This window comes from Schistosoma haematobium, chromosome 5 (genome assembly GCF_000699445.3).
Source record: "Schistosoma haematobium chromosome 5, whole genome shotgun sequence".
In the NCBI taxonomy this organism is placed as follows: domain Eukaryota; kingdom Metazoa; phylum Platyhelminthes; class Trematoda; order Strigeidida; family Schistosomatidae; genus Schistosoma; species Schistosoma haematobium.
Window position 1 is genome coordinate 14,626,902 of NC_067200.1, and position 72,089 is coordinate 14,698,990.

At 34.5% G+C, this 72,089-nt stretch overlaps 2 protein-coding genes across 2 annotated transcripts; both read right to left on the bottom strand.

The window, feature by feature from the left end:
* Nucleotides 1-11,631: 11,631 nt before the first annotated feature.
* On the bottom strand, nucleotides 11,632-13,442 carry MS3_00000708 (uncharacterized protein). The gene has a single exon (XM_051208372.1). It carries the CDS (start codon nucleotides 12,635-12,637, stop codon nucleotides 12,149-12,151), a length of 489 nt encoding a protein of 162 aa, XP_051064967.1. The 5' UTR covers nucleotides 12,638-13,442; the 3' UTR covers nucleotides 11,632-12,148.
* A 12,121-nt stretch (nucleotides 13,443-25,563) lies between these two features.
* On the bottom strand, nucleotides 25,564-54,732 carry QRICH1 (zinc finger, MYM-type; the record flags this gene model as incomplete). Its single annotated transcript, XM_012940703.2, has 11 exons — nucleotides 25,564-25,656; nucleotides 27,273-27,827; nucleotides 29,454-29,888; nucleotides 30,456-31,607; nucleotides 32,486-33,457; nucleotides 34,415-35,674; nucleotides 36,905-37,782; nucleotides 39,449-39,847; nucleotides 42,358-42,644; nucleotides 51,089-51,961; nucleotides 53,702-54,732. 11 exons carry the CDS (start codon nucleotides 54,730-54,732, stop codon nucleotides 25,564-25,566), a joined length of 7,935 nt encoding a protein of 2,644 aa, XP_012796157.2.
* Nucleotides 54,733-72,089: the final 17,357 nt, after the last annotated feature.

Consider the following 72,089-nt stretch of genomic DNA (forward strand, 5'->3'; position numbering starts at 1 on the left):
AATAAATGAGTGCATATACACTGAATTAATTTTAACCCAGTAGTCTTAGTTAATGATAAATTAATCACTTACATAACAATGATTATAATTTGTACATATACATATATAATATAATTTAAATGTTGTAGAGATAAAAGTACTTACATGTACTGGATAGGTGATTAGCAAAAACAATTATCATGAGTTAGTACTACTTTAGTCTGAGCTGAAGTAATCATGATCTCACATGTCTGTAGAGTTTACTGACGTATAGTACAATATCTAGTGATTATAATAACATTATGTAAAAGACCAATACTTTGATCAACACATAACTGTATTGGTTGTCGTTTAATATTGTTAGATTTGCTCATTATTTCTACGATATCACTAAACGTTTCTTTCTACAATAGCACACACATTTCATTGGCAAACATTCTGAAGCTCCGTATTCCTTTCTGCTTGAATATCTGGGCTACCTGTTCCTCCGATCTAGATATTTCATCAAGTTATCTGTTTTATTGTTTGTTTTAGCACATCATTATGTCTATTGTGCACACAATCTATTCAGGCGCGTTTATGAAAAGTTTACAACCTTTCGCTATACGGGATACAAAAAGGTACAATCAGCGACATCAAGGTGGCCGGCAATATGCATTGAAACGAATGAACATTAATCAAATGTGGATTACCGAACTCCTAACATCTAACCGGTCATCATTCAAAATCTATCGTCACAATCGATCAAGGTATAAGAAAAGGAAACTTGTTGAAATACTTTATGCTGAGAATTCTATGTTGTACCAAAAATAAAATATCGAATAAAGCTTCTAATAATAATAACAATACATTTGGGATATAATTAGCAGATCTTTCGGATATCGATTTCACAAATTCATAGTCTTAAACGAATGCTTACAACCAATGAATGAAATTCAACCAGTCTATTGTAGCATAGAGAACTCAAGTAAAGGCATTTTATAAAGGTTCTTGATCGTAAGGCATATAGGCGAGACTCTAATTTAAGGACGACCTTTGAACGAATTTTAAGTGACCTTGACAATTATTAGCCAATCAGAAGACAGTTAGTATAAAGTGAGAATATATTGTAAGTAAGTAATGAATTACAGTGGATATTCTTCTTTTACATGATTTAAAAACTTGTTAAGGTTTGATAAAGGTTCAGAGGCTCTGAGTTCATAATGCATATTGTATAGAAACTCGTCCATAGGGTTAGTGGTTAGGGTTGTAGCCTGTAAGTAGACACATCTCTAAAATCCGATGTAAACCGATCGCATGTTAGCACCCTAATCCTAACCTAACCCTAACCTTAACCTAACCCTAACCCTAACCTTAACCTAACCCTAATCTAACCCTAACCTTAACCTAACCCTAACCCTAAACCCTAACCCTAACCTTAACCCAACCCTAATCTAACCCTAACCTTAACCTAACCCTAAATCCTAATCTAACCCTAACCTTAACACTAAACCCTAATCTAACCCTAACCTTAACCTAACCCTAAACCCTAATCTAACCCTAACCTTAACCTAACCCTAAACCCTAATCTAACCCTAACCTTAACCTAACCCTAAACCCTAATCTAACCCTAACCTTAACCTAACCCTAAGCCCTAATCTAACCCTAACCTTAACCTAACCCTAAATCCTAATCTAACCCTAACCCTAAACCCTAACCTTAACCTAACCCTTAACCCTAATTTTAACCCCAAACCCTAACCCTATGGACGAGTTTCTGTACAATATGCATTATGAATTCAGAATTTCTGAGTCTTTATCAAACCTCAACAGGTTTTTAAATCATGTAAAAGAAGAATATCCACTGTAATTCATTACTTTCTTGTAATATATTTTTACTTTATACTGTCTTCTGATTGGCTAATAATTGAAATTGCTCAAACGCTTCTCATTGGCTCGTCCCTAAAATAGAGTTTCGCCGTCCCATCCGTTGTAACCTCTCATTAATCACCTACAATCTAAAATCCGCTGTGAACCGATCGTATGTTAGCAGCGCGTGTTGAACTTGGCTCCGTGACCTTGAAATTGCTCAAACGCTTCTGATTGGCTCGTCCCTAAATTAGAGTCTCGCCGATAAATCTGTTATTTATAGGGGTTCCTCCATGGACTCTGGTAGAGCGATTCGACCTTAATATATCAAGATGACGTGAAGTAGTCTGCAAAGTTTTACTGCCACCGTTAAAATATCTCCAATGTTGGCTGTTATGAAGCTATATAGATTGGCTTTGTATAAAATCTTTTAGGACATAAATAGAAATACCTTATATAGTTCTTACAAAACTGTATTTTTATGATGCAAGATTTATATACTCCATGTAAATTCTTACGTCTAACTGACCAGTTATGTAAGCTGCTTTCTAATATATACTTCCAAAATATACGAACTTCTAAAGTGACCTCAGACAACTAAATGATAATTTCTATCATAGCGAAAGTTTTTGATATCCACTGGGTGATTTTAATAGTTAAAAGTGAACTGTTAGAGAATGGGTAAAAATACTGTGCGAAACAGTTTCATTATTGATTGAGATCTTGAGCCGATTGATATTAGACCACCATTGAAAACCTGGAAGCACCAGACGGCCGTTTTGTCCTATTGTTGAACTCCTTAGCAGTGCGCATCCGGTGCTTCTAGGTTTTCAATGGTGGCCTAACATCAATCGGTTCAAGGTCTCAATCAATAACTTAATAATCTCCACAACCCTATACTGATAGTTTCATTATTATTGGGCCTATTTATGAAGTGAAAAATCTGAAATATTGTGACAAAAAAGCTTCCAAGAAATCAATCATTACTGTACTTACGTTGAATATGAGCCTATTGTAAACATAAAATGAAATGATTGACAACAAATAAATTGAAGTAATTCAAGTTTTAGATTAACTGTATTATTCGTTAAATTTCTCGAACATTGATTTAATAGTTGAAATCATGAGTCAATTGAAGCTAGACCACCATGGGAAACCTGGAAGCACTGGCACTCGCGCGCGAGACTGATAGGCCCTAGGTCCGAATCTCGCGGGAGGCGGGATCGTGGATGCACACTGCTGAGGAGTCCCACAATAGAACGAAACGGCCGTCAGCTTCAACTGACTCATGATTACTAAAATCTCCAAAAAACCCTTTCTGACATTGAGTTAAATTTAAATAATATATTGAATATAGTAAATATTTAAATGTTTGACTTACTATTATTCATATTTTTGAGGACCTCAGACCCTAAAACACAAATGCATGATCTACATGAAATGGAATTTGATAAATACATTTGTTCGAGACAAAAATTTTAATGTACTCCATCGACTCATGAGAAATCACCTGCAAAATGTTCTACAACCGAACTGTTGTACAGGCTTATAATTTCATTGTTAAGGTGTTACAACTTTTATGATCGACTTTTCTAAACTGAGTATAAACTTGTGATATAACTAAAAGATGAAGAACAGCTGTATTCATATACAGCCATTTGAAAATGTCAACCTTGGAATACTAAAAATAGATCTTATTAACTCAGAAATATTAGAAAATTCTGTAAAATTCAGAATTGCTTTCAAGTTAATAAATTGCCTCAAGTGGTATATCATAATTGGCATCGAATATTATCGTAGTTGTTTGAAATGATTACTTGTCGTTATCAAATCATAACACGCTCAAACTGGTTTCTACAACGCTTATTTTACACACAAAATGACTTAAGACCAGGAAGGTAAATCAGACTTTAAAATATACTTCAAAATGTAAAAATATAGGAACGTATAAGGTTATTGTAAGCGCATCCATAATATATACAAGCGTTATGTCCTAATGATATCCATAGATTTATCAAGCTGAAGGTGTGTTTTTTTCAGTTTCAAGGGATAAACGCTCAGAAAGCGAACCTGTGGTTCTTTTTCAGTTGTACATCGTTAGGACTTACAAGTAATTGTATAGCAAATATATTACAAGTAATTGAAGAGTGAATGTTTACTTGGTGTTTTGGCAGACGAATGAGCATATCCTTGTAAAATGCCTAAAATCATAAATATAATAGAATATCAAGCATTTGCAATATAAATTGTATTGACTTATACATTTCAAATCATTTCCAATATCCAAAATCTTTTACAAAATGAGACAACTTTACAATAGTTCAAAAGATATTTCATACAGGATACCGAGACGTAAATATCAAACATTGTTAATTGTAAATTCACTCGAACATTTAATTGATGCTCAATCTAACATTAAACGTACAGTATTTATCTGGTAGCTTCTTTACATTGTTATTAACATCTTATTTGTCATTTCAAAATCTTTCCTTTCAGCAATACTTTGAGTACGGTACTGAATAAAAGTGACATTTGGAAAAACAAGAATATTTCTCAGTGCTTTAACTAATAGGGATGCAAGATGAATACTGTTGACACTTTCCCATAGTAGGAAAGGATCGAAAAGTGGATATTGGGACTCAGTAGCTAAGTAGATAATGTGATGGCCTTTGAAGTGAAAGGTACTGAGTTCGAGTCCCAGAGTGAACATCAACTCTGAGATGCAGGTACATCCAAATGACGAGTCCCAAATAAGACGAAACGCGCGTCATGGATTCCTTTGATATCCATTATTCATCTTTGCATATTATACTCGTGAATTAAGGTTGTATTGAGGCAATACACACAGTATACACATATGCCAATTACAGACTGATTAATTGCAGTCCTAAACATCAATGGGGAGATTCAAACAAACAATGCCAAGTGAATCGTAAAAAAGTTTTGAAAAAATTCTATAGTCAGTCTTTTCAGACTATTGAAAATATTTCCTCAGAATATTGGCCCATTTAGTGCAAACTGGTTATAGTGCCACTATAAACCAATCTTTTTCAATTGTTTATCGGGTCAGTAAATTTTTGCCAAAGCTTGTCAGACTTAAAGTCCTTCAAATGGCTAAAGCAGTATCCATCCGAATGAAGAAACCGGAGTATGTGTACAGAAGAAATATCTTCAACCACTCCTCCTCACCTGGCCATTCCCAAGGCTTATTAATCAATAGTAGTCTTAGCTACTGAATGACCTAATTTGACTACAACCTTTCGTAATCAATTGTAATTGTCTCTGTTATCTTTACTCACAAATATTTGTATTATTATTATTGTTATTATTATTATTATTACTGTTGGTTAAACATCATTATTAATCTCCCCTATACATGATTCATTCACTTCGCATTCATCCCTCCTTATTACATCTTACTAATATTTCACACAATAGTGTCTTCCACTAAACATTCGGTCAAACATTTGATCGAACTGTAATTGCACTGTTATTTCCCTCACTCTATCTGACCAATATTTATTCTGATCATGGAATCCAGGACGTGCATTTCACCCTATTTGGAACTCGTCAGCTGGATGTACCTGCAAGCCACTATCCATCTTTGCTTAAAAAGCTTGTGACTTAAGGCAATCCGTACAGGATGTACATATGCCAACATGGGACTAATCAATTGCAGTCTTAAATAACAATGAAAAGACACAATTAAAACAACACTAAGTGAAGATAGAAATAAAGTTTAAAGAATACCCACTTCCCCCAAAAAAAGATTGATATTCTTACCCAGCAAAATAAATAGTAAAACCATAGTTGTATGATTAAACTGTTAAAATATTAAATATTAAATAAAGTATTTTATATTTGAATAAATAATTTGATTGGGTATTGGTTACATCACTAAACATGCTGTAATTTCATTGGCTATTAATATTTAGTGATTCAACCAATGAAAAAAAAGATGTATGAGCTCTAATTTAAAATTTTCTTTAGTTTCCATGCCTTAAGAATGATTGGAAGTTTCTGGAAAATAACTTAGCAAAAAAAGGTCAGTTTATAATAAGTAGCATAGGATATAGTGAATATGTAGTTAAATCTAAATTACTAACTCCGCCTGAAGTCCCTCCGGGGGCTACTGCCGGTCCCAAGCACGGATACAGGAGGAGGGTTGGGCATGGGGTTAGCGTCCCCATCCCGTAGAAAACTAACTCGTTAAATAAACGCTAACCAGAAAAAATTATTCAAACCTTTTGAACTCTGCCCCGGAAGTCAGAAGGTCTTCATTTAGAAGAACTATGATGCCTCATGATGAAAGACGAATTCCTTCGGAAGTTACGAGGCCGATGCCCCTTCTGACAACCAGAGCAACCATTTATTTAGGTACATGGAATGCTCGTACAATGTGGGACATCGGGAGAGCCTTCCAAATCGCTGCAGAAATGAGAAGATACAACCTGGAGGTGCTTGGAATCAGTGAAACACATTGGACGCAGGTTGAACACCAACGATTAGCTTCAGGGAAGCTTCTGTTATACTCTGGCCATGAAGAAGAAAATGCTCCACATACACAAGGAGTTGTACTGATGCTATCCAAACAAGCACAAAATGCACTTATAGGATGGAAATGTCATGGACCAAGGATCATCAAAGCCTCCTTCAAAACAAAGAAAGACGGCATTTCAATGAACATCATCCAATCCTATGTGCCTACCAACGACTACAATGAAGACGCTAAAGATCAATTCTACAATAGGCTGCAGTCAATCATCGAGAAATGCCCAACAGAAGACCTGACCATTCGGATGGGCGATTTCAATATCAAGGTTGGAATGGACAACACTAGATATGAAGACATCATGGAATGACATGGACTTGGAGAAAGGAACGAAAATGGTGAGAGATTTGCAAACCTACGTGCCTTCAATAAACTGGTCATAGGCGGCACTATATTCCCACATAAACGCATTCACAAAACCACATGGACTTCACCGGATCACACTACGCAGAACCAAATCGACCATATCTTCATCAACAAAAAGTTCAGGAGGACGATGGAGGATGTGAGAACCGAGAGAGGAGCTGATATAGCATCAGATCACCACTTGCTGGTCGCCAAGATGAAATTGAAACTCAAGAAGCACTGGACAACGGGGCAGGCAATATCACAAAAGTTTAATACGGCTTTTCTTCGGGATACTGACAAACTTAACAAATTCAAGATAGCCATCAGCAATAAGTTCCAGGCCTTTCATGATTTACTCAATGGAGACGGAACTACTATGTAGAACAACTGGAAGGGGATCAAAGAGGTAATCACTTCAACATGCCATAAGGTTCTGGGCCACAAGAAGCACCACCACAAGGAATGGATCACTGTTGATACACTGCATAAGATTCAAATAAGGAGGAACAGGAAGGTAGCAATCAATACCAGTCGAACAAGAGAAGAGAAAGCCAAGGCACAAGCTGAATACACAGAAGTAAACAAGAAAGTGAAGAGGAGCATCAGAACCGACAAACGTAGATATGTGGAAGATCTAGCAATGACGGCGGAAAAGGCCGCGAGAGAAGGAAACATGAGACAATTGTATGATACAACAAAGAAGCTGGTTGGAAATTATCGCAAACCAGAACGACCAGTGAAAAGCAAGGAAGGCAAAGTAATCACCAACATTGAAGAACAGAGAAAAAGGTGGGTAGAGCACTTCAAAGAACTCTCGAATCGACCAGCTCCACTGAATACACCCAACATCGAAGCGATATCCACGAACCTTCCAGTCGATGTTGGCCCACCAACAATTGAAGAGATCAGCATGGTCACCAGACAAATCAAGAGTGGCAAAGCAGCAGGACCAAACAACATTCCAGCAGAGGCACTGAAAGCAGACGTATCGGTAACTGCAAGGATACTCCACATTCTCTTCAATAAGATTTGGGATGAGGAACACGTACCAAGAGACTGGAAAGAAGGACTTCTGGTCAAAATACCAAAGACAGGCGATCTCAGCAACTGTGAGAACTACAGGGGCATCACTCTTCTCTCAATACCATGAAAAGTCTTCAACAGGGTATTGTTAAACAGGATGAAAGACTGCGTAGACGCCCAACTTCGTGACCAACAGGCAGGATTCCGTAAGGATAGATCGTGTACAGACCAAATCGCAACTCTACGGATCATTGTGGAACAATCAATTGAATGGAATTCATCACTCTACATCAACTTCATTGACTACGAAAAGGCATTTGATAGCGTGGACAGAACAACACTATGGAAGCTTCTTCGAAACTACGGCGTGCCTCAGAAGATAGTCAATATCATACAGAATTCATATGATGGATTACACTGCGAAATCGTGCATGGGGGACAGTTGACAAAGTCGTTCGAAGTGAAGACCGGTGTCAGGCAAGGCTGCTTACTCTCACCCTTTCTCGTTCTCCTGTTGATCGACTGGATCATGAAGACGTCAACATCTGAAGGGAAGCGCGGGATACAATGGACATCTAGGATGCAGCTGGACGATCTAGACTTCGCAGATGATCTGACCCTTCTATCCCAAACGCAACAACAAATGCAGGAGAAGACGAACAGTGTGGCAGCAGCCTTAGCAGCAGTAGGTCTCAATATACACAAAAGGAAAAGCGAGATTCTCCGATACAACACAGCATGCACCAATCCAGTCACAATTGACGGAGAAGATTTGGAAGATGTAAAAACCTTTACATATTTGGCAGCATCATTGATGAACATGGTGGATCTGATGCAGATGTGAAGGCGCGGATCGGCAAAGCAAGAGCAGCATATTTACAACTGAGGAACATCTGGAACTCAAAACAACTGCCTGTCAACCAACATCGAAGTCAGAATTTTCAATACAAATGTGGAGACAGTTCTACTGTATGGGGCAGAAACATGGAGAACTACAAAAGCCATCATTCAGAAAATACAGGTGTTTATTAACAGTTGTCTAGGCAAAATACTTCGGATCCATTGGCCAGACACTATCAGCAACAACCTACTATGGGAGAGAACAAACCAGATCCTAACGGAGGAAGAAATCAGGAAGAAGCGCTGGAAGTGGATAGGACACACATTGAGGAAAGCACCCAACTGCGTCACAAGACAAGCCCTCATATGGAATCCTCAAAGCCAAAGGAAAAGAGGAAGACCAAAGAACACATTACGCTGAGAAATGGAGATAGACATGAGAAGAATGAAGAAGAATTGGATGGAATTAGAAAAGAAGGCCCATGACAGAGTGGGTTGGAGAATGCTGGTCGGCGGCCTATGCTCGATTGGGAGTAACAGGCGTAAGTAAGTAAGTAAGTCTAACTTACTATAATTAAAATTATTATATTGGTTGAAATACCATCAAAACGAAGTGAATGATTTTGGGTATACATTTTTTGAGACAAATAAATAGATCCAAGAATCCTGCGAGCGGGATCGTGGATGAGCACTGCTGAGGTGTCCGACAATAAGACGAAACGGCCGTTCAGTGCTTTCAGGTTTTCAATGGCGGTCTAGTGTCAATCGGTTCATGATCACAATCAAGAACATAAGAATCTCCACAACCCCATACTGATAAAAACCGAAATAAGAAGTAAAAACTCATCCTTAAACTTCCGAGGGATATAATTCACAATTAAATAAACAAATTGATATCGAAACATGTCACCTTTCACCTTTCTAAATAGAAGTAAATATTATCGAGCTATTTTAGGTAAAAAACTTTTGAAACTTTGTATGACTGAACTGATAAGTAAATATCTGCATTGACTATATAGTTATGCTTAAAAGTTTTTGAATTAAGGCCTTTACATATATCTAAGACATATTAATCGACGAGTATTAGTAGCACAATCAAATTAACTACTATGCCTAACCAAAAGCCTGAATTTAACATCAACATTACTCATTCTCTATTTCTCACATATGTAACTAATGCTTCTAAAGCATTTATGACTAAACACAAGCAACTTAGACGTGTTTTTTTCTATTTCTTATTACATATTTTATTCTCTCTTTCCCTATCTTTATGACATACAGTAAACCATCTAACATTGAACTCACTCACTCACTGCTTCTATTGTATAACACTAGCATTATCCTACAAATGTTATGAAACAATAGGAAGCTATCGTTTTTTGAAGGTTGTTTTGGTTAGACTCTATTTTCTGAACGACCTTTGAGCGACGCTAAAGTGACCCTGAGAGTGTCTACCTACTTACTAGGGGTAAATGAGGATTATAAAGCAGTTTGAAAAAAAAGGATTATGATTTACAGTTGTTGGTTAAGGTTAGGAATTAGATTTAAAGTTTTCATAACGAACTGACATCAGCTAAAATTCCAAAACGCTTTTTAACCAAAAAGATGAATGAATGTCGCGCCAAAATCCAAGACATGTTATCTTAAATCTGATTGGTTCGTCCATAGTCTTGCCCGTTTTCTCAATATATCTGCTTGTGGATTATTAAAATTAATAAATAATTTCACTTGTTATTTGATGTTTATTTCTAACCGACTGCTTGCATTATATTTTACCCATTGGTCATCATATTATAAGTGAAGTGGTCTATAAAATATAGTGAAATTCAAACTATTTTTATTATGACTTCCAAAAATCATTTGCTTAAAATCATCTCCAGAGAATTTATTAGGATCCTTATGAAAACAGGTTTTTAACAGTGGTCTGACAATGATCAGTTCATGATCTCAATTGAAACTCAACAATCTCCACAGTTCTACACGAATAAAACAGTTTATGTCAATTTGTAAATTTTTTGCTGAGTTTAAAACCATAACATCTGAGCTAGGTCGCTTAGCATTTCGATCTACACCATGAATGGACAAAATTTACGAAGAAATAATGTAAAAAGTCACAAAAAAAATACTTCGAAAAATTCGGGTCAAACTAATGAGTATTATCGACAAATACTATAAAATAAGTCACATCTTCGTTATGGCATTCATTAAATGTACTTCTTTTTTTCTAACTACATATAAAGGTTGTGGTCTTTAATAACTATCTTAAATTCTTAATAGCTGAGATCATGAGTCAATTGAAGCTAGAACACCATGGAAATCCTGGAAGCACTGGACGGCCGTTTCGTCCTATTGTGGGACTCCTCGATACCGCCCCTCGCGAGATGCGAACCTAGGACCTATCACTCTCGCTCGCGAGCACTTAACCATTAGACCACTGAGCCGGCCAGTATCCAACGTTGTTAATGTTTAAGTTCAACCAATCCACCATTGTCTTCAGTGAGCTGATATCTCATAACAGACTCGGTTGAACTCCACTGGTCACTACTTCTCACTAGGACTCCAGGAGTATCTCTTGAAGTCAGTCACTAGTGAGCATATGTTGATTAATATCAGAAGGGGTGTCTTTATGGATATTTATAGTTGAGATCATGACTCATGATCTCAACTATTAGAAATTACTATAATATCCACACAAAAAAGCAACACATTAAAGCTAAATAATAGGGCGTTAAAGACAGTTTAAATGATTAATGAAGAATTAGTTACTAATATCGCTAAACTTAACGTTTTTATTATCATTCACCAAGTCAATTACAATTAATTTTGACCAACATAGTTAGTTAGTTACATGAAGAAATGTCTAAAAAATTAATGATACATTTAATATAGGGTGTAAACAAATATGAAATAAAAATATTCACGTCATAACCATTATAAATTAGCCTTTTATAATCGGTTATGAAAAGACATTTAGGAATGATTAAATAAATAGATGAAATACACCAAACCCTGTCTCCACTGTTATGGAGTAGGATCTTACGATTTGATTAACGAAATTTTGATTGTTGAACTAATAGGTGTTGGGATGACCCAGCAAATTTCTCGCAAAGTGTCAAGCGAAGGTCAAGCCAAGGGTCAGGAAACACTAAGAAGCGTTTCCTTTAATCGGCGTTCATATGACGTTTTAGCCAGAAATGTCAAGGGGGCGAAACGTCACATGTAGTGATTCTGATTGGTTGATTGCTACACAGCTACTATGTTTAGTAGCCTTCCAGAAACTTCTGGCAACCCAAGGACCTTTAAGCATATTACAAAAGCCCTGTATTTTCTGTGACAAAAAAACCTTGGAGTTAAGTATTTCTCTCATACTTGCGTCTTCTCTCTGGTGTTCAGGTCGCTGTGTAGTTCTAGCGTGCGGGTCATCGGAATAGCTTGGGAAACAAATATAGCGTTCAATCGACAAGACATATCAATAGGAATAATAATAATAATAATAATAATCGATAGTTGATATGCTACAATACAATTTGACTGAGTGATAGCAACTCATGAGACCGAATTATCGACATAAATCACCCAATGAACTAGTATAAAATGACAAGATATATTTTGGTAGAGTTTTGTTCTCTGAGCTGGATGGTTTGGTCGAGGAGCTTTCATCGTTCTTCTGAACGACATCAGCACAAACTTCAGATAGAAGTGCAGTGTTCGAATTTCTCCATATGTGTTTCACAGCTTGTTCTGTGCACCTCGATGTTGATTGGTTCTTGTTGACCTTAAATTTGTCACTGTTTACTTCTTTGTTTTGGTTGTGTCTCCTATTGGTTTGATTTTTGTTCCTGATTGGTTGATAAATTGTATTGATTTCAATATGTTTGTTGATTGCTGATTGACCTGAGTGCCAGGCTTCTAAAAATTCTCTAGTGTTTTTGGAATTTCCTCTGTCTAAAATTTCCACATTTTTCCAATCGAATGAGTGTCCGCAGTTGTCCACGTGTATTGATATAACCATCCAGCTCAGAGGAAAAAACTTCACCAAAATCATCATCCACCTGAGCTACAAATCTTCTCCACCATCCCAGTGGAACATGTATTTTCCCGATAAATTAACATGGAAATATATAAATTATCAAATAAAAAATAAACTTAGATATATCATAGGCGATTTTAAAACATTATTTACTTAAGTCACACAACTTCCTATCATGCCCATCATAACATTTAATTTATGGAACCATTTATGCTGAAACTCAACAGACGGCCACGAGTTCAACAGGTGATTAGAAAATGTAAGCATACTCAAATGAACCACTTGAACAATAGGAAAATAAATAAGAGTAATTAGACATTTAGGGTTGACAAATTTAATCAGATTTTAATGTTTGTCAAGTATATGAATCTAGTTCAACAATGTTTATATGATATTGTAGGTTTGTTGTTTTCTCCATAACTTTTATAGACACAATATTTTTGAATTCAGGCCTTTTCAACATACTTAGTATTACGTTTAATAAGTAAGTAGCGAGCAATCTCACATTTGTTTAGTCCTTTAGTGCTGATCAAATCCTATTTGTCAAGTTGCAATGTGACCCTAGTCTATGTAACTCGATATCATGTACACTATACTGAGACGTAAGATAGTTGAAGGTATTCAATAGGAAACCTTGTGTTTCATGTTAACTGGAACTCAACAAATAGGTATTGCTCCAGATTCGAATCAGTGTCATCCAGCTTCACAGGCTGAGACATTACCACTGGGAGATTCAAGGGAAGATTGAACTCCTATAGGAATGAGATGTTAGTTAATAATCAACTAATTGTAAACGCATCGAAAAGAACCTACACAGGGTCTTTACACCAATTTTCCTTAGTATGAGGGAAGTACAAATCTCATTCTGGAAAAAATGATAAACAGCGCCAATGAATACAATGGTTACATTTTCCACATGACTATTACCATCCTCATCCTATTCATACAAAATATTAGTGTTTGTCTTAGCATCATATGCTACGAGCTAACAAAAATCAAATTTATTGACTTATAAGTCGGTTAATATTACTTTTGTTAAGTAGATTTCGTTTAGCAATACGATAAGCATTGTCTTCATTACATACATATGATAATATGAACACTATTTGCGAAGTCATTAACTTTGTAAATAGAGTATTATTTTGTTTACAAAATCATTTTGAAGCTTACTAGTGATTGACTTTGATTAAATTGTTATGCATATTGTGTGTAGACAATCAAGGAGTGCTTTATTAAGTAAGTCTATACTCTAATTAACAGATCTGAAGTGATATTTTGTTATTTGGACGAAGTGAATCGATAATGATAGTTTATCACATTTAGAAACATTAATGGAACACATAGAATAATTAAATCCATTTGGTATTGCTTACTTCAATATTCTCATTGATGTTTAGGACTGCAATTAATCAGTCTGTGATTGGCATACGTGCATACTGTGCGTATTGCCTCGATATAACCTTAATTCACAAGTATAATATGCAAAGATGAATAATGGATAGCAGTGGAATCCATAACGCGCGTTTCGTCTTATTTGGGACTCGTTATCTGGATGTACCTGCATCTCAGAGTTAATATTGAACCCAAGACCTTCGGTCTCTCGCACAGACGCCTAACCACTAGACCACTGAACCGGCCGGCATCCAACGGTATTAATGTCTAACTTTTTCTGTGATCACACTGATTAGGTGATCATATTTAAATTATTATATTCTTTAGTAATCCATATTCCCTGGTGATGGTATTAGTAGTTGTTGTCTTTATTCTTAAGCTTACAACTTTCCCATAATTTCTTTCCATAATGAATTGATACAAAGGAAGCCTATAAGTTGAAGTGTTGCAACGTGAATTCACTACATTTCATGAAGCCTCTACAAATGTCTACATTATAACGTGTATCTAGAAATAAGACAATGTGTTGCGCAATCAAGAAATTGAAATAACAGTGGTTGTAAAATTTAAAGTAAATGAAATGAAATCCAATTATTCTTTTTAAGACTTGTCTTGTTTACCAGATATACTCTACGACGTTGTATCCAATTGAGAACAATTTTATGAGATTATAATAACTTTTCTATAATGAACCAAATAGACAAGTTCAACATAGAAATATCCATCAGGTGAATGAAATTTTCAAAAAAAAGAAGGAAATAGTTACTATGTGTTATAAACAAGAAAATAAATATGTAATTCAGTGGTAAATTATGTTTCTCAGTTAAGTCAGTTTATGATATACACATATTAGACTATTGATTAAGAACTAATTAATTGATTAGTAATAAACAGAAAATGATTCACAATTGATTGATTATTGGGTGGGGATCAATCAATTGTGAATTCATTTCAGTCCTACAGAAGGTCGATCGCGGCCCGGATAGCCCAGAGGTAACGTCTCTGACTGTGAAGCTGGGTGATACGGGGTCGAATCCATCAGGGAGCACCAGTTCTCTTGAGATTACAGGTTCACCTTGCTGACGAATGCCAAATAGCACGAAATCCGGGTCCAGGGTTTTCTGTTGACTACCTCCAACAACCATCTTATCTCAACAGAAAATGATATTTAACTTATTATTATTATGGATGTCGTATAATTAGTAAATAGTGAGTCTCTTTCTATAATTGTGTTTCCATCCTGAAATATTTCAGTGTATAAACTAAAAACGTTTGTCAAAAGTATCACTTTCAGTGAAGTAGACATTGACATTGGTTAAACTATGACTAAAATGAGAAATACCAAGTATCACTAAGATGCTACGTGAGAACGATGTTAGTCTTAAGTGTATTTTACCATCAGATCATGACTTTATTTAGTAGTTAGGATACAACCAAACCTTAAAAAGATCACAAATTTATTGTTGTTAAGATAATAGTGTAACCTTTACTTTGTTTTATCTAAATCCTAAATATTGACCTGATGGTGCTTGTAGTGTCAGTTATTATGCCAAGCCCATATACCTTATTCGAGCTTTCGGACATCCCATTCTATTCACTTTACTTGAGCCATACATTGACCTTGTTATTTATTCGCTTATCAATCTAGACTGTTTTTATATGAGCGTATATGTGTGTGCCCTTCTTATTCCATCAATCACATGTCTGTAGCTTTATTTTGTCTGACTATAAATATTGAGTAACGCTTGACAAAGATGGAGTTGGCTTCCCAGCCATCTTCCATACGCTATAAATGGAGTCAGATCAACGGGCACAAAATGCTCAATATATGAAATTCTCAAAACAAGGTGAATTGTTTCTATGATTTCTTCATACTGAGATGGTGGAGAAGATTTATAGCTCGGTTGGGTGGTTTTGATGGAGCTTTATTTTCTGAGCTGGATGGTTTAGTCGTGGAGGATCCATCGTTCTAGAAGAAGTGATTTCACTTCTACCCGAAGTTTGTGCTGATGATGTCGTTCAGAAGAACGACGAAAGCTCCACAAAAATCCAAACATAAACGCGATTAAGAAAACATTTTGATTTTAGTTAAAAAAAAACCAGGACTTTTTCATCAATCAGTTACTAATTAGCGGCAGACATTGAATAGCTGTCTACAACATCAAATATATAGTTACAGATTACCTGGCTGGAAACTGTTACTTCCTCTACTTCATTACGGAAGAATATTGTTGTAACGGGTGTGACTGCAGGTTTTGATAAGCAGCGTATTTATCGATCGCTTCTGTGACACGGGAAACACGTAGTGCACGACCTAGAGCCCTGATTGGTCTCGCTTCCCTGTTTAGCCCAGCCAGTTGAGTCTAAAACACAAGTCACAGCCTCTGAGTTATGAATCATTGTATTTCAAACATACTCTATTTATATACCAAACAAACAAACAAACCACATCGTACCATAAAATAGAGAATAACATTTACACAATATTTGACAAGTGAAATAAACATCGACCAATAGGAAATGTACATTTAAGGTCCAAGGCCACCATAGACTTAACACGATAATTATTGGTATATTTTCCCGACTATCCTAACAAGTATTGTACACAACTGATGGCAGTTGAACGTATAAAATCCCGCTGTCTCAAATCCAAAGACGTAAAAAGTAGGGGGAGTGATTATTGAGTAAGAATCAAAAATGTACAGGAAAACATGGGTATTTATAGTTATTAGTGTTGACTATAACATCATTATAATTCAACGAATCTGCGAGGAGGAAAGTTATACGACTGTCCAGTCGTAATATGCCACGTTTATATTCCAGAAGGCTTTATCAGATTCTGATTGGACAAAATCTCTCCGGCTCCTTTAAAGCCTCTGGAGGTTTCATCGAGCTTTTCGAAGCGATCTCAACGAAAACATTTAACTCTACTTAGAATTTAAAAGTGACAATCTATAAACTTGCTATGTAATGTTTGTTAAGCATCATTATGTTTGTATTTCAGTTTCAGCTAGGTCTTGATTAAAACTAATCAGCTGTTATGATTATTTTCAATTAAGGGAGTAGTAACGATGGCTGACAATATTCAAACTAAACGCCGTTTTCAGAGGATAAGTGCACCTATATATATGCTAGTTATTATTTCCAATAGGCATACATAACCGTAAATATGAAACTGTGATCTAAAGCCTTTATGTTTTGTATCTAATAATCATTGACAAGTTTCAACTGTTTCCGTCAAGAGATATAATACTCTATCGAAAATAAAACACACAATCTCAAGATTATGTAACATAAAAGATGAATATACATTAACTAGAATATTAGTTTACACTAAACGAACAAACACAACAGAAGTTCTGAAAGAAATGTAGTATTTTATGAAACATGTTGCATTTGTTCTTTTATTCCAAGAAATATTGACATAGTTTCATTAAATCTGATACAGTTATTTAGTAATTTCTAAACATAAATCTTCCAATCGTTTTGAAGCTCATATTGAATGAAGTGTAAATAGTTCATGCATAACGTTTAATTTACTTTTGAAATGCTTTAAATATACCTAAAGATGATGTCCTTATTTACTCACTTACTCCTGTTACTCCCAATCGAACATAGTCCGACGACCAGCATTCTCCAACCCACTCTGTCATGGGCCTTCTTTTCTAATTCCATCCTATTGTTCATTCTTCTCATGTCTATCTCCATTTCTCAGTGTAATGTGTTCTTTAATCTTTCTCTCCCCCTTTGGCTTTGAGGATTTCATTTGAGGGCTTGTCTTGTGACGCAGTTGGGTGCTTTCCTCAATGTGTGTCCTATCCACTTCCAGCGCTTCTTCCTGATTTCTTCCTCCATTAGGATCTGATTTGTTCTTTCCCACAATAGGTTGTTGCTAATAGTGTCTGGCCAATGAATCCGAAGTATTTTGTGTAGACAACTGTTAGTAAACACTTATATCCACTAGATAGATCATATTCAGTAAATTAAGAAAATTCTATTACTCTTGGAAATATAAACTAGGAATTTTCTGCAGTTAACTCACAAACTGACAATATTAAAGAGATTCAGATGAATTATTCTTTGTATTCCAATAGTAGGCTGTGACTTAGCTTCTAAAACTTTGTCCATAGTTTTATTCCTCATATTCTCACTTTATAGAATATAGAGACTAATAAAATGAATTTTCTATCCGATGTTTAGTTGCCCTATTGCTTTTTTTAGTAATTATGAGCTCAATTCAATAAACAGATTTCAATTTATTAGTTATACTTATCTACCTTCTCTGGATGCGTATAACTCATTATGTTGAATAGCAACAAAATAAGTAGGGAAGAGGAATTATCAAAATTCTTTTATTGGAGGCTTTTTTGACATTAAGGACAAACTGTCGATTTTCTAGTCACAAATGATTTCTACATTTTCATATTCAAATTTAATTAGTGATACACTTCTAAAGCGATGTAATGATAAATATTAACTTCCATGTTACGTTCCTGAAACGTTTAGAATCAGTCATTGGAATCCGTTTGAATTTAAAGTCGCAATATAAACATAACAGACTAAATTTAAACGTGTGCAAGATTAAATGAATAAATAGAATCGAATGCATTTTCGATTATATCTGTGTATCTAGACATTGAATACTCACACTATCAACTGGGTTATGCGATTCAACTTGAAAGTATTTGTCAATCTCATGCAAAACATCGTTTTTGAAACTTTCATCACAGTGATCCTTAGAAAGCTTCATTTTCATTCTTAACTTATCATGTTACTTTACCAAACCTCATCATTTTTTTTGTACTGAATTAAAATAATTCATACTGAGTTTCTTTATCAGCTCATAAAAGATACGAAAAGCAAACAAAATAAGGAATGATGTTGTTTAGTAGTCATTTTGTGTTTGACCCTATGTAATACATCTTTGAAGATGAAGGAAACAATTTACTTGAATATTCAATCCTTATTTTAATAATATACTTTAGTAAATTTAATATCCATACTTCGTATCGCGAGCTGATCTTAGTTATACGACCGTTGGAAACCAGGAAATGCTGAACAGCTGTTTTATCCTAGCATCAGACTCTTTACCAGTATCCACTCGTGACATTACCTATGATCAAATCCAGGACTGTCGTTATATGCAAACAAATTATTACAGCAATATTATCATCAATCGTGAAGTATTTTAGGCTACACAATAATACACATTTCATATTTCAATTTATTACAAATGTCAAACTGTATATCAAGTGCGTCAATGTTGCGTTTTATTTCTCAAGTTCATTACTATATCTTAGAACTAACTTTAACTATCATTAACTTCTATCACATGGTGGATTGTTATCGTACTCTTTAAAGTTATATGCTTTTTGTATAACATTGACAAATGGCATATTATAACTTAAGTTGGGCGGAATGATATTAAATTAAATTTACCGGAGGGATGAGATACTGCTCGGGTGCTCAAACCGAAGCAGGTGGTTTTCTTAGGGGGCCACTCCTGGAGCCTTCGACCTAAAAGTCTGATCCACAAGGCAGTGGAGCAACGTCTGGAGACTCAGTCCTATGGTAGCCGGTGACCAATAATTGGTTAATACGCCATTTGTTCCCTCAGGATCCTGCAGCCCATATGTACTATTGGTTTGGAATCAGAGTTTTTCAACTCCCCCAGGTGGATCCTCCATATCTACCAACAAGGTTAAATCACCGGAAGTTCGTTCTTCGTCCTCTCAATTTCGTAAGTAACCCACCGCTACGAGAAGGTAGTGAGTAGGACTTCCCTAGCAGTGGTTGTATAAGCGTGGCCATGTGAGAGTATTTCGAGAGGGAGAGCGAACTCTCCCAACCCTCTGCAGTACCAGGTCATTTGGGGGTCGGATATAATGTATGATTATTTGGTAGTCATAGATTCTGTATACCTAAAAGCATCGATACTCCTACTAGCTATTTTATCGTTGACGTGACCTAAGAGCTGTATAGAATTGTTGATCATCAGTTGTTCCGAAAACTAATTCAATATCCCTAATTATTTGTATGAATTGAATGAACATCGATCTGTTCTATGGAATCTCACAAAAACGTTATTCACTCACTAAGCACTGGTAATACGAATGAAGTGATTACGGACGTGATAGATAATTCTATCTACATCTAATACATTCTTTTCATGAAAAGCTCTCATAACAATACAACATATTTGTAACTTGACACGAAAATATCAAATAGACAAACGTCATTTTTGTTTTGCCTTTAATTTAAGGGGTATTTCATTACAATCTATAATAGTATGTCTAAATATAAGTTCAACAGAACATACAATGAGGAAAAGGTCATAAGGCAAGCCCTCATGTGGAATTTTCAATGCCAAAGGGGGAGAGAAAGATTAAAGAACACATTACACTGAGAAATGGAGATAGACATGAGAAGAATGAACAATAGGATAGAATTAGAAAGGAAAGACCATGACAGAGTGGGTTGGAGAATGCTGGTCGTCGGACTATGCTCGATTGGGAGTAACATGTGTAAATAAGTAAGTATATCTCTGTCTAGTTTTGTTACTTATTTTAATAAGCCATATGAAACTGTATGAATCTCTTTAATAGCAAATTGATTTGATTTTCTCTATAGGATTATCGAAAGTGGTAATGAATTTCTCTTATCTATATAACTTAATAAATGGATATTGTGTATCACTAGTCCTTCCTATAATACTGAGATTTTTTAAGATTTATGATGATCTATTAAGTTGAAACCTTCAATTTTAATCTTGAAATATGTGTTACAACTTCTTGAAAATTACAAATTTCAACTCAGTACGAATACTAAACGAATACAACAAATCAACGATGAGAACCACCAAAGGCATATCACATAAACTAACTACAGGAAAGCGAAAATTAGAAATTATACTTTCAATTGAATACTAATCATCATTAACTTGCTAGCAATATTAGACAGAAAATTTTATGAGTATATCCTATGCGGTGATAGTCGAATTGTTACTTATATAGAACAATGAGTTTACTATAGTATTTATCACAAGTATTAGATGATTTTTTTTCTAAATACAACCTTGCTGACTATCTTAAGTTCAGAATAGAGCATAATATAAATATGTTGTCAATTAAATAGAGAATAAGGCGACGCTATAATTTATGGACGAACCAATCAGGGATAAGATAACAGGTCTTGGGTTTTCGAGCGAAATTCATTCATGCATTTGGCTAAATAGATTCATGGCATTATAGTTGATGTTAGTTCGTGATGAAAACCCTAAATCTAATTCCTAACCTTAACCATCAACTGTAAATCATAATTCTGACTCCTCACACTGGTTTATAACCCTCATTTGGTCCTGATTATTAGGTTGACACTCTCAAAGGTCGTCCATAAATTATTGTCTCACCGAGAATAATTGTCTATCAACAATATGATATCTGCATGAAACCTTACCATCAAATAGTGAATAATGTGTTTTAAGTTTAATGACAATTATAAGTTTAAACAGTATCATAAAAGCAGATTAATATACATTCAGTTGATTAATGAACAAACTATTGTTTGTTCAGATATATGTTTCATATACAATATAATATTATAAAACTTCTCCAGCACTAAAACTTGTCAACAATTCGACTGACACTAATAGTAACTCAAGTGTAGCACCTTATGAACAAAAATATATATTCAGAAGAGTCCTACTATTCATTAGTTTATGACAGTATTGTACCGCTTTGAATATAGTAAAGAACACACTTGTTATGATGGCTAATTACAGTAAAATATTCGCTTTTAATATGTATGAAACTAAATAATTAACTCCCGAATTTGTATTATGGGAATAAGTTTCTAGCAGAATAAATTATCAATTCTTATTCCAGTTCATCTATTCTATGATAATCCCTATTTCAAAATATCATCGAGACTTCGCATGAATCGTGAAAGTTTCAAACCTTAATTTTCTAGAGCTCGAATATTAATTCAGAGGTTAAACGTCCACGCGTGAGACCGAAAATACTAGGTTGGATTTCCGAATGGGGGATCGTGGGTACTTACTACTGAGAAGTATCATACTACGGTGAAACAATTATCCACTACTTATTGCTTCTCAATAGGAGTTTAACTGAGATCAGTCCGTGATGCAAACTATGAAAATGACTCCATACTTATGAACATAGTTTCTTTTAAATAACGTCGCTTCACGTATTATAGAAGAAAATTAGAAAATAATGATCCAAATGAATACAATACTCAACTCCAGTAAATGCTTACTTACTTTAAAAATCTGATTTCTATTATTGAATAACACGTGAATAATTAAAATATCTTCATTTGATTTTAAATAAATTAGACATCAGTTCATTATATCGATGCATTTAACAATGAACTACTAACAAACTATAAGTAGTTAAGTAATTCTAATCAAATAACATTATAACAACTTGAAATTTGACATTCAGTATAACACACAATTAGCTCTGCCTTAAGCTCATCTAGGGCTATTGTCAGTCTCAACCTCGGGTAAGTGAGGAGGGTTGGGCGTGAGGTCAGCATCCCAATCCCGTAGAAAACAACCTTGCTACAAAAAATGCTAACCAGAATAAACAAAAACAACACAATAATGTCAAGAACTTTCCAAGTATTGTCAGTCATCATTCATAGTGCTTAAAATAGTAACTATTTGACAATTTTTATTTTAGAATAAACCAACTGCAATAATAAATGATCATAACAAATTAAATGTATATTTTTCTCACATCTCGATCAAACTACGAGTTTACCTAGTGAGAAATGTAATTATGTTCTCAATCTTCATTTTCAAAAATCCACTCCTTCACACTCTTTTACATGTGGATTATGTAGTTAAAAGTAAACTTATGATCTTTTGATAAGTTATGATTCTATGACTTTTGTTTACTATTGATATTATATTTTTCTAGTTAGTTATTTACCAGATTGTTAGGAAATATCAGACCTTTAAGAAATATATAAAGAGATTGGATGCCGTTTACTATCATTTCAAACTTACTAAATGTAGACATCCACTAATTACAGGTCTAGTGATCTTATTAATGGTGGTTTTATAACCAGTTAGCTCTTGAAAACATATTTGAAGGTTCATAATGAGCACTTGTTGTTTTACATAAGTGAATACATACATCTCGGATACTAATGGTGTCACGATATACAAATGTGTAATAATATTTTCATAAAGCATTTGCTTTGTTTAAACTTCACAAATATTTTAGTTTATTGTGTTCAGAAAACTTTATGGTAAAAACATGAAGTAAGTATTATAAACAAAGATAGATAATGGCTAGCAGTGGAATTCAAGACACGCGTTTTCTCCTATTTGGGACGCCTCAGCTGGATATACCTGAATCTCAGAATGGATGTTCACTCTGTGACACGAATTCAGTACTGTTCGCTTCAAACGCCATCGCGTTATCCACTTAGCTACTCAATACTGATATCTACTTACTTGTGCAATGGGGTGAAGTTTAAATTCACTTGATATTGTTTACTTGAATAGAAGTGACAAATAACTGATTTCTTCTAGTAACTGAACATTAAAGAAACATTCAATCGTCAAATTTTTTTCTTTAATAAAAAAATGGTTCAATTTCAACGTTATCATATAAATAATAACCGATTATAATTATAATAATGATAATGTGTAAAACAGAATGATTACTAGAAGTAATAATAAACATAACTTGTAACAGACTTTCGATGAAAGAAACAAAAAAAACCTTTTACACAACAATTAGAAAAAAAAACAAACAAACAAAAAGAACAGAAGTGTATGAAAACATCGTTGTAAACAAATAATAATGCAAACAAACATTCATAGATGACAATAATAATAAATGAACAACAACATTGTCATGAATGCATTAATGAATATAGTGAGAAGGGAATACATACTCTGTAATGTGAAAAGAAAATGCTGTTTAATTACCTAAAAACGAAAGCACAATCAAATTATGTATAGAATTATAATGTAATAGAAAGCAACAAATGGTTATATGTAATCGTAATAATGTGATAAAGTTTCTTGTATCCATATAAAAAATAATTAAGATAACAATATTGAATATACATGTATATATGCACATGAAGAAATTGAATATATGTATAGAGAAATGACTATTGTAGAAAAAGACAATAACAAAAATTATATGAATCTCATTGAATGGAAATATGTAGTATTGAGTGTATATGTATATATATATAGAAGGAATTTCACTGAGTGCCCGAGAGGAGAGGGCAACAAACCAGAATACACTGCACATATAAATCCACTTCATATTATTTACGGACATTTACATTTTATGGATTATTCAAAAAGTGAATTAATGTGTACACCGATTGGGAGCGACAGGTGAACAAGAGGGTATTTAGTTAAAAGCAACAACCTATGTGTACACAGTGATATATATATATATATATATATATATATATATATATATATATATATATATATATATATATATATATAAGGACTACAAGTAGAACACAGGACTGTGTATGTGTATTGTATATATTGACATGTTGAAATGCATAATGCAACGAGAAATAGATAGTATACAATAACTGTGGCAAAAATTATCATCATCACACCCTTATCACTAAAATGACAACTAAAAGGAAGAAAAATCAATGGTTCTCTGGAAAATCACTTAAAACAATATCCATAAATTGAGGTATATTGTTATTTCTGTGTATTTTAGTATATTAAAAGCAATTTGGACAAATCAGTAGTACGATAACATACATATGGAAATAGGGAAAACACACACACACACACAACCACAATAAGTTAATAGTTAAAATAAGCGATCAATACAGTGAAGTACATAGAACATAGATATAATCTCTGAAGTTTGAAACTATATATACAATAATAATAACAGTAATAATGATAATAATAATAATAATAAATATAATTATAATGAAAATAATTCGTGCAGATGTAATAATTTTAACACTAAATTATGACTACTGCTTCTAGTTGTATTATGGATATAAGGAAAGATCATAAAATTAATCATGTTTAAGCAAAAAGAAAATACTGCATTCATGTGAAAAAAAACAACAGGAAAAGCCATCAGAATTGTACTACTATTAATACTACTACTAATATTACCACTATAAGTACTACAATACCTTATCACTGTATGCAAAACATAGAACAGTTAAACTATACGAAATAATCATTATTGCAAAGCAATTTGTATAAGAAAACAAAAGGTGACGATATGCATGTTGTATTGCTTCATCTCCTCTCTCTCTCTCTCTCTTGGTTTGCTTATTATAATCAATTCAATAAATCAAATGTATAAAAACAGAATTAGTAGAGTTCCATATATCTAGGTAAGTGTAATTCTGAAAATCAGAGATATCAAATGAATGATTGAAACTTAAATAAGCTAAACAAATAAATATTTGTGTGTATGTGGAATGAATGAAAGATGTAAGAGGTGGTCAGAAAATATCTGCAGTAGGTATATGTATATGTATACTGACTGTCCATTAAGCTGGAACTGTTAACTGATAGTTGAAGTATACAGTACTTCTTTCGGCTTCAATATAGTCATTGAACTAGGTAGTATATTTACACTATTGACAATATTAGGATCCTGTAAAAATAATTTTGAGAAAAAGTCAAACAGAAAACAGATATAAAGTAATCAATTAATAACACTGTTGTAACTTTGGAAACGAGATTCGAAATAGGAGAGATTGTTATAAGCAGAAATAAGGGTGGCTAGCAATGGAATCCAAGGACGCACGTTTCGTCCTATTTGGTAGTCGTCAGCTAGATGTACCTTCATCTCAGTGTTGGTGTTTACTCCGAGACTCGAACCCAGTACCGTTCATTTCGAATGCTACTATGTTTTGCACTTAGATACTGAGTCCAGATACCCGATAGCTTGTGCAATGAGGTGAAGTTTAATTCATCTTTGTATTAGTTTTGAACAGTGTAAAAGAGAAATCCAGAAATTAATTTACAGATGCAGATTTTATTCACTTTTTAGAAGCATAACAACTGTTCAGCCACTTCTAACATTTCAAATCGCCACAAATCACTTGGGAAAGGCATAATGAAGACTAACCAGCCACAAGCAAAATATACTACAGCTGGGAAGACTGTTAAAGCTGATAATAGTATCATGGTCTCTAATGTCTCCAAATTAAAAGTCTATTCAATTAGAAGAATGTGAAGTGTAATAAACAACAGTTCAGAGTTCCAAATGTACAATCGTCTTTAATGAACAAGGAACCCAAAAGATTCCATGGGAGGGTATATGCGCGTGTATTAGAATGACATACAAATGAGTGATCACTTTACAACTGGATATTTTCTTGTTTTAAGTATCAGTTTCCATATTTCTAACAGAAGCTCATATTGTTATAATATATACAAACCTATCAATTTAACACGGTAAACAAGTAATCTTTCATTACTACTGTTTGCTGTCTATCTTCTTACTACGAAAAATATAGACTTATTTGAGGAGTACAAATTATTTTAACAAACAAAGAACCCATCAATTAGAGATTAATAAACCATTACATATTAAAATTATTCACACTTTCAATACACATTATCCGTTCTACTGTAAATAATTGAATCACTTTCTCTAATAGTTAACGTACAAATTCGGTATATTGAATTAACTGTAAATGACTAATGTTCACACTAATGAACTGTGTGTATGAGCAAAAAATCATTAAAATTATTTTGATCCAATGTATCTGACTTTATTAATGAAAATAAATCAGTGATGTAATGTGGAAATCGTCAATCGATTTTCATGCTAATTACTGTAGATGAATATTATTCCTATAATCTGAATTAATTTGGTAAGCAACTTTGTAAAACATTTGTACGTAATTGTTTTAACTATTGAATTACGAATAAGTAGTATTCTAGTTTCCACTGAATTGATCAATTGCTATGGCTTAAATCATGCATAAATATTTGATCAAAACTATCCTTAAGCCAGTCCTTTGAACTTTCTTTGATAACTTTGTCCAATAACACAACATTCGACTATTCTGTGATGGACTACCACATATCAAATTAATTTATAAGTGCGACTGTACAGTTTAAGTGACAATGGCAAGAAGTATGTTGTCATCACTGAGATCCCTCTAAAACGTTACTGTTTGTTAAAGTAATGGGTTTGTTTCTGCCTTTTTGAACAATACAGATAAATTTACATTGATCAAACCAATGTGGATTACTTGCCTTTTGATCAACAGTCATCGTTGAATTCATTGTTCCAATAATCGTTGTCGCTGTTGTTGACACCATCGATGTCGTCGATGTAGTTGCTGTGTTCGAAGACGTTGTTGAAACTACATCTTTAACTGGATTCATTAATCGTCTACGTTTATTCTCTGTATGCGTGCTACTAACCATTTCTTTATTCTCCTTAGATGTAATAATCGCATGTTCTGCATCGTCTTCCGTAGTGCTAGTATTACATTTGTACAAATTTGTATCACTATCAATATTGTTGTCAGTTTTATGAAAATATTGATTATGATGATGAAGATTGCCTAGTGCACCGATACCGGAACCTCCACCACCGGGGAAAAAATTTCTTGATCTATGTTTACGTAACCAGATTGTTGGTAAACCAGCAAGTTTTGATGCTTCAGCGAATAGACCACCAAGTTTATTTTTACCCCATGCATGTTCCGTGAACCAATTACTATTAGCTGGTAATAAATGACATTTTTGAACTTTATCGTGTATTTCTTCAATATCATTCGCATCGGGGCATTCAACATTACGAGGCTATATAATTACGTTTTGTTATTCGAGTCAGGAAAGAATAGGAAAAATAAACATGTAGAAAAAACTAACAGCTATTCAATCATTGAACTAAAAGTAGAAATAGCCAATTAAATTAATATTACAAGCAAAGATGGAAGGTGTCTAGCATTGGAACTCGGGACGCGCGTTTCGTCTTATTTGAAACTCGTCAGCTTGATGAACTTGCATATCAGAGGCAAGTATATAATGTGATGGCTTTCGAAGCGAACGGTACTGGGTTCGAATCTTAGAGTGAACATCAACACTGGGATGCATGTGCATCCAGCTGACGAGTCTCAAATAGGGTGAAACGCGTGTCCTGGATTCCACTGCTAGCCACCATCATCTCAGTTTATGATATTCGTTGCTTAAGCAATGTCGATGCAATCCGCACAGTATATACATATGCCAATAAGAGATTGATCAATTGCAGTCGTAAACATCAATGAGAATATTCAAACAAATAATATAAAATGAATTAATCAAATTATTAGTTAATTAATCTTAGTTGAACAACTATTACAAACACGAAATTCAACGGAGAAATCACTATCTAACGAATCCATTATTAAGCTATATATAACCAAGAGGCACTAAGCCGGTATTTCATTATAGTACAGGACTCAGAACATCCATTATATAGTCAAAACCACACTTGGTATGCTTTACGTTTGATTTTGGTTTGGTGATCTGACCGTATTCAATGTGCGTAACAAACGAATTTATCAGTGATTGTGAGATAGTATCTATCAGTGAAATGGCAACAAAACGGTATCACTACCGCTGTTGTATTCGGTCCCTTTCGCACTATTATCTCTAAACCTTTAGTTCATTGGCCAATTTCATATCCTTCTATCAGACAGTATTTCTCAAATTTAAGCTATGATAACGATTACATTGCTTTCTTTCCTATCATCTTAATTCCTTATTTCATCAAATTGATATTGCCACGTGTGGTAACTCTGACCAATACAAATTCATCCTAGATCCTACATTGATAAAGACTGACTGACTAATATCGTGAAATTATTACTGCCCATTGAAAAAATTGGTGTTCAGTGGAAATTATGAAAACTTTAGGTAAGGAAATTTTACCACAGTAGTAAATAATCCCAAAGCCAGTCACTCATCTGCGAGTGATGTAATGGCTACCAAAATGTAGAAAATAATTAATAAAAACAAACAGATTCAGAAACTACAGAGTGTAAAGATGACAAATCAGTTTTGTTACATCTTCGACAGTGGCTATCGTCTATTTTAATGACTATCTTTAAACAGTGAATGAACTGTCCTCCAAAGATCCTGTTTCATTCAAATTCACAGTTGTTAAATTCATCAATTTCTTGGCGTTTAACATAACAGTTGATTGTAAATTCAATTTCCTAGTCGCTTATGCAATTCATCATTATCCATACACAAAGAATTATTGAAAAGGATGTATAATATCAGAAGTCATACAGAAGCACAAATACTAACTATTCAGAATGGTTTAAACTTATAAACAAACCAAACGAAGTTAGTAGAAACTCATGATCCAAATGATTGGAACATACAATTCAAAGAAATGACATTAATAACCATAATAATGAAAAGGAAAATTGAACACACTTGTAAGTAAAATTTTGAATAAGGATCCAAACAACCACTAGGTCGCCTGTCTCTTAACTCCTTGAATATAGCTACAGGACAAGGACATCGAACAGGTGGTTCATGTATTGACTTCATATCAAATTCACTTTTTTTGTAACCCAATGCACAACATGATGTTGGTGATCCAGCTAAATAATAACGTTTATTTGTAATTCGATTAATAAAATAAATATATTCTGTTTGTCTATCTGCAGTTTGACACAGACGAAAATCACCCCAACGTAGACTGACATGTTCTGTACGATTTTCCACTTCAAAAACTAACGTATTGATAAACCATGCAGTAAAATTTAAACACCATGGTCTTCGACCACTCAGTATACCTTTACGGAATAACTGTTCAACATAGGCAGGAAAATCTGAACATTGGAAGGCACTGGCAGAATTAATAACCTAAAAGTGAAAAAATTTAACAATAAAATGAATAAATAAATTGTTTTCCTAATATTTTCGTTAAACAACATGAGAGGTGATCTCTTCGGCACACGTTGACATATAAGCCATATAGCTAGTGAAGATCTTGGATAAAACTGTGAAAATGTTTCAAACTAGGTATATGGATAGCAGTGAAATCGAGAGTCATACGTTTCGGTTGAATTTAGATCCGGATATACTTACGCCCATGTTTAAATTCACGCTGGGAGACTCGAACCCAGTACTACTTTTCATCAAAAATACCAAACCCATTATCCACTGAGCTACTGAGTTCATTAGTGTAAGCCAACAAAGAAAAACCACAAACAATAACTAATATGTATTCATAGTTTAAGTTGAATGATTATTTTAAAAAAAAAACAACCAGTTTATTGATTCAATGCTAGCCAGGTCAACATTTGAGCCACAGGAAGTAACATGATGGTACGACAATTTCCAATATTTAATAAATCAGATCCATATACGAAAATATTAATCATAAACATATTAAGAAAACCTAGATAACACGTAATAAATACAACTCACAGACTGTAAAGTTCTCAATTGATCAGGTTTCGGCTCCACTGGGGTTAAATGACATGTCATACTTGACAAAGAAGGAAGAGTTAGTAATGAGTTATTTCGAATATTATTATTATTAGTAGTAGTACTACTATCGTTATTATTATGCACATTATGATAATGTCCTTTAGACATCATCGGATTTGTTGCAGTCGTCACAACAGAAGATGATGAATAACAACTATCGTCCATTTTAATTTGATGATGATAGCCTGATATAAACTGATTACCACCATCAAAACTGATATTTGTAGCATTTCTGGCAGTAGCGGTTGTAGTAGTATTAGTGGTAGAAGTAGTAGTAGTACCAGTATTGGACATGCCATTCATAAAATCAACATGGATTTCATCAAGATTATTATTAATATTATGATTATTATGTTGGTTTGATGTTAGTAATCGATTTGTCATATTCGATGTAGTAACTGATGAATGTTTAGATTGTTGTAGTTTCAACGCTGTTGATGATAATGTAAATGTATTGCCGATAGACAATAATGGCACTGATAAAGTTGACGCCGTTGTTAACGTTGATGCTGATGATACTGGTGAAAATCCTACATAGGGACAAGGTATCGACTGACGTTGGCGATTAATAATATTCGGAAGATGGTCAATAGTATAGTGATCAGTTGATGAAGAAGCGCAGGAAGAAGAATGGTAGGGTGAGTACTCAGCCCCAAGTATACTCATTGCATTCAACACATTATTACTGTTATTCTCACTACTGACACCATGATTATTATTGTTATTATTAATGCTATCATTATTGATAATAACATGACCGGCTTCATTAATCAACGCCGACTCATTGGTGATTATCGTCCGACCAGAATTGTCAGTATATAACAAACGATAAACTGTTTGAACTGAGCTAGACAAGTCTCTATTGCTAAGGGGAACTTCAAAATAAATATCCGGTTTATTGTTATTATTTGTAGTTGTAGTTCTAGACGTTGTTGAACCGATTTCATGAGCAATAGTAGAAGTAGTAGTACCAGTTGTCGCAGTCGTAGAAGTAAAATTATTACTAGAGTTATTGAATAAATAATCATTATTTAATGGAAGAAAAGTGATTATCGGCTGATTATGCATTGAATTCGCTGAAGTTACAAGCTAAGGACAAAAACAAAACAAAATATTGAAATAGTATGAGAAAAATTATGGAAATTAGTAAATATTCGATTGAATCCATCCAGGTTTAACTGACGACCAATGACAACTAGACAGATGGTTTGAGGGAAATGAGAGAGATGGAACCTACAAACTAGTGACTAAAACCCATTCTAAATATTTTAGTTATATATATATATATATATATATATATATATATATATATATATATATATATATATATATATATATGTTTTTAAGTAGAATTAATACACTGTCAGGAATCGTACCTTACGTACTCAAAGTCCACTTGATATATTTCATTACGGGTATTATATCGTGATGAATCAATCGAGTTATACTGGCTGAAAAAATCGTTCCTCGAGGCTCTAACATGCCAAACAGGTCGATTGAAGAGTGGTAAGACAAAAAAAAACCAAACCCAAGGTGTGAGGGCGAAGTCGTATTGCTGACTGCACAGAGGTGTGACGGCAGTAATATTTTTCCTTTAGACAGCCAGCGTAACAATGATACTGCCTTCACACAAGGAGGGATGGGGTTAGAAAAGGTCGACCCTAAAAATGCACACCCCGTCTTATCCCACAGATATCCGTCTATGGCGATAAGACCTCAACAAGTACGGAGCTAACACGAAAATTACCCACAAAAAGGTCATGTGTGACCGACCTCAAGCAGTTGCCCTTGGGCACTGCGGTCACGCTCTCAGGTCACTAAGACCACCTTTAATCCAATTTCCTTATCAGGTACCTCCAGAACAACCCTTCCACAGTGTGGGCAGCCGGGAGGTGATAACCACCCTCATACCTCTAACAGCACTCAAGACCACGTGAAACGAATAAACATATTCTGTTTTAACTCACATGATTATTTTGTTGTAGAAGGCTGTGAGAATTAATTGTTGATGGTTCCAATTTCGCTTCAATTAATGCTGAAAACTGTGATTGTGTAACGCCATTGTGACCAACGTCACCGACGACATCATCAGGTTGTGTAATGGTTATCGGTTGTCTATCAGCAGTATATGAAAGAGCTTGAACAATACTACCATTCTGTGCATTATAATCTGATTTCAATGGACTAACTTGAATTAAAGCTGAGGTTGTAGTTGTACCTCCAACATTTGTAGAGGATGTCAAATTTTGGTGGTCTGATATTTCATAACCTTGAAGTGGAGATTGTAATTGTTGATGTTGTAATGAATTACGACCATAAAATATTTGATTACAGGCTGGAAGTATGGTGGTAGTAGTAGTAATACAAGTTGTGGTGGTTGTGGTAGGTGCTGAACTGGTGCTTACTTGGGATAATTTCATCCGACAATTATCATTAATATTATTATTACTATTACTACTGTTGGTCCTATTTGTCGGATTCGATGAATTCATTAAAGTGATTGTTCGACGAACAGGTATATCATCATTATTTGTATTCAAAACAATTGTAGCTATATTGGAATCATTTCTTTGAATAATTAACGGTTGAAGTGAATCCATGAAAGCGCCACCATCTCTACTAGCAGAGTGTAGATTGAAATCAAAATCACACTGACGCTTGTCTGACTGATAAATTGTTTGTAAATTACAATATTGTGACTGCTCTTGGTGATGTTGAATTTGAGGTTGTAAAGTTGTATTCAATACAATTGGAGCAGAACAAAAACCAGGCGAAGTTGAGGTAGATAAGAGAATTAAATTCACCGGTACTGCATTAGTGCTATTATTATTATTACTACTTGGATGTGATATTAGATGACATGCCACAGGTTGATTAAATGCTCGTGATGTGGTTGTCGCTGGTGAAGATGCCGTGGGATTGATTTTTGTCGTTGTCAACTAAGATGATAATTTGTACGGAAAACAAGTAAACATTTTTATAGAAAACAATTATACAAAATTTTGGATTTTAAAGCAAGCAAAAAAACATTCACCATGATAAAAAAGCGAAAAATTTGGAACGATAATAGTTGAATCCATATGAGCACAAGTTGGAAGACGATAATAGTCTCCAGTTACCCATCAATTACCCACTATTCCAAAACAATCAGAATAGGAAATAATAAAAGCTTCCGTCCTCGACTTCCAGTGTGGTGGAAAAAACTATAGTTAGACAAAACGAAGGAGAACAAAAGCTAATGATGGATTGACCCTAGAAATATTTAAGGAAAGTGGTTAAACTAAATCTGGGAACTGTGCGTAATACCATCGCATGGGTCCCGGCCGCAGAACACATGTATTTATAAGGAAAGGTGAAAATCCTCTAAAGATAACCATAGAGGAATCAATTTGACCCATATATTGTCTAAAACATTCACTTTAATAACCATCCATCGCTTAATTGGGGTTCGTGAATAGCAAATACAGGAAAATTCGGCTGGTTTTGAACCTGAATATGGATGCCAAGGAATACAAGTACTATGTTCTACGTCACTTATGACTAACAGACTAACGATAACAGAGATTAGCTCCACTGAATAGAATGTAGTCATTGACATTTGAAAACACAGAACTATGTTGAATGCGATGATCGTTCTACGAAGTCCGAACACCATCGCCCTCGACTACAATTAAAGGTTTATTAAAATTCAATAATTAGTGGTATAAACGGTGTTTTATTATAATTTATCTTTTCGATTCCCGCTTCCTTATTGTCTCTCTGAAGTAATTGTCTCATTAAAGTGATCACATAAAATTTAAAGAGTATTTCATAGAAAATTTCTACAAGAATGAAATTTAAAATACAACAATATAACAAACGTGTAATGTTTAAAGAAAAGTACACATAAAACTTACCGAATTTTGTGTTTTTAAAGTTGGATTGCTTGAACTCGACAAGATAAATGTACTTTGTTGCAATGAATTGAGATTAGCTTGATGAGATTGAAGTTGTATAGGATCGAACTGTTCCGATTGTTGTAAAGATATATTAGTTGTATTAAATGCAGTATTAGTTCCAGTGGATGTTGAATTAGGCATCAAGATATAACTATTCGATTGATTAGTCGCTATTGTTGTCGTTGCTGTTGAGGTTGGTGGATAAATACTACTACTAGGCGCTAAAAATGTATGCCCATCTACAGTGGTTAATAGGATAAAACTATTTGCACTCAGTTGAGTGGTTGGATTAACAATAATTCGATCATTATCATGAACAAAGTTTTGCTGTTGTTGTTGAACTGGTGAGGTTTCGTATAAAATTTGATTACGAAAATCAGCTAATGTTGATGACGATGTTTGTACTGGGGGCGGCGGTGGTGGTGATGACAATTTACCGGATAGTGGAGTAATCATAGATGATAGAGATATGTTATTATTATTTGTATTCATCAATGAATTACTACTACAAGATGATACAATTGATGATGGTAATGATGATACTGATTGTTGCATTAATTTCGGTAGTTTTAATAAAAATTGATTATTTGAACTGCACATCTCTTCTGTACGTGATGAATGTAGTAGTGTTGGAGTTGATGAAAGAAGTATACTTGTGGTTTCAGGGTTATCTAAACGTGAAAGCATCATTATGTTGGGATTATTATTATTACCGATAGTAGTAGTATTGTTGCTACCAGTACTAATTGTTCGAGTGATAGTCGTGTTATTCATAATCGTAGGTGATGATGATGTAAGCAAAATATCATTACTTGCATTAGTCATACCAGACATATTAGTGCCTAGTAAACAGGATAATTTATCGACTAATGACTGTTGACGATAATTTAAATCTGAAGTATAATTATTGTCATTATTTCTGTTACTACTAATAGTATTATGATTAGCAATAATTGTAGAAGTGGTAGTAGTAGCACAACGATTAGCCATAACACAATTAAATTTCTCACGTTGATTTAAAGCTAATGCAGCTCTATCCGCCGCTATAACACACGCAGTAGTGGCCGCTGACAGAGCAGCTGTTGCAATTCGTTGCATATCTGGACGAACAACTTTATCAACAATATTACGCATTAATGCACCAATACGATTTTTGCCTAATGCACCAACACTGAACCAAGCAATTGCAGATTTTGATTGAAGAGCTGAAGTTGAACTCTGTAATAGATAGATTAGATGATGAATACAAGAGGGAAGAAATACAATGTTGTTGAGATGAACACCAGTTGGTAATAATACAATATAGTAGAAAAAAGTGCAAAAACGGTCAACTGAAAATGTTTTGTAAATTGCGGTAATGTTGGAAATGGATCATATTAAGAAATAATTATCACAACTAGGCGAAAGAACTATATCAAACCAGTACTTCTGAAAATGTAGTAGGGTTTAAATTCCATTAATCATACGTAGAACAGTGGCTCAGAGGTAAGACATTCGATTTTTAGCCACCAAATTTACGGTTTAAAAATACTTCCAACTATTTCGATCCGATCAATTGAGTGATATCGCTACCCTTCATATTTTGTGTGACAAATGGACGAACTACAGAATTGAATAAGCGAGTTTTTTAATTTAATTTCATAACTGAAATTAATTCATGACCCAATGAATCGATAATAATACGCCCTATTTGTCTAGGTACTTAAGTAACTAGAATGAAGTATTCAGTGTAGTAATGTACTAATTTCCACCATTCAATCATAATATATGCAAATTCGGATCTATATAATGGTAAGCAGAACTACACAATTGTCTCTGTTGGAATAATCCCAACAACATTAAAATCCTCGAGACTTAATGGTAATATCGAAGCAATCCACACAGTATGCACATACCCCAAAAGAGGCTAATTAATTTCAGTCCTTAATCTATCAACAGAAGGATTCAAACAACTCTTACATATACATTAGAAATCCTCCCATTGCACAAGCCAGTGGTTTTCTAGACTCATTAGCCAAGTGAATACTGAGTTGGGTGTTTGAAGCTAAAGTTACATGGTTCGACTCTGACTGTGAAAGTCGACATCCAACCGAAGAACCGTTAAAAAGAACGACACACGTGTGTTTGATTCCACTACTCGCCACTACACAAATCCACCTAAAAACGAGTCATTATCTCGTCAACTTTTGAAGAAGATTATGTAATCACTTGACAATAGTAATATCGCAAAAGATATTAATAATCAATAAAAGTTCATTTTTTCGATTCAGTTACGCTGAATGTAACAGCAAGTAAACTCTAAAGTTTGATTAATCACTGTCAAAACGACTATAACATCGCAGTTTAGGGTTCCAAATAAATTCTCAATAAGTCAGCAAACTTGTGAAGTTGACCTTGAAAGTTGACATACATCACAGAACAGAATAGTACTCACACATAAGCACTAACCTGTAAAGGTTGAACATAAAATGGTGCTTCTGGAAGTAACGATGCTTGTTGTCTATGTCTAGCAAATGATTTATACAAAGATACAAAATCAGGACCAGAACGAGCAGGAACGGGTGGTACAGTTGGATCAATTTCAAGAGGACGAACCCTTGGACGATTAGCGCTGTGTTCAGAAGCCAATGCTGAAGCAACTGCAATCTCAGCTTCTCCCCAACCTGAAGAAGGATAAACACGACGAACAGGTTGATCTTTTGAAGATGAATTAGATTCAAGTAGGGCACATGCTTTAACTGTAGTGAATGCTGAAGGACCAACATATTCAATTGCTTCACATAACTCTCCAGTAAGAGGATCAATAACATTGGATACCAATCTTAAATGTCCCCAGCGTAACCGTACATGATGCATTCGGCTACCAATACCAAAATAGTGTTGCATTAACCACCACATAGAAAAAGTTAAAATCCATGGTCCACGATCGTCTAGAGCACGAGCACGCCAAAGTAATTGAGTAACTAGACCAACTGGAGGACGTTGTGATGTACCAGGAAGTGGAGAATAAATCTTACCACTATCTGCTAAAACTAAACAATTCGGTGTACGAGCTGCAGCTGCTAATACAAGATCTAATAATTCACGTAATTCCAATTTAACCGAACGACCGGAACCACCACCAGTTTTACGCAGATCAATACGTATATCATCATTAGGTTGACAACGAATTATTGTATCATTTCGATTAGACGATAAATTAGATTTTGTAGCCAATTCTGGTTGTGAACAATGTGACACAGTAACTTCCGGTGATGATTGTTTAATTGGTGTACTTGATGAAATCATAGTTGTAGGCATTATATTTTCAATACCACCAAGACGAGCTTGAATAAATATAGAATATTAAAGGAATGAGGCGAGTTGAGAAAAAGATCTGAGTGAGTTTTATGTATAATAAATTATTTAATAATAACTGAAGTTATGAGATTATAACAGAGAAACGAAACAGTAGTTCATCGATTGATAATTTCCAGTGTATGTTTTAATAAAGAAAACAAAACCATACACATAAACAATTAAAACAAAAAACACATCTGAACACCAGAAACGAAACAAAATACGACAACAGATCTACTTGATTATGTTAGAGCTATTAGATGAAAAATTTTGAAGCCTGATCCAAGGTACCGGCTAAAGATGAAAAATTAGTTGTTCGGATAGTGAATCTCTACCAAATAAAGTGGTTGAAATATTTAGTACGTACGTTCAACAATCGTTTACCTCAATACACGATGTTTGCTAGTGTACGAATAGGTTTAAAGACGAGCCTTCGGTCCATGAAGTCACTGAGTGTTGAACTGGGTCATGTCGCTATATACAGACTATCTGGTTGGGTGTTCCCTCGATGTTTGTAATCAGTGATAAGTAGCATGTGTTAGAATCGGTCGTGATGTTGAAGATTTATTCACTTTTCACTATATCTTAACTCTAAGAATTTTCATGTATTGTTTATTTCGCGAATTCATTCTTTCCTCAAGAAACGTAATGTTCATACCTAATCGTTTCTACTACCGATAATATTTCTACTACTTCTACTACTCTGATATTGGTTATGATCATTTCAATTTGGTGTGCTCATATATTGTGGTAGCTTGAACCGAAGGAGATATGTGCAAGATTCTACTTCGCTTATGAATGATTGACTGGAATATCCTGTTACTTTTTTACCAATGCATGGTTATTGTGGACTGTCACTAAATCGAACACAAAATCAAAAATGTCTGTTTCCAAGAGCATCAATCCGTCACTGGTGGTAATTTTCACTTAACCAAGGTTGATAAAAGACTAACTATAAATCTGTGTGCGAGAATTTCTATCAAAACAATTCTTCTTGATAACTTAATCAGGTAGCGTGAATCAAACATAAATCATTTTGGTTAATCTGTTCGAGACTTCCTGAGATTTATTTGCAACGGGTTTATGCAGATTGTTGAATTACAAAGTCTACATCATGAAGTGACTTCAATTATACAACCACTGAAAACCAGGAAGTGCTGGACAGTTGACTCAATCTAGTATAGAACTTCTCAGTACTGCCCATTCATGGACCCATCCAACAGGTGCCGAATAAGTGGTCTAGAGGGTTAAGCGCTCGAAACGAGACCTATAGGTCCTGGGTTAGGTCCCCTATGGGGGGTGGACGTTCACACACAAGGATCCCCATACTAGGATGAAACATCTGTCCAATAGTTTCCCGTTTTCAATAATTGAATAACTATGGTCAGTTCGTGATGTAAACTATGAAAAATATAGGAAATCTTACGAATGAACCGTTGTTGTTGGATTATCACAGCCTACAAATGATGGCAAATCAAAAATCAAACAGTTCTGTCACTTACTTTTACTATTAACAAATGTATGCATTATAAAATAACCAAGACCAAAACTACAATGTAGAAAGGTGATCATGAAAAATAACATCTGAAAATAGCTTGTTAAATACCATAACATTACAGATGTGTGAACAGAACTTTACATGTACTAACTTACAGATATCAATCATATTCTCATCTAATGGCAATGCAGCAGATATCGATGAACAAATACCTAAATTAGATGGTATTGTTGATGAAGAAGAGGCAACAACAGATGAATCAGATGTATCAACGGCAGTACCATCGGGACCAGCTACAAATTCCATACGATTATGGCCGATCGCTGTTGTATACGAAGCTGGTACAAATATTACAGCAGGAGAGAATGAAGAAATATTTACATTGGTATTAGGAGGATATGATAAAGGTGTAAAAAGAAATTCCGTCGGATTATTCAACTGTTGTTGTTGTGGAAAATTAGAATATTGGAGTTGATGTTGTGAATGTAACAGTTGACTACTATTTATATCAAATAATGTCTGTCCACTACCACCCTGTGCCTGAATAATATTGCCTACAATAAAAATGGCAACATGAAAAATAGATTATTGAAGATTATTACAACACAATAGTTTATTTTAATTTAATTTGTGGCTGTGAAATGTGACCTTTAAAAATAGAAGAATGGCACTGGATAAATAAAAAAACTGGTCGTTGAGGTAGTGGGTCTTCATCAGCTAAAGTGGTTAGAGTACGTATTATATATATCGAACAAACTCCTACCATCACGACCAATGTCTGTTAATGCAGGAGTAGGCTGTAAGAAAACAAGAGGTGTTCAAACAAAGATTAGCATTAGTCTATGAAGGGATTGACTATTAATAAAGCCCGGAACACCTATTTCATTTTATTTGAGACTCGTTAGATGTTAACACAGGAATACTTCAAAATCCTTACTAATTTTGATAAAGATAATATTTATTTACTTTTATTTATTTAAACATAAATAGTGGTACAAAGGGGCACCGAATACATGTGTGCCACACAAGTTACTTGATTTGTGTGTGAGCTGTAATATTGCCCAGATGCTCAGACCGAAGCAGGTAGTTTTCTTAGGGGGCCACTCCCGGAGCCTTCGACTTGAAGGTCTCTTCCACAAGGCAATGGAGCAACGTCAGTCCCATAGTAGCCGGTGACCAAGAATTGGTTCATACGCCATTTGTTCCTTCAAGATACTGGAGCTCATGTGCAACTCGGACTGATGTACGTACGTACGAAGCTCTACGCTGTTGTTGACTGACTGAGCTCATGTGCACCATTGGTTTGAAATCAGGGTTTTCCAACTCCTCTAAATGGACCCTCCATTTCTACCAACTCGGTTAAAGCCCCGGACATTCGCTTTTCGTCTTCTCAATTTCGTAAACAACACACCCGCTACGAGAAGTCAGTGAGTATGAGTTCTTTGGCAGTGGCTGATACGCGTGTCCATATGATGGGATTTCGAGAGGGAGAGTGGACTCTTCCTACCCTTGGCCGTACCAGGGTATCTGTTTCATTTTATTTGAGATTCGTTAGATGTTAACACAGGAATACTTCAAAATCCTTACTAATTTTGATACAAAGATAATACCTGTTGAAAAAGTTATTGGCTAACTAGACGCAGTACCCACTTGAGACATAACTTGGTGTTCGAGGAGAAGGGTAGTGGATTTAAAGTTAACACTAGCATTCAGGTACATCCATACAGGACGAAACACAAGTCCTGAATTCCATCACTAGTTACTATTAACTCATTCCATAAAACTTGATAAGTAGATTGGTATTGAGCAAGATATCATGTTCAGTACTCAACCTCAAATTCAACTCTAATGTTCAAAATAATAACCTTATGAAGAAGCAAAACCAATTAATTCACGTGCATACATACTCACTATCAATAGAGTACTCCATATACCCTCTCACTAAAAATCGGATTAATTATCAGGAATTTTGTGGTTTAGTATAATAACTATGTACCTTTCTCATACTCTAAATATCAACTTCACCTACTGCATCATTTTGAAGTAAACTATAGTTTAATAAGTTAACCCCCAAATGCCCTGGTACGGCCGAGAGTGGGGAGAGTCCGCTCTCCCTCTCGAAATGCTCTCACACGGCCACGCGTATATAGCTTCTGACAGGGAAGTCCTACTCACTGCCTTCTCGTGGCGGGGGTGTTGTTTACGAAAATGAGAGGACGAAAAGCGAATGTCCGACGCTTTAACCGGGTTCAAAACCAGTGGTGCACATGGGCTCCAGTATCCTGCGGGAACAAATGGCGTATGAACCAATTGTTGGTCACCGGCTTCCATGGGATTGCATCTCCTCACGATGCTCCACTGCCTTGTGGGTCAGACCTTCAGATCGAAGGCTCGGGGTGTGGCCCCCTAAGAAAACCACCTGCTTCGGTTTGGGCACCCGGGCAGTATCATAGCCGTCACACATATCGAGTGAGATTTGTGTGGCGCATATGTATTTGGTGCCTCTTTGTACCATTATCTATGTGTTGAAATAAATAAATAAAATAACCACGTTATCAAGTTGTGATAAATAACACATAGAAGTCAGAATAACAATTGAAAAACCTATTGTATACAAGTATCGTACCCCGATGTGATCATTATCAAGCAATATCACATGTTGAAGTGAGCAGCAGTCCAATAAGTAATACATAGATCATATTCTCAAACTTACCAACCGGCGAACAACATGATAACTGTTCATCTAACTCATTTGTTACCTAAACATTTTTGTGCTCAGCTTTTACCTACACTATTTGTATCTCAGGTTTAACGATACTGCTCAATAGCTTAAACTTACTTAGATAAAACATGACTCCAAAAACTGAAGTCTATCAGTTGAAAGTCAATCGTTTTAACCGAAGGATCATCACTCTTCTTGCAACCACCTAACCATAATAAAAAATAAAAGTCCATGAAGGAAATAGTAAGTGAGTCAGATTTCACCTTATCAATTCAAAACACAGTGAAGTGGTATTCAAATATACACGAAACAATTCAACCTATTTTTATAGAGATAAATTACCGAAAGGATATGTTTGTGAAACGTCCACATTCAAATTTTCCTGACTTGAAGATAATTTGACTTTAGGTAAGCAATTTAATAATTCATCATTACCATTGTTGTCGTTATTGTTACTGTTAATTGTGCCGATTCCAGTTCTGACATGACTATCCTGTAACTGTTGATGTACTGAATGTAGCCCGTCAGTAGTGGGATTATTAATTGATGAATTGGAATTGTCCAAATCAAATGAATCAATCGCTACGTCGTCTACATCGTCATCTTCATCATCCAAAGAGTGATGGTCACTAAGTTTAGTGCAAAGCAGATATAATGGAAAAAATAATTTAGCAAAACTACAGTAAATAAAATTAATTTCTATCAAGAAACATGGGGTTGCGAAACTAGAGTCACAAACAGACACTTATTCTCATATTGAATTTAACTGCCCTTTTAAAAAGCTGACAAAGGAAATGTAATCTTATCTGAATCAGATCAATGTGAGTTGAGACCGTGGGACTTATAAGGAATTGCCAGTCAGGGCTGTATATACACCTTGCATTTACACTGTTATCGGTGAAAACATTCAGTGACTGGGAAACAATTAATACATGATTAATAGTTGACTTTTGCACCTTGATTTTTTGAATAAAAAAGGCTATCGAGAGATTATCGTTATGAATCCTCCTGTAAACAAGATATTTTTTGATTGAATTCAATCTTTGTCCCTGAATAAATATAAAACAGTATCTTTTTTAGTTAAATCTAAGTCGTTGATTCAATATACAATTAAAGATTTCTTCAGTAGTTAATAAGAAGTAAAACTTGGGAAAGCCAGGTGGTATCTATTAGTTGACAGTAATCCACAGTAAATGGAAGTAGTACTCACTAGATTCCATGGATTGAACACTGAATGATGAAGTTATTTCAAAATATTATCGGTCCATCCACAATATATAACCCTAACCAAGGCTATCTGAACTAAAGTCTGTCTATAGCGTAAAACCTTCTTTAGTTAGGAAAACGTTTTTCGAAACATCGACTAATTCTATAATTTATCATCAACTCTGATAGAGAAAACATAAAATTAGTGAAAATAACATTTCCAAACATTACACGCCATTGAAATAATAAATGTTCAAAATAAATCGAATACGCAATAAACATGTAGTCAACAAAAACGTTACCGGTATTAGTTCAAGACGATGATGACGACAAAAATAATCGAAATTTGAACTAATTCAAGAAATCAATAGATACAGCTAAACTACACAAAATTTAGACAAACAAATGTGAATGAATTGATCAACTTTCCGATGATATACACACATGTTTTACATGTAAATTTATTAGTTCATTTGGACTTTTTACACACGTTGACGAATGTAATTTCAGTTCATTATTAATTTCATACTGACTTAAAAACAATAAATGAGATATTCAACAATACAAACTTGTAGTTAATTTATTAAGGCAACCAAGTGTTTACTTATGTACTCCGCTTTGAACCAAATATTTGTGTGTAGTGAGCAGGAAACCATGGACCAAGAGGTTTCATGCTATTTGACATTTTTCAAAAAGAAGTACCTGTAATTTTGAGGGGATTGGTTCTCCTTGATGAATTCGATCTCACATCACTCAGCTTCACAATTTGAGACGTTAACAATGAGCTATTCAGGCCGCTTTTAACCTCCTCTATAAGATTGAGGGAATTTACGATTGATTGGTCACTGACGGAATAAAGAGGTATGTATGGAGAAATACTGCAACTTAAGCTACGAGGGGAAGTTAAAGAATGAATCTACTTGCGACAATGTGACCCATTCTGACTCATGTTATCCAACATCTTCAACTAGTGACCAAAATTATCATGTAGACTCCAATAACCTGCACCTATCAATCTTACAAGTGTTACATCACGTGAATGATCCGAAAATCCCAATGTACTAATATTCGGATTAGAACTCGAAAAGAATCTCTATCATGCACCCTGAATACGACTAAGCACAGTGAGAACACAAAAACTGATTATATGAATTTATTTAACTGCAGAAATAAATCAAAACGATATATGAATGTACTACTTTTTAGACGATTTATTTACAGTCAGATTTGTATAATTTAGATTGAATAATATGTAAGATTAATTATTCCATCACTCATTGCGTGAACACATATTTACCATATCATACAACTAAGCATCTATGTAATTAATTTCATCTGTCATTCGCACTGCAATTGATAAAGTCATTGCACACTATATCACCTCCTACATCAAGTAGAAGCTGAAGATGTTAGCCAGATTGGCAATGAAATCCCCACAATTAAACTATCTAGCTCGGGGGAACTTAGCACCACCAAAAGCGTTCACCTGGACAACAAATTATCTTTATCAGTCACTGAGTTTATTTGCAACGTTCTCAATGTTCAATGAGTATGTTGTACCTAGAAATCTCGGCTATTGTTTTAATTTATTCATAGGGTAGGCATTACACATCACGTGTTTTGTTTTCCTAAAAGATTTTATTAAAAGGTCTGACTTTCACCATTTTTATGTCTTTCATTAAGTATATTGGGCTGTATCACAGGCTAAAATCACAAATGACTCTAAACGTTTGAAATGAAATCTTTGGTTGAAATTACACTCCAATAAACAGAAGTAACTAAATAAATGGATGGTAAAGTGACCTAACTACTGGATGTAACGCACGCATTGGACACTGAAGATGTTCAGTATAACCACGGCAAGAAGATAGTCATTGAAAACATTTTTGTAGGACAGACATTCAATCCAATTTGACAAACTTGAACGATTCACCAAACCACAATCAACAAATTTGGACACAATGAAAACTTTAAATTAAAGTTACTTGTGACTATTGGAAAACAACTAGTAGGCATAAACAAACATACAAATGTAAATAATCACATGCAGATTATGTACTTTTAACGTATGAATCATCTCATAAAAATGATAAAATAATATCACTTCAAGGTGAGTATGGTCTAAAAAGCAAAATCGACACGAAAATGAAATGAAGTGAATAGACAATAGTGAATATTTCGTGTGAAATTCATGGGACAGGTTACGTGTCTATGAACTTGTAACACATCCGATTTTCAATGTTTAATGTTTCCACTACCTCACACTTTCCCGTTCATATTTAGTGAGTGAATGTTGCAAAAAAAAGCATAATTTTCATTGAAGATTTCATTTCAAGCTCTAACTTATAGTTTATTTGCTTCTTTCATCTGGAAAGTTAGGATGTGCTACAGTAAAGTGTTCGCAAAATACATAAGCAGAAATGAAATCCGGAATGAAAATTACCCTCTTATATGCAATAGACCAAGTAAATGCTCGAAAGAAAACTAGATATTGCACTTTTATTCAACATTGGAAAAGGATGATTATCCTCATATGAACTTTATTGCTATTCACATTTTAACAAACAACAGCTTCAATTCTTTCAGTATATTTAAATATCCAGTGGTCACTAAATTATCACAAATCTTCTTGTGTGTTTGAGCGCTAGTGATATATTAAACATCTACATTTGACAGTTTCAAAAGATCACACATCGTTGATGAAGTAACCACTAAAAAACCATAATTATAACATTATTCATAAACGGAATCTCTAGACCTAAATTCTGATCAACTCATAAAAACACGATGTACCATACTTTAGAGCACTACAAGATAGTTTTGAACAGTGTAAATCTGTGATCTGCGGATTGACAACAAGTTCATTAAGTTATATACACCTCTCTGCTTAAAAATATATTCATCGAATGATGTTTGAGCAAACAAAGCAATCAAACATCTGATGACCACACCATAGTACTTTTCAGTATTACATGGTCTGTCTGATTAAGCATGACAAGAATACTCTTCATTGTCCATTGAAAGATACGCTTCGGTTATTAGTGTTTTACAACTGGATTGTCTTGCGGAACTTAATGGATTTTAATGGTATTTCTTATATTAGAAGTTACTCTATGAAGCGAACAATCCCCAATTTCGTCTTCATTTCAAAGGTGTGAATAATTACGTTTGACATATTCTTTTTAACAACCAGTCAGCCAGTCAGTAAATCAATCAGTTCTCTTTCTATCTCACTGCTACTATTTTAAAAGACAGACAAATAAGTCGTAAACTTTTCACTCGTTAAACATTAAGATAGTTCGAAATCAAACAGAATTAAACTTTTGAAACATGAAAAGAAGGATTCAATAAAGACGATCTTCACATCATATTTCTTCCAATTAAAAATAAATTTATTACTATGGGAAAACGATGAGCTTCTAGACATTGTGTATTAAGCCCAATTGTAATGATAATAATTTGAATTAATTGGTTGTTTCTCGAAGCGAGAAAAGTAATTGATCATATCTTCACCCTCCGCCAAATGTTAGAACACCGCCATACTTATCAAAGGCCAACAATCGTAGTGTTTCTTGACATCAGGGCTGCCTTCGATTCGTTGGACAGGGCTGTTCTCTGGGATTGTCTATTGAAGAAGGGTGTGCCTGAGAAGTTTATTAACATCCTAAAAGCCCTATATACAAACACCTCAGGCAGAGTGAGGGCATACAACCACCTTTCTCCATTGTTCCATTCGAGCAGTGGGGTTAGGCAGGGTTGCCCAATCTCACCATTCCTCTTCAACTTTGCCATCGATGACATTCTAGAAACAGCTCTGATGAATGTAAGTAACGGTGGTGTGGATCTGTTGCCTGGAGAAAGACTTCTCGGTCTTGAGTATGCGGACGACATTGTCTTACTGTGCGATAATGCCCAAGCCATGCAATCCGCACTTAATCAGTTGACAATCAGTGTCCGTAGGTATGGTATGTGCTTTGCACCTTCGAAGTGCAAAGTACTTCTACAAGACTGGCAGGATTCCAATCCTGTACTCAATCTGGATGGTGAGCAGATAGACGTAGTTGAGAAGTTCGTGTATCTGGGTAGCTGCATAAGTGCTGATGGGGGTGTGAGTGATGAGATCAATGCACGAATAGTGAAAGCCAGAGCGGCTTATGCCAATCTGGGCCACCTTTGGCGCCTTCGTGATGTTAGTCTGGCCGCAAAAGGTCGGGTCTAGAACGCGTCGGTGAGAGCAGTCTTGCTTTATGCTTGTGAAACCTGGCCTCTCCGAGTTGAGGACGTTAGAAGACTCTCTGTGTTCGATCATCGTTGTCTCCGAAGGATTGCTGACATCCAGTGGCAACACCATGTCAGTAATGCAGAGGTTTGGCATCGTGTGTTCGGGTACAGAGATGATAATTCAATTGGTGTCACCATCTTGAAACACCGACTTCGGTGGCTTGGACATGTTCTACGAATGTCGTCCCAGAGAATTCCACGTCGTGCATTATTTGCCGACTCTGGGACTGGTTGGAAGAAGCGGAGAGGTGGTCAATGAATGACATGGTGTCGTGGCATGAAAGAAAGCTGCAAAGGACTGGCTTCTGTCGGTCGTTCACGACTCCCTGGTTGGGGTCTGAGAGATGGTGCGACACAGTGGCTAGAGACGTTATCAGATATGGCTCAGAATAGAAGCCAGTGGCGATCCTGCTGTAACCTTCTTTTACTTTCTTCATAAAAAGTGGTTGTGTCTCCCTTGGCTGAAAGATTTCTTCTGATTGTACCTCGTTACTACCACACTACCTTACACCAATCCCTTCGTTATTGTTCTCTTTTTCTTTTGCGCTCCTTAGTTTTTTTTTCTATTTCTCTTCGCATTCTCATTGTTTTGTGTGGCGCATATATATTGGCGCTCTCTTGTACCAATATTTATGTGTTCAAATAAATAAATAAATAAATAAATATTAAGCCCAATTAATTGAAAGACAAATTTACAAGAAAAGTATAAAATACAAGAGAGAGGAGCAGGATGGAGGAAGATTTAACAAAATAATAAGGGTCATTTCATAAACCAGAAAGACTTGATGATGTAACTCATACAATGTACTGACTTTCTGATTATTAATAGTAGTGTGATAATAACTTTTTGGTATTGCTTAGTTGTCTGAGTTATACCACCCAATGAAACTCCAATCGAACACCACCCAAATCATCCAACTGAGCTATAAATCATTTGCACTATCATAAAAAAGGTGTGGATGTTGTTTATAAATGGTGGTCTAGTTTAGATCGATTAATGAACTCGACTAGTAAAAAAAATAGAAAAATTAAAACATGTAATTTAATAGTTGAATTCATGAGTCAGTTAAAGCTAGATCACCATGGAAAACCTAGCCGTCCAGTGCTTCCATGTTTTCCATGGTGGTCTAACTTTAATTGGCTCATGAATTCAACTATTAAATTACTACAATCTCCACAAAACCCCTTTCTGATTAAAACATGTTTGTGTTTTTACGGAAGATCTACGTAACTTGAATAGATTTAAAGAAAATCCACAACTATTTCTAATTGCTGAATAACAAATCAACTGGGACTAATAGAGAACAATTGTTCACGATCGTACTTTATAGGGAGGAGAGAAAAAAATTCTTAATGGTATACAAGACTACACGTTGTTTGACAGCGAGTCGCTTTGTAACACAACCATCAACCAGGTGCAGATTCGTGCACTTGACTCTGAGTCACACTAAGTGTGAGGGCTAATGTTATTACCCGGTTGTCGAAACCGATGTGGGTAGAGCTGAGTTCGAACCTGTGACTTAATAGTTAAAAGTTGAATTCCACTAACTCAAAAACATTCATTTCTGACGGATTAATGAATTTAAAAGTAGTTTTCTTATGTCGTCAAATACACTGGATGTAAACGCTAAATAGTTAGTACATAGAGAAAATACTAAAAAACCGATCTCCGATCTAATAAGTAGTTTTATGATATGGATCTGTGGATAAAGAATGAAATCCAAAATCCCACTTGAAAAAAAAACAATGAATGAAAAGAAATCGCCAAAACTTGATTTTTTTTTAACGAAAATTGATCTGAACAAAAAGGAAAACGGTATTGTGATATAACAACATAGGAGGAATTAAGTAGATACGAAAAATCACATTGTACCCTAATACTTGCTTATCTAATTAAATTATTTAATTTAATTGACTCATTCATCAGGTAGTTGATTATCAGTCACATTTTCAGTGTGAGGGCTAATGTTATTATCCGGTCGACTCCGTTGTCTAGAGATCTACCATTCACTCGGAATACCTAAGGTCCCGAGTTTATTTCCTAGATGCTGAGTCGTGGATAAACACTGATGAGGAGTCACATAGCTTGGTCATCGCATATATCTGGACTTCATTGGCAATATTCAATAGTAAATTATTAAATTGTATAGTCAATCTTAATAATAACAATTTGAAGTATAAGATGAATCAATTATTTGAAATTTTCGGATTCGATATTGTCATGTTTAGTAAATTCTTAGACAAAAAACACGTTTATTGTGTAGGTTTTAAATATAATACCCGTAATGAAATATATTAAGTGGACTTTGAGTACGTAAAGTACGATTGTTGACAGTGTATTAATTCTACCTGAAAACCTATGAGTCATAACTCCACATATCAGAATAATATGTAAACTAGATTCAAGACTGCTTGTCCATTGAACTCCACATATGTGCCACGTCCTACATAGATTTAGACAATTTAGTAAACTGGTAAGTCTATAAGCGAATGGAAACGTAGAACCTGTCAGACATGTGCATTGATCCAATCTATCACATCATATGAAGACAGAGATTCACGAGTAATATAATTAGCAACAATATCAGTGACAGTAGAAAAATCTAGGTTTAGATAATATTGTTCGAGAAGTAAGGATGAATTAGTGAAAGAAAAAATATCAGATAATTTTTGGAACTCGAAATCTAAAAAAAGACAAAGAGTGAATGCATCTGCGCCATTGTAACCGATTCTGAACTGTCACCCGAAGTCTGAAACTATTAGTTAAGGTGTACGGATAGGCCTTAACCAGGTAATCTGAACCTATCAACAAAACTCAATATAATAGTCAATGACTCCATGAACTGGAATACCACATCTCTCTAATGAATAAAATTTCAGTCAGTCATAGAGAAATCAGGACCTGGTAATTATCCAACGTCTCACCAGCATTATGAGAAAAAATTAATGAAGTGGAGATGTTGCACAAGCGGAAATAATGATGATAATAATATGAATTAAAATGAAAAGCTAAACAAATGACATATATCATAGGCAAAGATGGATAATGATTGATCAATTGCAGCCCTAAAAATCAATGGGAAGATTCAAATAAACAATACCAAGTGAATTTAAATGAATTGTAGTTTGAAAATATGAAATATGTAGATTAACTCATTCACCAGGTACTTGAGTATAAGTCACACTAAGTGTGAGTGCTATACAGTTTTCCAAAATAAAGTAGATGAAGTGAGGATCAAACCTTAGAGTAAGCGTCCAGAAGACAAATATTTTACCATTGAGCTACCGATTCAAAAGAAGGAATGAAAAAAATTGTATTGACATCAAGTTCGAGACTCAAAAGAACCAAATGACGGAGAGAATGTATGAGATCTCAACACTAATGATTTTAGACAGATTCTAACTGGGGTTTGGTTTATAATTTACATCTTATTTCTTTCATACAGTTCAGATCAATATAATCAGTGAGATGAATTTATGACTTGATGTAGAATTTCTCTGCTTTCAAGTATGTCAACACCAAAATAACAGTAAAACAACTTCGTATTATTATACATAGACAAGCAAAAACATCACCAATACATACTTGTAACGAATAGTTGTCTGTTTCGAATTAATACAAACATTTCCTTCAGTAGGAGTAGTTGATAATGGATTCAAATTATTCACACCGACTCTATCAATACAATTATGATTTGTCGTAGAAGTTACAGGTAAATTACTAGTGACATTTGTTGAATGATGATTACCATCATCATCATCATCATTATCATTAACATCATGGTTATTACTTTTATGATTAACGCTTACGGAATACGATAGTTTCGACGGAATTTTTGCTAGTTTTAAACTAGATTTTTTAACATTTTTCACAGCTTTCGTTGAACATATCTTAGTTAAATATGTATAGACTGGTGAATTCGGTGTTGTTGACATTTGTACAATATTCTCTGCATACAATGTAATACTTGGTAATAATGATTCTGGTATATGATGATTTGGTCGACAATTTAAAAACAATAAACTACGTAATGCTTCACCGACATTACCACCACCGGAGTGTGAAAATGCTGCAGCGATTAATGAATCACAAAATCGGCCTAAATTTACTTGCCGACCAACAGGCATACCAATATTTTGTAATGCACCATTCAACATTGAACCAATTTTATTTTTACCAAGAGCATTTGATGTGAACCAAGTTGGATTATTCATTGATGCATGAATTATGGAATTACATCGTTCGGGTTGTAAATAAAATGGAGATTCAACAGAGTTTGATGAGCATGGACGATGTGAACAGAAAGCTTCAAATAAACGAACTGGACAACGATCAGGTTTCGTGAGACATTCAGGAAGAAGAGTATCTGGTTGACGTGGTTTCACCGGTGGTGCAAACTCTTTAGTACTTTTTGATACTTTTCTTAATGTTCCCACTGAAACAGCTCCATGTGGGAGGCTAGAACATAAAAATACATAAATACTAGTAACCACAAGTAGTTAGTAAGGATTTCTAAGTATGAAAATAGATCAAGTTAAATATACAAATAATGAGGATTATGAAATGTTAAGTTACTTATTCAACATATATGTACAACAAAACACAAGTATTTTAGTCAGTCAGTTATAATCATAGTGCGATTAAGTACAAATAATGTGTTTAACTAAGTTTCCATATACGATATTCAGAGAGTGAGATGAAACTAACAAAATGGACAGAAAAAAATTACGCTCTTGCCGAAATCGATTATCCGAATCCTTGAATAAGACCTTTCATCCAACCGAACTACGAATTGTATTCTACAGCGGATACCAGATACAACGATGTGACAAAAATAAACCACCACTTTAGACCACAAAAATGTATATCCACCTTTTAATTTGCTCTTGTGGGGTTTGCTATAATAGCCGTTCTTATAAAGCGTGCTCTTTTTAAACGCATTTTCGAGCAACATCCAGCATGATTATCGAAAGGTGAATTTAATAGCTCGATTGTTGAACATTTAGTTAATTTTTGTCATTTATCTCCACCACAATCATCACTCAACATCATTCACTAAGACGAACTAGTTCTAAAAGAAGTTAGATAAGAAGTTTGTGCATAATAGAAACTTTGGTGATCTATCGGCTTAAGCCAAATGTTTGTGTTCAGAATCGGTATGTCTAACCTCTTAGTTTACCATGGTTCTAACATACCTTAGCATTTCGTCAGTTATTTCTTGACATATGTTTGTTTTCTCTTCACCTTCTTATATTCTTCAAGTGGACAATTATCTCTTATATCCCTGTTATACATTTCATTTTGATATACTTTTGTTCCTAATTTTACTTTCTTTTTAATCGTCACATGGATAATTTTCCATATCTCGTTTCATATGTCCCATGGACTATTAAGTAGCATCAAATTTTGATCGACTTTTAGTACTTTAATTGATCACGCAATAGATCGCTATTTTAATAGACCACTACATGTAAAAATAACTATAAACATGGGTGTGCAGCTCTAATAAAATGATGTCGTCGAAAAGAGAATTTTCTTTGATGGAATTTCTTCATCTTATTTAATGACTCATTGGATTTCTTTTACTGAAGTAAAAACGATCTTCAATGTGATTATCAACGATGATATGCGTTCCTCTTATCTAAAAGTTTTTATCAGTGTATATAGAGGTCCAAGCCATCTTGAAATAGAGGATATAATTGTAAATCCCTAGTCGTATCTAAGATTAGGATTATTAACATGATGTAGTTTACCTGGTAATACGACTGTTGAACGAAGTAACAGGAACGTATGGACGTAATGTTATCGAAAATTATCTCATAATCGAGAATACAAGGTTTAAAAAATGACTATTTTTAAACCCTCATCCTTGTATAATCAATTATCAACCAAACGGTGTACAATCGTGTATTCAGTCAATTGACTAATGGTACTGTTCTCTGAAATCTTTCAATGTTGACATCTGAAGATCAGTCCTTTGAACAAATTATAAGTATAGCCTTCCCAGTTATTTCAGTATTTACAAATCAGTAATTCAAATAAAGAGAATACTGGGAAGAAATAACAGTACATCCCACTGAATGTTCACTACTCAATCCTAAAATATGTAAACTTATGATGACAATAATGCCATTTGATATAGCTTCATTACGCTCCACTTATATATAAAGAAGTTTGTGTTTATATTACTACACTTACCTAGTAAACTGTAAATGACGTTCACCAGTTGTTGAATTCACGCCTATTACGATATTGCCATATGCAAGTTTAGCATGATCTGTACGACATCCAATACCGAAATGACGTGAAATATAAAACCACATTGATAATAATAAAGAGTGTGGATTTGACGACCCCAATTCCCCACTAGTCCATAACCGTTCGATTAAAGCTTTCTCAAATATTGGACGTAACAATAAACGCCAACTTGATTGAACTGAACTTATGGAACGTGATGATGAAGCTGTCATTAACGACGGTATATGACTTATACAATTATTAGGTTCCAACTCAGTTGGATCTGGCTTTTCAACCAGATTTTCATTTTCATGTATATATTGATCCTCTTCAACTTTTCGATCGGCAGTATCACATTTAAACAAAGTCAATTGATTTGTAGTGGCAGTACCAATTGAGGTTGTAGTGGTGATAGGAATATTTGCAAATAATGGATGTGTCACAAAATGGCATGGTGATGATGATGACGATATTGAGTGGAAAGTTGTGATAGCTGGGACATTATTTCTCAGTGATTGTAACTGTTGTACTGCTGATGATGATGACATAACATTGGAGACTACAACTCCACTCTCATAATCATCACAGCAAACTCCATCAATTTCATCAATATCATTATCACACGCAGAGTTTAAACGATTCGCTTCATTGATTGCCTCGATTGCAGCGGATAAGTCATCAAATAAATTATCGTCATTGTCGTCACCAACAACATCATTATCACTACCGACGCCAATATTGTGATCAACATCCTGCTCATCGAGTAAAACACCATTATTACAATCACTTTGTAAATTAGCTACATGTTGTAAGTTGTGTGTGATAACATTACCTAAAACATTAGTAGTAAAATATGTTGTTCCGGTGAAATCATTGCAATTACTGACATGTGTAGATACAGTACTGTTGGAATGAGAATGATGATTAGAAATGCTGACTAGTTGATCATCTAATTCTGACGTCATTATATTATCTGACAAACTTATATCCATTTCGATGCACAAAACTGATATGAAAATTAAAAAAGCATAAATGACATAAAACAAATTAAATATTACACACAATACTTGAAGAATAATTGATCAAATCGATTCAATATACATACTTCTCAACCACAGCAACCACATCAAGGAGCGAACCCTAGAAATTGAGGTCACATGGCGAACGCTTAATCAGTAGAATTAGAGTCATCTGTGTATCTAACTTTGGGCTACAAATACTTTGTCTGAAGTCTGATGATATCATCCAAGTTGATCGAACGACAGGGACTGAGATTTAAACCGGCTATTTAATGTTGTACACAAATACTTTAATAATACATATAGGGAAACAGATTGATTACTTAGCCATGGATAAAAGATCTTGGCACTTCATTTTTATACTGTTACCCAAGCTTACTACTTTACTTATACTTGCTTCCTCTACTTCCAATACTTCGATATTGATTTCTTTACACATCCCAATCATGATGAATTTTAAATGAATCAATGTGTATTATCATGAAATTTAATAATGTGTATTCAGTGTTAGAGTTAGTTCTAAGTCAATCCAAATGATTGAACACACCAAATACTAAATCTAATTACACTGTTATGTGTGTTTGATACAAATACATTTCCGCAGCTTTACAACCAATTGAAATATGGCTTAAACTTAAATAGCGCAGATGCCTTTCAGATTATACAACAGTTTACTAATGAAATTGTAGAGATATTAAATGTTTTAACTCTGTCATAATAAAGCTTAGAGGTAAAACTTCTTTCCGAATTGCTTTTTCAAGATTTCACTTCAGTTCAAATATATATTATAAACATCACAAATACCAAGTAATGATTTAAAAGGTCTGTATACTGAAAAGTAAATACTATGATTTCGCAGTTCATCACAATACCGAACTGGTATACACCATGTAGTTATAGATGTTCATAATTGCTGTCAATAAAACATTTAAGCTGACTTAGCAGTAAATAATTGTAGGCTAACCATCTAATTAACAAGATAAAATCATGATAAAATTACGAAACCAGTTTGAACATGTTAAGACTACGAAAAATCAGAAACATTGAATGTTACCATATCAACTATTTTAATACATATTGCTATAATTAATACTGGTTGTACATATATTGGTGTACATTTTATAGATTGTATTAATTGCCTTTCCAATTAGTTGGACTTCCGAATACAACTCTAGTTCTTACTGGGTTTATATGTATGTGATTTCTAAGTCCAAATATGAATCATTGCAAGGTGTAAAAATAATTCCCGAGATCAGTTACTTATTTACGAGTCTTTAAAGCAATGGATAGGTGTTTGGTTATCAACGATTATATAGCAAAGAACTATTTGGCAAGATCATTAATTTGTCATTTACATCGCAGGATGTCAGAAACAAGCGAAATAATATAAACTCGCTATAGTGAGATGACTTTGCTAAATTTCATATTTCCGGTTACCATTAAATAAGGTAGTTGACAATACATCAGTGAATTCAAGTTGAAACCACAGTTGAATTCAACAAACAACGACTTCATAAACTGATGTTATATTTCGATAGTGTAATAAGAAGATTATCACGTAGTTCTGATAATCTTCGTCTTCTTATCAAAGGGACTAATTGCTTTGAATTTCTTAAAAGAAGACTCCCTGCACATGATGTTATATTGTTACACCTAACCAGTTTCTACCCACTTGTATGCTACCACGTCTAAGTAAGCGACAGATGAGTAGACATGAAGCAACCACAACCACCTCGACTGGTGAAGATCAGCAGTGCTATCAATAGACTTATCACCTCCCTAGATGTTACCATAACGTTTCCTACTCGGCTTTTCGACGATATGCTTCAAAGACACCGATGAGCATATACTACGTATGTCTTCAACCTTAATTGGGCATATTTCACAGCCGTAGAGCAAAGCAGAGCAGATTACTGCTCAGTGAACAAACAGGTAAAAACGATACAATCCAGTAGTCATGTAACGACTCATTTAGTGATCTTCGAACTCCATAGTTATTTTGTGACAACTCAAGATCGCCGACGAGACAAGTATTGATTATCCGTTCAAAGTTGATAAGAATGTTCACAGTCCTTCTGCTCTTCTTAATTATATACTCAAAAATATTGGAATCACAAGCCAGCAACTCATTCGAAATGTTGTATATAATTGGAAAATTTGACAATAGTTTATTCATTTACTCTTATCCCTACCTTTATGAAAATAGAATCCACTTTAATGTGTTATCATATAACATTCCGAACAGTGTTAACCCATGGCATACATGACCGATAAATTAGTTATGAAAACAAGTACAGCACTAATGAAAATTTTTAACAAGTGGATTTAGCAGTTGAGCCGGAAAAAACCATCTGACAAGTGGCTAAACAAAAGTTGGATACTGATGAATTGCATCACTGAATTGACTTCTTTTTGAAATAAGGTCTAAAAGATGGAATGATTGTCGAAGAGCCTACCAAACACGAATAAACTCATTAGCAAATATGAATAGCTTCTATTCAAGGAATTCAGCATCACTTAAGAACGTAAAAAACGACTCGGTACCAGTCACTGGTTAGCACTCAAGACATCATAAATGACCATAGTTTAATGGGGTACGAGTGGGTTAAATAGTTTATAGTTCTCAATTGTGAAGAGCAACGTGTGGAAGTTTAAAACTGAGAACTGTTAGAAACAAAATAAAGGACTCAGTAATTTATTAACGTTGAGAATTATATACATGAATTAAGCTATTGATTAATTAACGTCAACGATATCCCAGTTACATATACTCATATTTAACGACGCTGAAGCCCAAGCACAACCAGCCGAAAACAAAACCTCGCCTTCACACTGCCAAAATATAACGTTAAAGCGTGAAAGATTGTTTGAGGGCATCTACAAAATATAACTAGCAAACAGCTTCAGAAAGTATAGACTATAAAGGGGACAAATACCAAAAATATGACTTATAGCAGAGATACGAGAACTATTTGCCATCGGACTTCATGTAAGATGTAAGATCATTGTTAAATATACTTAAAAACCTGCAAGAAAGAGATAATTTGGGATAATTTTAGCAATACCACATACTAAACTAAATTCATGGAGAATGGTGTCCGGAAACACTTTTAATTCCCAACATAAGGTACATTGGCGAAACTCCAAAACTCTACCTGAGAAGTTATCAACTCTTACTGTTTAATGATGAATTATCTCATGTTGAGGATTTAAAAACGTTTCGACCAAAGTTTATTTTGGTGGCTGTTTCGTTTTGTCGACAGCTAATTATAATCTTTAGGTCAAAAATTTACTTTCAGGCTGACAACAGCTCGAATGAACTCGATAACAATGCAACATTGAGTCGCACTAAATCTTGACTTGGGATATGATTCACGTGTTTGCTTATTTAAGGTTAACTTACGTTTGTGGACAAGTATTTACACGTATTATTTGAAATTTAGATTCAAATTAATAGTAAAACAACTGCTATGATAACACGATTGTGTGCACAGTTGCAAAGATTTACGTGATGTTAGTCAGTCGGTTACAACGTAGGACCAGGCACGTATATGTATCAGTCCAAGTTGCCACACCTCATTAACACAACAAGATCAACACTGAATTCATAGAAGTAGTTACTTCAACGATAGTAATATATAAAAGAAAGATTGTGTATAAGCATATAATACAGGAAGAAAAAATTAGCTCGTAGAAAGAAAGGCACAAAGAATTTTAATCTCATGGTTTGAGGGAAGACAGAGAGTGTATACACCTACGCTATTGTGGTCGATTCTGAGCTATGTCACCCAGTCTCCAACCATTGGTTACGATAGTCGCGCGGACCCCAACCAAGTAGTCTGCATCTACCAACATCTCTCAGACCAGAAGTTAGTCACTTAAAGCACTGATGCCACATTTTAGTTTGGCCGCAACACAAGACTTAATTTTTGGAGCTAATGTACAGAAAAAGAGAACCTGTGACACTCATGATTTTAAAAATACGCGAAACTAGTAGTCTGATCGGTAACCAGCACTGTGTCGTAATTTCTGGACGGAAGCAGACATTACTAAAGTATTAAATCTAATTAGTAGTTTGCCGTACTGTACTACAATTTAGGTATACTTCAACTATCTACATATCGCAAAAGACGATGTGTATTATATCACTTGATTACAAAAATACGAACCGTATGAATGTAAACCACCAGTTCTCGTTATAACACATCAATAAATTAGCATATTAATTTGAGAACTAAGTGCTTTGGGCCACACCTGAGTCCCACTTCGCAATGTGGTCCAGAAGAACAGAATGAGATATTGACCGTCTCTCTATTCTTTAAATAAGGATATAACCAGTTGTGAAATGCGATTTCTAACCTACTGTTCGCATCTTAGACGAATAGTCAGTATTACATCCTATGCTGTATAGTGTGTAGAGTAAGATTCCTCAAATGCGTTATTCTTCCTTTGAATGACTGAGTTGCAACAGTATTTTTATTCTTAATTAAAATAAGCTAATCAACTGTCTAGTATATCAAAATTTACATTGTGGGAAAAAAATCATGTTCTGTAAGATGAAACATGGATATCTTCAGTGTCTTAACAACTGGATAATATTCTCATTCATCTTTATTGGAAAGTTTTTCCGAGAATTATTTGTTTGATCTGACACACATGTCAAGAGAATAGTGGGCATTAGTGTTTCCGAGCTTATTCAGATTAAATAACCAAATTGTGATATTCCCCATCCACATGATTGGTCGTAAATTTAACAACTGCAGTGCGTCCGTGACCATGTGGCTAGCGTTACCCGTTTTCAGGAATGGGTAGTGTGAGGGTCAGTAATATTATTTGGATCCACAAACCGGAGTAAAACTAGTTTTCGATCCACTGCTTCAATGTCCATTATGTTAATAACTAGACACTGCAAGTAACAGCCGACATATGGAGCACTTCCCTGACAACTAACGAACTATAACATAACTTTACGAACCACGACACATCTTCACACTTGCCCAAGTAATCATTCACACAAGGTTTAACAATTTGGGAAACTATGTAGCACTGCTAATTTAACCTTGTGTGGCATGTTTGGTGATTGTCGAATGTAAGATAATCCTACAAGGACAGCTTACATTGTCATATATTATTCAAAAGCTACCAGAAAAGTGGGAAACCTAATAAAACGGTTCTAAATCCATATGCACCAACCGTTCAATAAAATGTGAAGCACCTACTGGTTCTTGGGTCAAAGTTGATTTATTTTACACCAAAAAATGGAATAAGTACACGTAAAGAGTATGAATTCAGGCAGGAGCTGAATACCTGTAAGGCAAGGTAGCTAAATGTACAAAGTCAGACACTTGTTGCTTTCGAAGTGCAAACGAAACTGCCAGTTAATAAAAAACCAAGAACGCAAAGAAAAAATGTAGTAAAAAGGATTACATATGAGATAACTCATACAAAAATTAATTACGCCATTTTTAGCTTCAAAACAGACTGGCAAACACCAACTTGGTACATTACAGTAGAACATTTAATCATAGTCGCGAGTATATCTAGGTGAACGCGAACGAGATTACTGTATGGACTATAATCCTGTTTTTAGACCCTTTGTTCAAGCAAGTGTACTGTGGCGTTCAGTAATTGACTAGACCTGACTCTTACTTGACTTTAAAAAAAAACCCTGGTGAACTAAGAAAATAGCCGACAACGGGCCTAAGTAGGTTGCATTACTTGAAAAGCATACGGGTAGGAATGCATTGATTGAAGGTCACCAACAATTAAATAAGCGAAGATTTACTAAAATATATGGCACATGACGGCTAACACAATATTGTTGTGGTGTTAGCAATTAATAGGACACTATGTAGCAAATGAAGTTTATTTCACTATCTATATTTTCAATCAATTAATAAGTAGGACAAATCAAATGTTCAATGGGAAGCAGTCAGTTAAAAAACAAGGTAGGATTTCCAAATTTGAATAATCCCCCGAATTTCAAAAACTTCATCATATATTCTCTTGGATACAAACAGCTGCGTGAGATGCATACTGCATACACGAATTATAGTATCAACAGAGGTCACATGATATCTTCGCACAAAATATAAACTAACATTCCATAGCCACAAATTGTTTATCTGTAAAATTGTGATGTAAGTGAGCTGTGGCATGCAGTATCCATGATTATGTAAGAAAATTTCGCGAACATTACGCTACACCGGCATTTTGTAGGGACACTGATTTTTACACCGACGAGTCGTTTACATATACTTTCCGCATCAATTGGTAGGTAGAATAAATCTTGTTTTGAAATCACTTACAATACATATTCCGAAACTCAATCAGTTGAGTGAAAATATACGGATTATAGTTAAGCAGGTATATACACGGAATACATAACCATCCAAACCATGATAAATTTGAAAATTAAACTAGCATATCCAGTACACATGAATATTCTTTTCGCATACATTGATTGTAAATTGCAAAAATACAAAATATCCAATATAAATCAAAAACAATGGCCTAAGTCTCTTGCGCCGCAATATAAGCACGAGACTTAAAAACCCGTCAATAAACACAAGGCCAGCACAAAGTCAAAATGCTTACTTTGTTACCTTGGCGCGTGACAGCTCGGCACAAGGCGGTCGACAGGAGCGGGCGGCCTGAAAATTGACGGGCACAAGGTGAATACAGACCCGACGAATCGGACCATGAGACTGAGGCATTAAAACACTAATTCAACTTCAGTATTTTACTTCAAGGCAGAGAGTATCGACCGGTCTACGATTAGCCAATAAACGTCAAGTTAGGCTAAATAAACGAATTATTTACAAAATTCATCTTGTGATAGGTTAATCTAATAAGTTGTCTTTCTGGACAAATATTTCGATTGGTTCATGGGCCAATGTATTTGTTAGGATATGTCTTTGTACTTCTAATGATTGAATATTAAATGTTCAAAATTTTCTCCCCTAACTTAAATCGTATAAGCCTTCCATTGATTTCTAATTCGTCAATATTACATGTTTGTTTATCAAAAATCCAAAGTGAATCAAATGTATCTTAGACCACATATGCCTTGAACACGTTTACCTATTCCGGTATTAACTCGATTATATTGTGTTTGGAAAAACTGGTTTTATAGATAAGCAAAGCTATCATTATGGCTTAGAATAAAGTCACTCCTCTGATGATATGTATAAATAGTTTGGCTTAATGAATTATTATGATTGTGTTGTTCAAAACGTCGTTGTATACAATTCTGGTGTACCACTTTAAGAGAGATGAGAAAATATAAACTGAAAACAAGATTAATGGGAATATTCCATTGAATAAAACTCCTAAGATGTTATATAAATTGAAAGATGAAGAATCTTGGGGATGTAGTAATCTTTCATGATTTGTCTTTACATTGAAAAATAAAGCTAAGGTAGGAACGTGCATTAACATATTGCATATCATGGACGGTGACGTGTAAGGTTTGGAGAGAGTAATGCTTCTCCATGCTTGCATCTTATAGTAGAAATTACGAATCATGTACTGATACACACAGGTCCCCAAAATGGAATCTTGAGTGTAATGTAGGAATTTATGACTTGGACATTGGGATTTCGAACTACATCCGTTTTAATTTGAGATCAGTCATGGTTCAATCATAACTTGATCTGGTTATCCTCTAGGAACCTAAATTCCATGTTACAAGTCGAGACCATAGATACTGCCTTAGTGTGAAATGAACTTCATATATGGGACGAGGGAAATTTCCCGATAGTAATCTTGTCAGAAGGCTTGGTGGAATTTCAGTTTAATCTGAGGCTGAATAATCTTAAACTCCCTACTTAGTGTAGAGAAGCGATGTACTAGTTATCACCAATGTCTTAATTTCTAATCGATTACTTTGATTCGGAAACCAAAGAATTCGTTCCCAAAAATCATTAGGTTTGTACCAAGTAGAGACCAATCGGGAATGCACTTAAATTGAAAAATCTGATACACCATCACTACAATTTCAGATGACCTAATTATGCTAACTAACCGTTGTGGAAGTATATGCCCCGTCTAAAAATGTTATTCTGTTTACAATGAAATTCTAGTGTGTTACAACCATCAAGAGTCCTCTGCACCTGACAGTTAAATAACTAAGTAGTGGGTTATGACAGGTAGTCAAGTGAGCGTTATTGATTCATGAATTGTCAATAGAGACTTACTGAATATAGGATCCCATGAAAAAATATTCTAAACAAGTAATGAGTAAGGCAACTTGTCACAACCTTTACTTGTCGACTAACACAAAATTCCTAGTTTTCAGTTATCATCAACTAGTTCATCCATATATTGGTTTCTTTTAATTAAATGACCTTATGTTTTGAAATCGGATGGTTGGTGGTAATCAATTGGAAGCCCTCTTTGACCTTGGTTTCGTGATAATTGACTTTCGTTCACAATACATGCCTGCATTGTATCTCTGGTCGTTTGATAAATGTAGGATCCGAGGTAATGTAAGCCATGTAGACGTAGAGCAAACATTTTCTCAAATTACTTTTGCTAAACCAAGTTTGTAAATTGTTGCTAAATTTATCTTCGTTCAATATGAAATCCGCTCATGTATATTTTTGCAATGGTTGTGTTGTAAGAAACTCTGACTCTCTAATTTATACACATTTAAACATGATACTCATTTTGGTCCCACGTTTTTCAAAGATCGGTCAATTATTTATCCAAAGAACTTGAGATTAAAGAAAACTTAAATAAAATGCTTTGGTAATGTATTGGAACAAAACTGTAGTTTTACATCCCCTTTCCTCCCCAAGCAGATTTATAACAAATATTGTTTCAATATCTTTCATAAACTTCACAAGTGTGAGGTCAGCTATAAAACAAGTAAAAAGTGAATATTGTCAAACTATAGGAGCATTGATTATATGAATGAAATCCATGAAGTCAGAGAAATATTCTAGGATCTCTTGCAATTATCGAGAAATATAATGAAATGATAACCCAACCAATATTTTGAATATATATATATATATCCCTTGATCTTCCAGAAACCATGTGCAAATTTATGTGACTTCGATTTTTGAATTCAACATCAATCCATATCCATGTATCCCGTGGTATTTATTTTGTTCAGGATCAATCTTATTAATTTTGCCATTCACCACTTACTACAACTTTATGATATCATCTGTAATTTCTAAAAATTTGGATTACTCCGTTATTGATAATTTGACTGAAATTCGGTCAGTCTTAACTAGGATGTGTACAGCCTATGTGGATCATATCGATATAGCCACTATGATACAAACTAACCTAAAACAGACGGAATGTGGTTAGCAATGGAATCGAGGACACATGTTTTGTCCCAGTTGGATCTACTTTCAGATCGTAGCGGATATCAACTCTGGGATTCGTGTACATCCAGATGATGAGTCACGAATAGGACAAAATTGTATCCCGAATCCCACTCTAGCTACATCTGTTCTTATGGTTGGAGCCAAACTCTAGAATACTCTACAACTAAATAGCTTTGATGTAAAATTATGAATAAAAAATGAACAATAGCGAGAGTGCATATATCGCTACTAAGACTGGCCAATTACAGTCATGACTATCAATAGTATTCATTAAAAACACTTACTAATACTTTCGTATCTGTTGAAAAACTCCTAGTTTTTTTTCAACTTATTATCTCAGTGGATAATACGTTAACATTTTGTGTGAAAGATCCTAGATTATAGTCTCATCTAGGTACCTACAGCTATAGTGTTCAAAATAAGTGAAAATATTAGTCCTTCATTCCACTGATAGCTAAATACCAAGTGTACTATACAAAAAACATACTAACTATTGCCAAGTATTTTGTTTGGAAATTTATATTGAAGACAATTATTGTTAGATTCATAAAGAAAAAAAAAAGAGAAGATCAGAAGAAATTCCGTTGTAAAGTAAGCTCAATTTAATCAACTGTTAAATGTAGTACAATTTATGTAAGTAAAAATACAACATTTCCGTTATTAAACTAACCGTTTAATCGTAAAACTGAAAAAAACAACGTAATGAAAATATTTTTCTTTAAGAACAACATTGACTTATAAGAACCTTCGCTTAAATATGAACGAACAGTTTTATATTACAATAGTTGAGATCATGAATCGACTGATGTTAGACCATCATGGAAAACCTAAAAGCACTGGACGGCCCCTACATCTTATTGTGGGACTCCTCAGCAGTGCGCATCCATGACCCCGCCTCACGGGATTTGGACCTAGTTAATGCAGGAGATTAAGGAGAAAAATAATGTCTGTAAAAATCTCACCGATTGAACTTTTAGTAAATTCAACGTTTTGCTCGGCAATTTGGTGCAAGTTTTTTTCCAGAGAAGTCACACAAAGTATTCAAAAAACTATCTATTCTTTTAGTGTCTCTAATATCAGAATCATATGTTTGTAATTTTGACAGAAAATCCATTAACTATTGTTACTGTTAGTAAAGGCCAATAATCGAAATTGTTCACAAGAGAATGAAGTTGATTATACAATCACTGAATACCATGAAGCTCTGAAAAGTTATTTCTTCTTAGTGTGAGACTCCTTGGATTTACTCTTAAAGAATACAAAATAATGTCAAACACAGATATTGCAGGTATCATGTATCACCCATCACAGTCAATAATGACCACGTAATCTTGAGAATTGATTGAAATTAGAAATATGAATAATTAGATTTCAACACAGTGAATTAAAGGTTAAACCTTTGATGTAAAACCTTATAGTTTTAAGTTTTTCTTTGATTGGTTAATGGGTATATATTGTTGAAGTGTCTCCTATTAAGTTGGAATAACTCTCCAATGTTTTAGGCAGTAGAGCTAGAGGAGAGTTGTAAGACTTGGAAAACTAATTTAGATGAATGGTTTTGTATATTTCGTATTTGTATTAACGAAACAAATGGTTTATGGGATTTTATTGCATATACTGCAAGCTTTCTATTGGACTTATTTAATTCTGATATATTTTATATCGTTCATAAATTTCAGGTAACTCATTATATATCTGTTACAGGGTTTCGAACTACAAAATTTTGGTTCATGTATCTATGAGAAATTATTGTATTGTCTCGTGGTTTTACAATTTATGTTTAGAAATAAGTAGATTTTCATGTCTGAAATTTACAGTAATACAAGATTTACGACGTTCTTGATCAATCTTTCACGTGTTCTGATCGGTAATTTAGGAATGCGGAAATTTTCCCTGGACAGTTGATAGATGAAATATATAGTATTAGATTAAGTACCGGACACGAAGATAAAGTCATTCATTGACATAAACTTCGGTTGTTGTATTTTTACATGCAATAAATCGACCCCAGATTACCGAAACCTCTAGTTATCTCAGTGATAGGTCTGATGATTGACCATAAGTAGTTTCATTACTCCATTCCATTAATCATACGATAAAACAAGCAGAGTAGTAAATCGAAGTTTGCTTCAGCGTTAGACGTGCTAAAATTGGAATGACACAAAGATGCGAATAGCCCCTGCTCAAGGGTATTATACGAAATCGAGAACTGTTCCATATCCTTTTTAGTCCACCAGGATTCATGGTACTTGTACGGTTGCATCAGATGACTGAGCTGCGATGTTCAGGTTGTCAAGACACTAGATGGTGTTTGCTTCTAACGCGTTTTTAATTTTATTTATTTGTTTATTTAAACACTGGCACAAGGAGGCATCAAATAGATATGCGCCATATAAATCCTTCGATTTGTGTGAGGGCTGGGATAATGCCCGGGTGTCCAAACCGAAGCACGTGGTTTCCTTGGAGGGCCACACCCGGAGCCTTCGACCTAAAGGTCCGATCCACAAGGCAGTGGAGCAAAGTAAGGAGAAGCAGTCCCATGGTAGCCGGTGACCAACAATTGGTTCATACACCGTTTGTTTCCTCAGGATCCTGGAGCCCATGTGCACCAGTGGTTTGGAATCAGTATTTTCCAACTCACCTGGGTGGACCCTCCATGTCCACCAACCCGGCTAAAGCGCCAGGCATCCGCTTTTCGTCTTCTCGATTTCGTAAATAACATCCCTACCACGAGAAGGCAGTGAGTAGGACTTCCCTTGGAGTGGTTGTATGCACATGGCCATGTGAGAGTATTTTGAGAGGGAGGTCTGACTCTCCCCACTCTCGGTTGTACCATTGGGGGGCTGCTATTTTTCATCAAGTAAATGATAATAACATTAATTAAGTCGAAAGAGAATAAAACAATTAGGAAAAATAATAACAAAGCAACTGCTTACTAAATACTCATTAGGAATGACTTTCATCATGAATAGATAGTATTCGAAATAGCTTATTGAAACTAGTAGAACACAAAGCGTTCACAATGGATAAACAAAAAGAAGCTATAATCTTGTAGGCAAACATTAATCACATTTTAATTAGTATTAGAGTACGGAAAGTGTGATGCAGATTCCTCAACCTTATTCACTTATCTTCTTGTCTATTTTACTAGTTAAATTGTATAGGAACTTTGGTATTTATACTCAGTCCAAATCTTGGGGCAACTGATATAAAGACTGAGTATAAGCTTAAATTAATGTAACTCGATAAATTGAATTAACTTTTTTTGTTTTTCAACATTTATTTTTGACTTTCTAGATAGTGTTTTATTATGTCCCGATTTGTTTGATAGATTATGTATTTGTAATATTTTATTAACTGCGTTGAAACATGAAATAACTTATTTCGACTGAAAATTATCCATTTTTTACTTATATGAATGACCCAACATAGAATAAATTTAGCTATTGTTTTATGATACGTATCAGTATAGGGTTGTGAAGATTATTAAGTTTTTGATTGAGATCATGAATCGATTGATGTTAGACCACCATTGAAAACCTGAAAGCACTGTATGGCCGTTTCGTTCTATTGTGAGACTTCTCAGCAGTGCGCATCCACGATCCCACTCGTGGGATCCAAACCCAAGGCCTTCAGTCTCGCGTGCTAACGTTTAACCTCTAGACCACTGAGCCAGCATCCAACGGTGTTAATGTCTGACCTCAACCAATCCACGAAAATGTGAGACCATCTTCCATTGTACTGAGGTAGATAACTATCTCTACCCGACACGGATTAGCTCCACTAATCACGACTTCTCACTAGAACTCCGAGAATTCCTACACGAAATTAGTCACTAGTAAGCACATGGTAATTATCAGTATAGGGTTATCGAGATTATGATATTTATTTAGTACAGTGGATTTTACATATTCAGATTTCCTCTTACTAGCCTAATTAACGAATTCAATTTTAACATGTACAAGAAATATGGTTTAAAAAAAACTATGATTGAAAAAGAGCAAAATACAATCATGAAATGAATACTGAATCTAATCCATACCTAAGCAACGTACTTTCATTAATTCATCTCTATTTAATACATATTAAAATAGATGCATAAACTAACATAGTTACACATTAAAAGAAAGCAAAAAAAATTTAACTCTAGGTTTCATTTCAATGATATGAATAGTAGTTTAATCGATTAGTATAGGGTTATGTAAAATTGATTTTAACACAACTGTAGATATAACGTGACTCAAAAATTTACTTGAATTTATTTGTTGATAACACATATAAGTTTCATGTGACCTATCAAGGTTATAATAAATAAATCGATTAGATTTGACCTTAAACAACTTCATATATATATATATATATATATATATATATATATATATATATATATATATATATATATATATAACATGGATTTAAGGTTATTTTATTTAGATTAAATGATCTAAATTCTAATATGAGAGATTCTAAATAAGATAAAAATAATAGAACCTTTAAATCAAAATGAATTCATTTTAATTTGAGAAATCTAGACAATCATAGGATTAAATTCACTTGATGTTGTTTTACTTGGATCTTCCTATTGTTATTTAGGACTGCGAATGATCAGTCTCATGTGCATCCTGTGTGGATTGCCTCGATATGGCCTTAAGTCACAAACCTTTTTAAGCAAAGATGGATAGTGGCTACCACTGGAATTTAGGACGCGCTTTCCGTTCCATTTGGCATTCGTCAGCTGGATGTACCTGCATCTCAGAGTTGATGCAGACTAACTTGGTTGGGGTCCGCGTGACTGTCGTAACCAATGGTTGGAGACTCTTGATGACATGGCTCAGAACCGATCACAATGGCATCGGTGTATACACTCTCTATCTTCCCTTAAACTAAGGGATTAAAATTACTTCATATCTTTCTTTCTACGAACTAATTCTTTCTTCCTGTACTATATCCTTATTGCAATCTTTCTTTTATATATTACCACCTCTGAATTAACTACTTTTATGAATCCGGTGTCCATCTTGTTGTGTTAATGAGGTATGGCAACTTGGACCGATGCATAAATGTGCCTGGTCCTACGTTGTAGCTGACTGACTGACTGAAGTTTATTAGTGAAGCAACAGAGAAATAATTCTCGTACTTGATCAACACAGAATCTTCGAAAAATGATTTACGGAAAACTGAGTCACATGAATCAAATATTAAACTACTTTAGTAACATCCCAGACACTATTCAGAAGAACTAAAACCTTCTGTAGTATTATCACTCAACGGAAAATGGAATGACCTCATCTACAGTTCATCTTCGGCTAAAATAACTATTCCAACGAATTCATCAAAAAGTGTCTAAACAGTCATCATACCGTCAAAAAACCAACCTCGGAAACCAAGAAGCAGACCGTTGTATTGTATGTGAGAAATGTCCCTGAAGCCACTACAAGGGTGTTGAAGCCCTTTAGAATCAACGTCTCCTTCAAACTAACGCATTCACTCCATTTCATCCTATGTATACTGAAGGATCCAGCGATAAAATCTAGACAAATCCAGCATCACCTACAAATTAAGTTAGATCAACCATGAGAAATAGTGGGTAAAGAGAATTCCCCCCTCCTTATCTATGTATACATAAACATAGATTAACGATGAGGTGAGATCATATGTTATCCTGATATTAATAAAAAGAAACAGCCACAGACAGTAATTCAATTGGAGGAACTTCGAAAGTATAAATCGGGGCAACTCCAAAAGCACCAGAGAATTTCTTGAAGCATGACATTCAGTTCAATTATCAATCAATAGACACAGTGAAATGGCCATAATCGACGGACCCATACGAAAAATGTCAACAAATAAAGATAGCCAAAGATAAATGAGGACAACAAAACCTGCTAAGGCAGCTAATCACAAACAAATAATCGGAATGAACTGAAATAACACTTGTAGAACAATTGGAAAGTTCGCTGAAGATGTTATCCAGGATGGCAATAAAAGTTTCTCAATCAAGCCATCTAACTTAAAGTACTAAATACCACCTTGTGTAGATTCACAACAACTATTAACAAAGAACAGATGGATTATGCTACCATCTGTGCAGTATAATACGATATAAAATATATCATTATGTCATGAACGGTCAAATGAATCATATGTTAGGAATTATTGAAACAGTCAAATAAAGTTTACCTTTACTCACAGAACATAATCGTTTCTGAAAAGGGTTGAATTGTCTTACTGATATTATAATTTCATGAATCAAGTGAAAATATTTCATATGCTGAGTTGGTCTCAATGCAACAAACACTGTAGTAAGAAGATTTCTATTTTTGTGAACAAGGAACTTTTAAAGTAGATGACACCATGTAGTACCGTGAAGTTTTCAAATCTGTATCTGTTTGTACACTAGTAGAACAATTGTTTTGTATAATACTCATCAATATGTTATCTACTTACCCTTACTATCATCATAATATCATTATTCCATGTAGCGTTGGACAATGTCATGAAATGAGTAGTTTGATAATTACTGAACACTTAATTCCATTACTATAGTTTTTAATTGTTCTTAAGATATTAAAGTGAGTAGTTTTTGTCAATAAATGTAAAATTCTTCATGTAAAGATAATCACAATAGCATTTTTCTAATTCATATTTTCATATCACCATCATCTTACTTTTGTGCTTAAGTCGCTGTACTCTCGAGTCCTTATTGGCTTCCAGTCATATAAAACGAATCCCAATCGTTTGTAATTAGAAAATTATCGTAGGCCGATCGAAGTGTTTATTAGTATTTCACAATTATAAATCTAACTAACTTTTAATGTAAGTGATCAAGCACTGTGATTATTTTCTTAAACCAAAATTCCTTTTATACTCAAACTAATAGGTCACCCCTAACCAACAGTGTCTCGTTTCTTATCAACGATCAACGATGTATATTTGAGTTATTAGTTCACGGTACATTGGGATATTAATATCAGGCTCGTCAGATTTTATCGTATCAAGCTTACCGTTCACCTGGTTGATCTTTAGACATAGGAGGTAAATAATAATGAGAGAACTGAAGCCTAACAAATTTGTTTAAGATTTTCTTATCACTGTGTTCTATATCTTCCTCAAAGATTTCTTATATGATTTACTTTCACTCTTCCAGCGAATACAGATTAAATTACTACTGAACGAACATCATACTTTGTAAAAATGGTCAGGAATACACGAAACCTTGTTTGTAAAATTACGTTTAAAGTACATTCCGAAATAATTTGATTAAAGTACAAAGATCTACACGGTCTATGGAATAATTTATAGTTAACATGTTTACTTATTTGGACATTTCAGAGTAACAGTGAATTATAACCGACTAATATATTGCGACTAAGATGATAATGGTTGTTCAGTATGACCATTCTCACATTGAACTTCACTTAACTGTTAGTCAGACAGTTCGATAGTGATTTTCCTTTTTATTCCAACAGAAGAATTTTATTGTTTAATAACAATGGATATATCTGGTGTGTGAGAACTGGAATACATAAATAAACGTGGTAAGTTGTATTAAGAAAAACTGGATTAAGAATTACTCCCCTTTAATTTAATTCGTAAAGCTCCATGCATAAAATCCCAAACGCAAGTAACAACAAATTTGTCACAGTATTTAGACGTGTTTTTACTATTCACAATTATCAGATTAGTGTTGTTGGTAATGACATTGATCAGAAGACGAATCCACGTTCTGTTCTAAATATCAACAAAAGGATTATTCAAAACCCTTACTAACAATAATATAAACATAATATCTGTTGAACAAGTTAGGGGCTATCTGAACTCAGCAAATCAGTGAACAATTCATTGGCATTTGAAGTAAAAAAGACTGGATTCGAGTCCCGATTTGAACGTAGACTTCCAGTTTTTGGACATTGAGAATAGTTCAAAAACATCAACTTAATTAGCTAGAGGTAGTTTGGAGGAAACTCTGGGTAAGGGTTTCTTAAT

What these genes read in the sequence shown, in the direction of transcription:
- MS3_00000708 (XM_051208372.1), bottom strand. Translation starts at nt 12,637, where the DNA reads ATGATGATTTTGGTGAAGTTTTTTCCTCTGAGCTGGATGGTTATATCA.